This window comes from Aristolochia californica, unplaced genomic scaffold, assembly GCF_029961685.1.
Source record: "Aristolochia californica isolate CCGP_79_NKW_82.1479 unplaced genomic scaffold, dmAriCali1.0.hap1 SCAF_2, whole genome shotgun sequence".
Taxonomy (NCBI): domain Eukaryota; kingdom Viridiplantae; phylum Streptophyta; class Magnoliopsida; order Piperales; family Aristolochiaceae; genus Aristolochia; species Aristolochia californica.
This window is the reverse complement of record NW_027181881.1, coordinates 2,470,545-2,530,158: the sequence shown is the minus strand read 5'-3', so window position 1 is coordinate 2,530,158 and position 59,614 is coordinate 2,470,545. Positions and strand designations below refer to the sequence as shown.

General features: G+C 38.6%; 8 protein-coding genes across 11 annotated transcripts; 4 read left to right on the top strand and 4 right to left on the bottom strand.

The window, feature by feature from the left end:
- Nucleotides 1-2,944: 2,944 nt before the first annotated feature.
- Nucleotides 2,945-14,926, bottom strand: LOC137955526 (lon protease homolog, mitochondrial-like). The gene is made up of 20 exons (XM_068802506.1): nt 14,485-14,926; nt 13,761-13,826; nt 12,631-12,822; nt 12,409-12,474; nt 12,257-12,298; nt 11,975-12,097; nt 10,685-10,783; nt 9,291-9,356; nt 9,106-9,192; nt 8,481-8,520; nt 8,235-8,400; nt 7,193-7,317; nt 6,967-7,097; nt 6,758-6,862; nt 6,310-6,423; nt 5,154-5,321; nt 4,913-5,014; nt 4,534-4,758; nt 3,908-4,450; nt 2,945-3,378 (listed from the first exon to the last, which is right to left on the bottom strand). Exons 1-20 carry the CDS (start codon nt 14,788-14,790, stop codon nt 3,178-3,180), a joined length of 2,967 nt encoding a protein of 988 aa, XP_068658607.1. The 5' UTR covers nt 14,791-14,926; the 3' UTR covers nt 2,945-3,177.
- Nucleotides 14,927-18,317: 3,391 nt separating this feature from the next.
- LOC137956793 (bZIP transcription factor 53-like) lies at nt 18,318-18,758 on the top strand. Its single transcript, XM_068804417.1, has one exon. It carries the CDS (start codon nt 18,318-18,320, stop codon nt 18,756-18,758), a length of 441 nt encoding a protein of 146 aa, XP_068660518.1.
- Nucleotides 18,759-20,654: 1,896 nt separating this feature from the next.
- On the bottom strand, nt 20,655-21,485 carry LOC137956901 (calvin cycle protein CP12-2, chloroplastic-like). Its single transcript, XM_068804566.1, has one exon. It carries the CDS (start codon nt 21,421-21,423, stop codon nt 21,031-21,033), a length of 393 nt encoding a protein of 130 aa, XP_068660667.1. The 5' UTR covers nt 21,424-21,485; the 3' UTR covers nt 20,655-21,030.
- Nucleotides 21,486-22,189: 704 nt separating this feature from the next.
- Nucleotides 22,190-26,185, bottom strand: LOC137956921 (probable bifunctional TENA-E protein). Its single transcript, XM_068804590.1, has 3 exons — nt 26,012-26,185; nt 23,257-23,474; nt 22,190-22,588 (listed from the first exon to the last, which is right to left on the bottom strand). Exons 1-3 carry the CDS (start codon nt 26,162-26,164, stop codon nt 22,273-22,275), a joined length of 687 nt encoding a protein of 228 aa, XP_068660691.1. The 5' UTR covers nt 26,165-26,185; the 3' UTR covers nt 22,190-22,272.
- Nucleotides 26,186-26,528: 343 nt separating this feature from the next.
- On the top strand, nt 26,529-30,634 carry LOC137957152 (uncharacterized). Its single transcript, XM_068804885.1, has 2 exons — nt 26,529-26,732; nt 29,762-30,634. Exons 1-2 carry the CDS (start codon nt 26,663-26,665, stop codon nt 30,496-30,498), a joined length of 807 nt encoding a protein of 268 aa, XP_068660986.1. The 5' UTR covers nt 26,529-26,662; the 3' UTR covers nt 30,499-30,634.
- Nucleotides 30,635-30,810: 176 nt separating this feature from the next.
- On the top strand, nt 30,811-38,958 carry LOC137956814 (probable glutamyl endopeptidase, chloroplastic). 3 transcript variants are annotated; one of them, XR_011113273.1, is made up of 15 exons: nt 30,811-31,199; nt 32,458-32,674; nt 32,792-32,902; nt 33,052-33,097; nt 33,176-33,285; nt 33,384-33,887; nt 33,967-34,095; nt 34,669-34,965; nt 35,375-35,833; nt 36,504-36,569; nt 36,689-36,749; nt 36,888-37,037; nt 37,162-37,299; nt 37,863-38,173; nt 38,668-38,958. XR_011113273.1 is itself a non-coding variant. In XM_068804448.1 (14 exons), the coding sequence occupies exons 1-14, from the start codon at nt 30,938-30,940 to the stop codon at nt 38,103-38,105; spliced, it is 2,793 nt and encodes a 930-aa protein (XP_068660549.1). In that variant the 5' UTR covers nt 30,811-30,937; the 3' UTR covers nt 38,106-38,303. The 3 variants fall into 3 exon arrangements, 1 of the variants encoding a protein (XP_068660549.1); XR_011113274.1 differs by having other exon boundaries at nt 38,647-38,958; XM_068804448.1 differs by lacking the exon at nt 38,668-38,958 and having other exon boundaries at nt 37,863-38,303.
- Nucleotides 38,959-42,279: 3,321 nt separating this feature from the next.
- On the top strand, nt 42,280-43,458 carry LOC137956895 (nicotianamine synthase-like). The gene has a single exon (XM_068804559.1). The coding sequence runs from the start codon at nt 42,367-42,369 to the stop codon at nt 43,318-43,320; it is 954 nt and encodes a 317-aa protein (XP_068660660.1). The 5' UTR covers nt 42,280-42,366; the 3' UTR covers nt 43,321-43,458.
- A 6,659-nt stretch (nt 43,459-50,117) lies between these two features.
- LOC137955533 (homeobox protein knotted-1-like 1) lies at nt 50,118-56,550 on the bottom strand. Of its 2 annotated transcripts, none has more exons than XM_068802516.1 (5): nt 55,600-56,550; nt 55,412-55,522; nt 55,169-55,319; nt 51,006-51,235; nt 50,118-50,467 (listed from the first exon to the last, which is right to left on the bottom strand). In XM_068802516.1, exons 1-5 carry the CDS (start codon nt 55,855-55,857, stop codon nt 50,276-50,278), a joined length of 942 nt encoding a protein of 313 aa, XP_068658617.1. In that variant the 5' UTR covers nt 55,858-56,550; the 3' UTR covers nt 50,118-50,275. The 2 variants fall into 2 exon arrangements, with proteins under 2 accessions (XP_068658617.1, XP_068658618.1); XM_068802517.1 differs by having other exon boundaries at nt 50,384-50,467; nt 50,962-51,235.
- Nucleotides 56,551-59,614: the final 3,064 nt, after the last annotated feature.

The window sequence follows — 59,614 nt, the reverse complement described above, 5'->3', positions numbered from 1 at the left end:
TAAATATTAAATATATTCTAATCTACTCAAAATAAAATAAAATTACTTATACATTAAAAAACTATCAAATATTAAATTTAATAATTTTTAATAAAAAATTACAAAAATTAATAATAACTTAAATTATATCCATAAATATTTATAATATCAATTTATAAAATAATTTATTAAAAAATTATAAAAACAATGATAATAAATAATTTATAACTAATTTATTTATAAAAATTTAATGATTTAAAAAAAAGGAGATATAAGAAGAAAGAAGAGGAATGAGGAAGAAATAATGAAAACGAAAGATGAAATAGAAAGTATATTCCACTTGTGAAAAATGGAATTTCAAATTTTACCATTTTAGGGGGGGTTAGTCCAAAATGAAGCAAAGATGAATTACCTGCACATTACTCCGTTCATTCGTTTAAGCCGTTAGTTGTGAATGAGCACCTCTTCATGTGAATCACATTAGGTAATTTTCTCAGGCAAGAATTGGGGAATCGTGTTTCATACCTATTTTGCAAATCATTCATATGAAGCGATCACGAGGGACGCATCTCTCATTTTCCTCGTTTTGCTATGTTCTCCCTCTCTCCAGGCGTTCCTCTCCCGAAATTTCTTTCTCCCGCACTCTTCTCCCTCTCGATTTCTCCCTTCTCCCTCTCTCATCTGTTTCTCCCACTCTCCTCCCTCTCGACTTTTCTCCCTTCTCAACCTTCCTCCCCCAAATTGTTTTCCCTCTATCTTCTCCCTCTTAGCCTCTGTTGCAAAGCCGCCATCATAGAGCACGAGAGGTCGAACCTCTGTCGCATAGCCTCTTGGCCTCCCTCACTTCTCCCTCTCGATTTACCATCGGAGCGTTGTTGCCTGTTGGCCCGCCATTGTCTCCTGCCATTATCGGCACCGTGAGGAAGACGATTTATTTTGTAAAATAATTCATATTTTGTTATATATAAATTAATTTTATTTATTTATTCAATATATTCATTTTGTAATTATTATATTAAATTAGTGATTTAATAGTCGTAATTAAAAAATTATTAAAGTAAACATTTGAAAAATTGTTTTGGTTTAATTATCTCATTACTATAATTAATTAAACCAATGGTTGTAAATTTTGTGGCAATATATTATTAATCAATAATACGTAAAAATAAATATTATGTTATTGATAAAATAATATAATTTTTTTTATTATTGTATTAAATTAGTGATTTTTAATGTTAAAATATATCTTATGTTATTAAAAATATTTTATTTATTTATTATATTCGTTTATGTTATTATTTATTTATTTATAATTTATTTTAATTACACGTAATTATTATATTAATTTATAATAAATTGTAATCATTAAGTAGTATAATATAGTCTTTTATTAATTAATTTATTAATATATTTTATTACTACACATTAAATCACTTATAAGTATATTTATTGTATAGTAATCATGTTTATTTTGGTTAATTGTATGTATATATTTTATTTAAATATATTATAAAAATTACTCCATCTGTTTGTTATATTTTATTTTTCAATTTTAGGTACTGGAATCTGTTTTTCTATGGACTGACAAGAAATGGGGTGATCATCTTTTCTTTTGGTAAAGCGAATTTTGCTCCTACCACCCACCCCCCCCCCCCCCCCCTCGGACGTAGGTGGCGGAACAGTGAAGTAGAGCTGCTGCAATCGTCAGTTTGATGGAACAACGTTAGAGAGGCAGAATCGGCAGGCGGTGGCAACAAGGTGACAACAACAATGACATTAAGTGATGGTGACAGTGACGGTTTGCGATAATGGAGGTGAAGGTGACGACCGGAGTGTCAGTTGGGAATGAGAGAGACGGAGACAGATAAGAGACAACCCGAGGGGAGCCTGGTGGTGCCAGCAAGGGTGGTTGCTAGCAAAGCGGATGGCCGGCAACGGGAAGGGGCGAGAGGGAGACGGGAGTCGGAGTCGGGGAGTGATTTTAACGAGAAATTGGCGATGGGAGACAGAGTTAGAGAGGAGGGAGAGAAAGGCACATAAGAGGTGTAGGGTTCTTGTCGGTGATAAGGAGCGGCGACGGCGACAAACAAAGATTCGATCCCAGGGTTCGAGAAGTGGTGTTGCAGAGGTCAGGTCCGGGGTTTGGCTTCGGTGGTGATTTTCAGGGACGACGAACTGGTTCGATGAGGGGCTCTGATACCAATAGAAATTACAACTCTTCAAAGTTTGAGTCTATTTCGTAGTTGTATTTCGATCCTTATCATTTATCTTTATCACTTGAAGCCATTAGTATATCCCATCTTGCCAACAATGTTGCACATAAAGACCTTTTTAAGGGGACAGACTCTGTAATGCTCACCTTCCTCTTGCAGTTATAAAATTGGTGAATTTAATGTGGTAACGCAACTCCTCATCTATGTTACATATGGCATTTCTGCAACAGGAATATGTTTGAGACAACCTTTGGGTGTCATACAGGGAACGTTGTGGTTATGGGGCAAGGAGATTGTTGGCGAAGATCAAATGCATCAATTTCCTTTTTCAATTGTGCAACGCTGTTTCACATCTACACTAGCCAAAATGTCTTTCCTAGCGGAACTGCACTTTAACCACTATACAGTAGTAATATTAGGACCTGAACTCATTTTTCCGAGGAAATCAGGCTTCTACACTTTCTTGAGCTTGCAAAAGAAAACCGTCAATGCCTATAGCCGGAATACGAATCAAGAATAAACTGGTAGATCGATGAGGTTCGAACAGGGAGAAGATGATTCTACTTTTTTTTTTCAGGGAATGCTCCCGAACTTAATCGCATAAGGTACTCTCTCGTTCCCTGAATTCTTCTGTCGTTTATCCTTCCGTTCTCACGGGATGCCTCGTCAAGTCCAACCCGCATCCACCCAATAAACAACACTAGGAGTTCAGAATAACAGTTTCTTAGAGTGAAGAACTACTCTTGTTTGTGTGAAGTCTTTTCGTTATCAACAATTTGAATAAAATCTTAAACAATTGAATACGACTCATTACAACCTCCGTATAAGATCACAATTGCTATGAAGGGCAGTCTGAGATTGACAAATATATAAAAAAGAGTTATCAATTAAAACATGACCAAGCTCATTAACAAAACTTCTCCGCCGCATGCTGTTTCTTCTTGCCAACCTGAACCGGCCCTGAAGATCCGGCGGACAAATAAGATCATTGTGAACGAGCTTGTTTATCTGCTTCTTGTTCAGTTTCGAACGCCAAGTCAAATATTTGATTGTAATTATCAACAAAGTGGACATCAAGGCCCTCTTTGACATTGGGTGCAAGCTCATCGAAATCTCTGCGGTTAGCTGAAGGGAATATTATGGTCTTCACATTGCTCCTCCTAGCTGCAATTGTCTTCTCTTTAACCTGTTTTATCAGAAAGAATCCATAGCAGATACCTCAGCAAGTCTAGAGTGAGAGTGATTAATATATTGGTAAAAAAACAAAAAGAGTACACCAAAGGCATTAAGCATTCTAAACCTTTCAGAATGCACACCAGGAAACAAATTGTCATCACCATCACTAAAGCCATATTATACCACATATGTTGGTTTCGGTTGCGCATTTAGATAATAGAAAAGAGAAAGAAACACCAAAAGTATCTTATGAAGTAATCTTTGTTTTACTCTTTCCTTTTTTTTTTCTGAAAACGATTTTTAAGTACTAATAATTTGTCCAAAAAAATCTCATTTAATGACGTTATATAATGTGAATTATTTTTAGTTTTTCTTAGCATTAAATTACTTCTCTCATTATTTCTAGAATTCTTCTCTACTATATCAGTATGGTTGGTGTAAATCAAAGAAAAACCCAAAGAGCTTTGTAAAACACAATCTATGACCACAGGAATGAATTCTTGAAAACCAGATTGATGAAGAAGGTGAACATGACATACCCCTCCAATTGGGAGAATTCGACCCGTTAATGTTGCTTCACCGGTCATCGCCAAATCCTGCTTTACAGGCTTGTTCATGGCCAAAGATAGCAAAGATGTGATCATGGTGCATCCAGCACTAGGCCCATCCTTTGGCGTGGCCCCAGCTGGTACATGCAAATGAAGCTTAGTGTTTGCAAAGAACGACTTATCTGATTCTTTTTGTGAAAGTATTGCTCTAGCAACTGTATGTGCTATTTGGGCACTCTCCTTCATAACATCACCAAGCTGTCCAGTTAGATGTAGGGCCCCTTTGCTTTCTCCTTGCTCCACTTGAGTGGTCTCTATGTACAAAGTAGAACCACCCATTGCAGTCCATGCAAGACCCATGACCACTCCTACAGGTGTCTGATCATAGATGCGCTCAGCATGGAAGACAGGTTTCCCAACAAAATCGGATAGGTTTGAGACATCGACTACAACTCTCTCAGCCTCCTTATTTACTTCAGTCTCTTGAATTACATCTGCTTCTTTTTTCACATTATTAACTTTTTCTACTTCATCCTGTTCAAAATAAACCTGTAAGTAACCTGACTTCATGAATATATTATCAAGTAAAACCATCTATCCAAACATTTAGCGCATACCTTTGACAGCACGTTTACTTGATTAGCTCCAGCAGGGGTTTCTTGAGCTTCAGAAAGACTGGAAGCTTCTTCTGATTCCACCACAGAAACATTCTGCCCTTCAGCTACAAATTCACTAGGCTTTTCAACAGACTTTCCACTAGATGCCTCAATTACCACATTTTCGGTGGTGACATTTGAAGAAGGCTCATTTGATACTCCTTGACGGACAAGTTGTAATGCAATCTATCACATAAGAGAATATATTCATATGTTTAAACCAGTTTCCATTTAACCTAATAATCAAATCAAGACTCCAACTGGCAACTCTAGAGTTGATCAAACAGACGCAAAATGCATTTAGACAAGAAATGTATGAAGCAGCCAAAACACGACAAACCTTTCGGTATATCTTCTCAATGTGTTTTTGGAGATTGCGGACACCTGCTTCCCGGCAATAATTTTCAACCAGAGCAAGAAGAGCTGCATCGGTCACTTCAACCTGGATACATTACACTTCGAGTTTTAATTCACATGTTCAGGAAAAATATCCATATTGATAACAATGTGAACAGTTCTTCAACCAATCACACGCACACACACATGCAGTATCTAAAATGATGTAAAGAAGACGTACATACCAGCTCAGGCTTGATACCACAAGCCTCGCGAGTTGTCTTTTCCAAGTAGTCTCTTGCAATATGCATTTTCTCATCTGTTATATAACCAGCAATGGCAATAACCTCCATTCTATCCAAAAGAGGACTTGGTATCATTTCTACCACATTTGCTGTACATACAAAAAGCACCTATGAGGGGGTTAGTTGATGAAAGTACAGATTCATAATCATCATCATTATCAATCTCCAACTATGTTAGGCAGGTTACATGAATTGTTCTCCATTCTGCTCCTCTCTGCTGCTTCATTCATACTAGCTTTACTGTTATAGCCCCTTTATAGTCCTTTTTCTTGAACGTTGATTACACATGCACACTACACCCCTTCCCCTAGTGAGACTTGAGCTCAGGACTTCAAACTAGAAACTCCTCCAAGTGGTCATTGAGCAAAAAGCCCAATCCTTTTACAATTCTTTCTTCACCATGCCCATCCATCAAATTTTACTCAATGATACATTCGCCAACATTATCCATATCTTTCCCACTAGTCTACAATTGAGCCTCATTTTAATATCCCCAAAACATCTCAATGCAGAAATCCATTACCAAGAAACTTTTGTTGGAGATAAGTATCTCAACAGTAGATAAAATTGAGCCTCATTTGAATATGCCCAAAACATCTCAATGCAGAAATCCATTACCAAGAAATTTTTGTTGGAGACAAGTATCTCACCAATAGATAGTATTGCATTGTCAATGTCTCTGAAAATATACTTCCAGTAACCAAAAAAATAGAATCTACGGTTGACTCATCATAAGTTAATAACTAAAATTCAAAAGGAAAAGAGAGTATTGGTGACAGCTGCAGCCTTGGTTTTTTGCAAAGAAAGGGAGGGCATGGAATTGAAGGATCAGGCTGAGAAGAGCTTTATTCTACTTTAAAAAGGCAGCTTTTTTGAGTTGTAAGGTAGAAATGGAATTCAAAAAAACTAAAATGGATGGTACTAGATTTTCAGTACAAATGTATCAACCTAGAAATTTGAGTATTAACCCGAACAAAAATAAATGTTTGCTGCACAGGTTTAAAATAAAGGACAAAAACAATGAATTTATTTGCATATATTGAACTCTAGTTTTTTGGCATCATAAAATAAAGTTCTAAATGGAGGTATTACTCACCTTAGATAAGTCAATTGGAACATCAAGATAGTGGTCAAGAAAATTGGCATTTTGCTCAGGATCAAGAAGCTCAAGCAACGCACTCGCTGGATCACCAGCATGCCCCCTTCCCAGCTGTTATAAGACACATAATAGGCCATGAAATTAAGATGTCAACTAAAACACACGAAAACCTTATGTGCATGCATTTCAACAGATTGAAAGAGGAGAAAAAAATGAACACATCACTACAGCAGACCTTAGTACAAAAAATTAAGGAAAAAATAATCCATAAATATTAAAAAATATACCTTGTTCATTTATTTTCTTTTGATCAAATATATTTTCCCTTTTGAAATGGGTTTATTTTATTTTCTTGATAATTGATCAAATCTCATATTCTTAACTAGCGATTGTCACTTATATTTTGTCCAGAAAAATGGGAAAATGAAATATCTAATAACAATACCTTGTCAATCTCGTCAATTAGCACAAGAGGGTTTGCTGTTCCCACATTTTTTAAGCATTGCACCATCTTTCCCGGCATAGCTCCAATATAGGTTCGACGATGTCCCTATAGGATTGTTTTTTTCTAATGTTAAACATTAGTATCAATTAATCATAAAATAAAGGCAAAGAAATAGTATATACTTAAGCTAAACAAATTTCTACATTTACCTTGATTTCAGCAACATCAGACAAACCTCCCACGGAAAATCGATAGAACTTTCTGTTCAGAGCTCTTGCAATTGAACGACCAATGCTAGTCTTACCCACCCCAGGAGGCCCTGAAAGGCAGATAATTTTGCCTGCAATAAACAATTTAAATAATCATGTAAATTATAAAGCAAATACAGCTTAACCAAGGGTTAAGAACATCACATGAAAATAGATATGAATGAACCTTGGGAGATCCCTCTGAGTTTTCCAACAGCAATAAATTCCAAGATCCTCTCTTTGACATCAGTCAAACCATAGTGGTCTTCATCAAGAATTTTCTGAGCATGATGGACATCAAAATTCTCATCACTGAATATGACAAACCGAGAAAAAAAATTATTAGCTAGTACTCCACCAAAAATCCATTGTGGAATTAAAATTGATTTGTTACAGAATAAGCAGAGCCATAAGAGTATTAGGAAGCTATTAGCACGCACCAACTCTTTTTTTCCCTTGAAAATTGACATTTTTTAAGGAAAACCCACCAGCTTAAATCATTCAATAACTTAGGGAGTTAATGCCTCAAAATAATGAATACATAAAAAGTTTTGGAGGTGTTGCTACAATAACATCAGTAGTAAAATAAAATCACTGTAGAGACCTGTCCAATCAGGTAATAAAACCAATCTAAACTCCATTCTGTGGCCCAAAACCTTACTCTGGAATTAGGGTAGCCATATTTACTTCTCTAAAGAAGAACCATTAAATTCCAGACTTTTCAAAGCAAAACCACCAACAAGATAGCTACTATTGTTCAAATGTCAACATGCCAACCACTGGTTAGTAGACCTCTCAACATGACTTTCCTGGCTGTCTGTTTGAGCTAAAATTTTAAGATAAGCACCAGAAGAAACATTTCAAATTATAAAAGTAAAATAAGGAATCTAAAGTTATACCGTATCAATCCCATATCATTATAAGAGTGGTCCAATGTCATATACTATGATAGACTGAAGCTAAATCCTGCATAACTTTTCCATTTTCATGGTATGTGTACTTGTGGGTGGTGCCATTACAGCAAGAACGAGCCTAAACTGAAACACCATCTTAGGTAAAAAAAGATAGTGACCAATACTTATCATCCTCCAAATAGTTTATTTCCCCTTTTTTCACATTAAGGAAGACTAATCCTGCAAATGGTGCAAACAGATACTCTTCTTGAAGAAGGCAAGTATGTTTCGTAAAGAAGATACATCTAGTTGATTCGAATTCATCAAAAGAGAGACCTGTAGTTTCCCCAAGGCAATGCAGTCAGCCAATCGAGATAGTTGCGAGTCACATTGAATTCGCTAGAACTGGCTTCTAACAGCTGCAGTTTTGCCAGCTCTTCATCTATAACTTGCAAAACATGTGGTGGGCACTTCTCCCGTTCAAGTCTTTCTCTAAACTTTGCTGCATGAGGAAAAAAGAACGATATCAAGAAACCAGCATATAGGACAAATTTATAACAGTTATAAATTGTTTTCACATACCAGAAAGTGCTGTTTTATCATCAGTTTCCAAACCTAGCTCCTACAGCAAGAGAATGAAGTCAATTTCTAATCTGGCCACAGTACAGAAAATTAAAAAAAAAAAAAAAAATCCAACCGAAACAAAACTGAATTATCAAAAATACAACTACTTCCTCAACAATTACCATGCTACCTAGTATCCAGACATCATATTAGCATTTGGACTAAGCATCTAGAGACATCTCAAATCTGACTGGAAGATCAGTTATTGGCACAAGTCACTCTGATTGCCAATGAATCCAATAAACATGAAATTTGCAGAGCACAATCCTTGGAAAAAAACAATAGCAAGCCCAATTATAGCAGTAAATCCAACTTTATATAAACGTGGTCCTCATTGAGATAGAAGGCCAACAAATCCATACTGAAGAGATTGCATGCCAGATATGTTTTACCATTTTCAATGTGCAAGTTTCAGCTTAGTTCAAAGAACAACAACAAGGTGATGGCCCAATTTTCTTCATCCAAAAGTCTTTTCTTAAGATAAGGCCCCATGTAATCATAGAGTAAGGCTCGGTCAAAGTTACAGGTAACACCATTCAAGCACAAGTCATTTATGGCAAACCAAATATTTAAGAGTATTAACCTTCTTTATGGCTTTAAGCTGCTCCATTAACAAGTAGCGACGCTGCTCACCACTGATCTTCTCCTCGATAGCTTTGGCAATTGATTCCTAATGAATAAACACAAAATGTGATGCAAAAAGGTTCAGTTCATCCACTCACCAAATTAGGTATGTGACAATATAAGCAAAATGAGCTCTGAAAATACCTGTATCTTACTGATCTCCATTTCTTTTTTCACCAATTCCAAAGTGAGTATTAAGCGTTTATACACCTGGATGACATAAAAAATTTGAAGCATATCAGAACCCAATACTTCTACCTGTCAATCCATGGATGTGTTTGAGTACAGAAGGTAAACAGATGACTTGTTTTTTGCCGTATCTTATAAAAGATGCCCAATGCTCAGGTTGCCGCATCAGATAATAGCCTAAGTGTATGTCCACATAAACCTTTTCCTAAATGATTTTTTTTTATATAAGAAGTGTATGCTGTATTAAAAAGAAGAGAGAGATTACAATACCTTGCTAAACAGGGCCTCCTTCCACAACAAGGTGTTGGAGAGAGACGACTAGTTTAGCCTGGGCATCCGCTAAATGATTAGCAGATCTAGGAATATAATTCCACTTACAATTTAAAGTAGAAATTAAATTATATGTATCGTAAAACATATCCCAATGCCACCACGAAGGACGTTCATTATTTGCGCACCAATTGATAACAACTTTTGAGTCACCTTCAATACAGAGGGGCCCAGAAGTACGACTTTTGAAAATCCAAAATCCGGGTAAATAATCCGGTTAATTCAGCAGTTGTAGAATCCAAATTTCCAATTGGCCCGGCATAAGAAAAAAGAAGAACTCCATTTTCATCATGAACAACTCCACCAAAACCTGCAGGGCCCAGACATCCATACGCGCTACCATCAAAGTTCAATTTAAAATGGCCAATAGGGGGAGGGGACCAAATCGCCAAACGAGGGGGCCTTGCAGGATAAGACATTCTAGCTACTATTCGCCATTTTTCTCTGAAGTTTGACCCTCGAAGATCACGGAATTCCTTACGCAATAAAATCGACAAAGTAACTTGACCAATAATTTTTTCAACCAATATCTCTCTAGAATTAAACTTTAGGTTGAATTTCCGATTATTCCTTTCTTTCCATAATGCCCATATAAGATGCCCCACACAACAAAATATTAGTAATTTCCCGAGTTTTGGAAGGCTAGTATTTGTAATTGAGAGAATGGTTGAAGGGAGATTATGAAAGGAACAGAATTGGAGACCGATTTTGTTTAAAAGGCTGGTCCACACGAAAAAGGCATACTCACAATGTAGAAGGAAGTGGGTGATCGTCTCCGTAGAAGTTTGGCAAAAGGGGCAAAGAGGGTCTGGGACGTGGGCACCTCTTCGAATTAGGGTGTTTGAAGTAAGGACTTTGTTCCAGCAAGCAGTCCAAATGATTTTGTGGCAACAATTTTAGGGTAATCACTGCCACAAACCTTCAGCTTGGTCCCAGGAATATTTATCTTGATATAACATGATAATTCAATTGTAACTATCAAATAACAGAATTCTAATATAGCTAGCATAAACACATACATCAAGCTCTTCGAGCACTTGCTGGCAATGCAACTTGTTAGCACCAGAGATAGCAGCTCCAAAATCAGCAACCCTTGAATAATTAAATTCACCAATATACTGCAGTTAGCATAAGAGAGGTTATCAGATAAAATGTATGTTTACATATATTTTAAATGCTTTATACATTGTACAAGATGAAACATTAAATAATACAATAAGCATAACCAGAAAATGCAGCCATCATGGGCAAATAGTCATAGTTCTGCAGTCAGGACATCCATAACATACACAGCATCAAAATTTCTGGTAAGGTGGTTCATTGGCAAACACCAGCCACAAACACATTGTCGGACCTCAGAACCGAACTCGCTCGCCATAATGGGCAACAGTCACAGTTCTACAGTCAAGACATCCATAACATACACAGCATCCAAATGTCTGATGAGGTATGATGCAGCAGATTCATTGTTGCACCAGCCAGAAAGACATTTCAGACCTCACAGCAGATGTCCCCAGTAGTATTCCAACTTGTCCATGTCATAGCTCTGTAAAAACATTTCAGTGCATACCAGCTAGTTGGCACACAGAGGTAAACCATGACCATGCCAACCTCTTGATTGATTATATCCTTGTTTTCTTCATAGCCAGCAAAAGTATACAGTTGAGTAGCATAAATTTCGAAAACCCTAACTGGTCTATTCAGAGCATTCTCAACTCACTAATTCACATAGTCTTACCACGTAAAGGGCATGGTTAGAACCTTCATTGCTGGGAATATCTTCCCATCAGAACCATGTGATTTTCACCCTCTACAGAAGCCTAAATAATCCTGCTGGAAATTTTATTTTGTTAAAAAACTAAGGCCTAATAGGATCAACTAGAGCAAATTAATTGACCAGCAATCCAAAAATATGAGTGACATCAGCAAAGGGCACTAGATTAACTTGACAATAAGACATAAGACACCCTCACATAAGGAATCAAGATTTCTTAAGACACCCGAAAAGAAATGTAATTTTATGATAAGCACAATAAACAAGTTACCAGTTTTTCAGTAACTCCCTAGTTTATGACACGGATTTTTCAACAACTGGCTAACATTTTCATCAGAAAAATTAACAGAACATCATGCAACTGCCTCTACCATTTATGAGAAAATGCATGCAAATAATAAGAAATCAGTGAATCGAGAAGTTTGTTCAAGATAGAACAGGAAAAATTGAATAGCAGCTTCACCCAATAGTTAACAATCATAACAATTGAATAAAAACATTCAGTTAAACCTTAAAAAATAAGCAAAAAATGCACCTGAGTATACGTCTGAGCATGATCTCTCCACAGAGAACTAGTCTTTAGCACATCACGTAAGGTTGATATAACTTCAAATGCAGTTGCTTTTATTACATCATCCTCTTTATCATAGGGCTTATCCTGAAAACAAGTATTGAAGCATTAGATTATAGAGAAAAAGATTGCCATGAGTGACTCTGTGGCATACAGAAATCGAATCTTATGTATTCTACGCAAAGATATATCATGCTTCAAAACATAATGAAATTACATCAATGAAAATAAAAAGACATGACATGCCTTCAGATGATCAACATTCACTGTAAGGGGATCCTCGCTAACCTGAAGATTAATTGATAAATCTCTTCAATGAACTGTATCGGGCAACTGAAGCAAAGAACAAGTAAAAAAGAGAACAACAACTATGGTCATAGTGGTTGCAGCCAACTTGCCATCTCAGTTATTCGCAGACGACGATGACCAAGAAGCATCACTTGATCGCCGTGTATGCTGGAAATCTGATCCAGTCAAGTCAAAGACAGAACAAGCATAAGCAAAGGAAACAATGTACTCACATAAAACATGTCATAAAAGAAAAGAGAAAATGGATAAGTATAAATGAGTTCCATGCCATCTCACTAGATCAAGCCATTGATTAGTTAAATAAGAGATACCTGTGCTAAAGTGCCAACTTCATGAAGCCGCTTGAATAACTCTTGTCCTTTAAATCCATAGGCATTTTTGTCTGGTTCTGAACCTGATGGTAAACCAGAATCAGATCCTGGCTCATCTTTAAGAAGAAAGGCACCAGCATATGGAGCTTGTCTTCGACGACATTCTACTAAAGCAGCTAACAACTTAGGATCCTGCAGGAAAACAAAGTTGAGAGTAAAAATGCTTTGCATTCCCAACTCTCAGTGAATGCGGTTAGCAAAGAAAGAGATAGGAAGTACAAATGAAACACATTCCACTACACATCCACAAGAGAAACCAGTAATACTGAGAAAAATGTTGACATATGATGAATCCAAGAGACATAAAGCAGGAATAAAGTAGCTCATGGGATCATATGTAAATGGGATTTCCTCTCAGTGACTGAAGAATGCTATTTGCATGTGATGATGGCCACAGTGGACGACAGTAGAACTTCCAGTATGCACTCGGTCAAAGTTAAATTTGTGGGGGAATGGAAAACATCAATTTGAAAGGCAAGTAAAAGATTTACACAGATGGAAAGATCAATGATGCCAGTGACTAAAATTGCCTAATAACATTTAACCAGCAACACTGAAGCACCGGTTTGTTTTATTAAGTGGCTGACCTACAGAACACCTATACACAGAAAAACAACCCATATAGAGAGGCCTGCAATACTGGCTACTTGTGTCAGTTTCTTACTACACACCAAAATCATTTTAATTTGTAGAACATCCAAAAGAATTAGGGAAAAAGAGAAGCATAAGCAAGCAAAACTTTATGAATCATCATAGACTGCAACTGATAACCAACATATCACACACATCCATACTTGTCATAACAGACAAATATTTGAACAGCTTCTTGTACAAAACAAGGATTTCTACAGGCCTTCTCCCCATCATTCATATACCTTCATATACTTGCAAATGGAGCAATAAGCAATATAAAATGCAAATTCGGTGTAAATAAAAGCCACTCAAGTTGCTTTTTTTTTTCCTGAAAAGAGATTTTTGAAAACCTACATTCAGAAATGGCCACTCATACAAAGCATCATTAGCCACAAAAAAAAAAAGGAAATAGCGGCTGTTTGCGACAAAGACTAAACCTTTACAGAGATGGGCATATAGAAGCCTGGAAATAAAGGTCTATGCTGCAATGGCAATGCAATAACCTGCAAGACAAACACAAATTAAGAACCACAATTAAATTTGATCGATTATCTCACAAGGTAGTTGATGGAAATAAACGAAATGTAAATAAAGCTGCTCCTTTGTCAGATCTAGTGATTGAAGCAAATACTTTCCGCATAACATATAGACAAGCCATAGTGGAACTGGAAAATACCAAAACAATCAGCTCAACATTGTAGACATTAGAGCGTAACGAATCTACGAACTTCTTAAAAAAACAAAAAAACAAAAAAAAAAGATAAAGATAAAACTTAACAACAATTTATTTGAAACCATGCAAAATCTATGTAAAAATGAGTACAGAAAAAGAAACTCAAAGAACAAACTGAAAAGCGCACTCTGAAGAAGTAAATGCTATGTTCAACTAACAAGAGCACAAATAGAGACAATTTGCCTTATATTTATAAATTCACAGTTTCAACTCACTCAGTTCATTTCCGTAGGAGCATGATTTAATGGCTGCGCATTAACAACCAGGTTTCTCGATATGAAACACTCAAAGGAGATGAGGAGAATTATTTCCAAGAAAGAAAATCTTAAAAGTAAGGAACTTTATCCAACATGACGGTAAAATGACGCAGAGCTAGCCAAAAGCTCCCAATTGCCAACTTCCATAAAACAATCAAAAAAAGTAAATACCGAGAGATAATCCTCCGGTTTGGGGTTGGTGGGAACGATAGCGGAAGAAGTCTTAGACTCGACTTCCTCAGCAGCATTCTCTTCATCAGCTTTGACTCCCGCCGCTTCCGACCCATCTCCAGTCTCCGAACAAAAGAACAACACCCTTTTCCCCAAAAGCAATATACTTGGATTCGAATTCCTCAACGACCTAAAAAAATGTCCCAAGTTCGACTTTTCCCCCGCATAGCAAGAACTCGCCGGAGCTCTGAAAGACAAGTTAGAGAAATGGCTCTGCAGACAAGAGCTCGACAAAAGCTTCAACATTGGCGATCGTCGCTGTAATGAAATTGGAAAATTCGGATGCCTTAATTGAAAATCGTCCGCTTCATGAGATGGCGCATTAGAGAAGCAGCTGGAGTATAGCAGCGAGGGACGGTGGGCTACTTCGTTAGGAAACGGTAGCAGAAAAACCCTTCTAAAACCCTTGTTTTTGGGAAATTTATTTATGGATAGAGAACTGCAATGCCTTTCGGGGAGTGCCCGCGTGTGTCAATCTAGTAACTTCAACATGGGCCCACATCTTGTGAACAAAAAACGCAAGAGCTGAAACCTGAAATGAAACCCGTTGTCAATGCCCGATCGTAAGAGCGCATCTCAGGACTTAGGAGAGCTGAGAGAGTATTCTTCTCTTGGACTGCAAGTCATGTCCACCATGGGCCATTTGAACAGGCCAATATAGGCTTTGGGCTCAGTGAATGCAAGGGATACAGATGGGCTGCCTTTGCCGGCCCAGAACGCGTGTACGAGTTCAGAGCATGTAAGATATCATTTTTAATATTTTTAATAATATCCATTCAACTGATCGACGAGAATTCCAGAACGCGCGTCGACGTTAACGTAAAATCATGAACGAAGCAGCATCGAGAATTAAATTTCTTTATCTTCTTCGGCGGTAAACGAGAAGTCAGCATTTGCAAGCTGCGATTCCTGTTAATGGGGGCGAGAGAATCTCATCTCAGTGATAGGTTCAGTGCATTTGCGGAGGAGGTGAGGGAAATTTGATTAGTACTTTGATTAAGCAAGAGTTTAAAAAAGATAAGGAGGAGCAAAAGAGTTCAAAAAAAATTATGCACACCGTCACAGTGAGTGGAGAAGCGTGGTTAGAAGCTTCAATCAGAAGGTGAGAGAAGCCATCTTGGACCCACATGGCGTGCACCGATCGTGGCCCCATTCTCTTACCTGATCAAGATTGGTAACCATTAACGCATATATTGTATAAGAGCTCTTGATCGGCAATCATTCTTTCCACAGTTGAAGACTCAGTCAAAGCTCTCTCCTACCCATCCCATAGCTTGTCTCGGTTCCTGTAGACGCACCTGCAAATTTTGCATTTGTGATGCATTCTTATATCTTGGAGTTACAAGAAGAAACATATTATCTATTGAAGCTGAATATTGATCTGTTGTAACCACCACAATTGGGATCCGTTGGATTTGATAATTTTGTGTTTTAATCCAGTTTTTCACTTGTGTAATAACACATGTAGAGTTTTGTATTACCACTTTATTCAAGAACAAGTTCAAAACAGTGTTCTTCAAGTTACTCGTATCTCCTCTGATGATCAGTTAGTAGATGTTTCCACGAACACGCTTCCTCTTTTTGGAGACTAAGATTAGACTCTCCACTCGGAGCTCTATAGCAATGCAAACTTATCTTAGTGATAATATTTATCATGTAAAATTTTATCTCTTTGTAACATATAAATACTTGAATTGATGAATGTAAAGGATCAGGAAATTATTCATTCTTCTTCTTCTATAATGAGACCATTATGAGAAGCTGAACTGAACTACATTTTTGCATTGATTTAAGAGTGGTAAGTATACATAGTTTATAATAAAAATCTCGTAGCAACTAAAATAGTTAACGTGGCAATGGCTTTGTAAGTAAATAGAGAATCGATGAGGGCATCGAGAATCAATTGATCTTGGTGGATCGAAATATTGAAGGTTAGATTTGAAGAAAGATTTGCAGTGCGGGTCTTTGGTGGGTAGGGTTTGGAGCCATCAATCATATCCAATGGAAGATAGTTTCAAATTGAAGTTTTTCATGAGAGATGGTTGATAGAGGTGAGTTTGTGCAAAAATATTGATGGTAATGAGGTGAAACTCATCGGTGTTGAACATTGTTGAGTGCATTGCGATATTTTGAGCTTCGTTTATAGTGGACATAGTGATTGATTTGGCTAAGACGTTAATTTATAGTGGACATAGTAATTGATTTGGCTAAGACGATGTATGTAAAGTAGGCAGAGAGTTAGAATTGAGAAACAGTGACCAAGCAATTGTTGATTGTGAAGATTTTTTTTCTTTTTTCCACATGCGTGAGAGTCACACATGTGGCTTAGACTCTTCAATGTTGCACATGCATTATCTTCTTCCTCCGATTCACATAATCGGGAGTAGAGGCATGCTTGGGCGACTGTTGTGGGATGTCAAAACTACGTTGAAGAACTACGTGTTGCAAAGAGGGTACTTGCGAGACGTTGGAACTCACTTTTTGGTTAATCGATCTACTTTGATATTATATGAGAAACTGAACTATATCCTAATCCAATAGGATAAATACAATTTGAAGCAGATATAAATCTTATCTCCTAAACCTAAGGGAAGATGATCTTTTTAATTTATCTCTTTAACATCTCCCTCTTTCTTATTTTGGCCATTGGTGGGAGTAAGGACCATGCTCTCCGCATGAGTAACATAATTGGAGCCAAGGGCTTGGATTAGGGAGCCAAGGGTCCTGACCTAAAATGATCCGGTTCAATCCAGCTGGTTCAGCGGTTAAAATATCAAACCCGGTCTGAACCAGGTTTGTACCCCTCGAAAAACAAAATCCAGGTTGAACCCGGTCAAGCAGCCGGCTTTTACGAAGTTTTAATCTCTTCCAAGTTCGCGACCGATTAGGTCGTTGAAGATCGACGTCCCAGATTAAACGTTCATGACCCATTAACCACGTGTACGGCCACCCGCCTCCTTTTTATACAACTAAAATCCTCTGGTCGACCCACCCACCCACACGTGATTGGTGATCGATTTTGCGTGCTTTCCTCCTAAAGCATGACCTAAACAGCTAATAGATGGAAGATTCCTTGTCCCTTCTACAAAAATTAAACAAATCCTTTTTTCTTCTATAAATGTCGGCTTCCGCCCCCTTCGATAACCTTCTTTGCCTCCCTATCGCTTCGTTTTCTAAGCTTATCCCCGCACGTCTTCTCCTCTGCCCCTCCACGCCGTCAATTCCCTCCGTTTGGTTGAGCGGTTTTAGGGTTTTCTGCCATTTTTGCCTTCTAAGGCAGGTCGTTCCAGCTAAGTACTACCTTTTCTCTCTCTGTCTCTCTCTCGTCTTTGAAAGTTTCGGGTTTCTTTTCGGTTTCTCTCTCTTAAATCGAGGTGTTTTGGAGATCCCGATCTGAATCTGGTGATTTTGTACGAGTTTTCGTAGATCTGGATCTGTTTAGGCTGCGGTTGGCTAAGATTGCGCTTTTCGTGTGAAATATATTTCTCTTTTATTCTTCGCTTCTTTTGATCGGAGATCGGGTTTCTTGTGATGTTATCGATGTTCTCAGAGTCTCTTCTTGTGAAAAAGTTCCTCTAGCATTTATGTACTACGCTGTCGTCCTGCGCCGTCTTCGTCTTCGTCAGTCTTTCTCCGTTGTATTTCTCTACTGGTTCTACGTCTTCTCATGAATTAGATTTAAATCAGTAAGTCGATTTGTTGATTTTGCTTTTCAAGAATCAATATTTGATTCGTAGTTGTTGATTTTGCTGGACGAGAATAAAAACTTGAAAATGTCCTCGTCTCCTGCGCAACCGCAAGTTACCTCTGGTTCCGATGAAGATCCTCATCAACTAGTGGATCAGAGGAAGAAGCGAAGGATGCTCTCCAATCGGGAATCCGCTCGGCGGTCCCGTATGAAAAAGCAGCAGCACTTGGACGATTTGATTGACCAGATGGGTAAGCTAAAAAACGAAAACAGTGAAATATTGACTCGGGTGAATGTGACAACTCAGCATTTTATGGAAGTAGATGCTGAAAACACGGTTTTGCGTACGCAAGTGATGGAATTGACTGAGAGACTGAAATCTCTAAACTCCGTTTTGAGATTCATGGAGGAGATAAGTGGTTTGGCCATAGACATTCCTGAAATACCCGACCCTCTGCTGAAGCCCTGGCAACTTCCGTGCCCTTCTCAGCCCATTATGGCGTCTGCAGACATGTTTCTGCACTAAAATGATTTTAATGTAACTGGGGGAACTGTAGTCGTCGTTTAAGGGTTACCATTGTTTCTCTATGTCTCTTGTGGGAATGCACGGTGTTTTCTCATCTGCCAGTTCTGTTAATTTGTCATCAGTGTGCTTTTTCTATTCAGGGGATAGATTGTTCTCCCATTGAAACGATAATGAGACTATGAAGGTTTCTGTGTGTTGTTGTTATATAAACTATTTCTTCTGATATTTGTGCCATGAAATTTGTAACTGGTTATTTGGCCGTGGGGAGTGCCTCACTGGTTATTTTGTGCATCGTATATGTGCTGAGCTAATTCAGCAGCCTAACTACAAATGAGGATTGGGAATAGATTGCGGTCTGAACTGTTCTTATTCTTTCTTTGTTTCCTTTTGAGCAATCTATGATTGATTGAAGGGATTATCGGGAACAATGTTTTGCTGTCTACAATAGTCGACAAAAAAAACGAGATTATAAAGATTGACGAACGAATTGATAAACATTCAGGCAATCAGCGAGAGAGAGATTGGATACCGTGGGCGTGATGGATGGATCAGGTACATTTTCCGGCTGTTGAGGCGAACATCAACATTTACTCTCTGCGATTCCATGTGGGAGGTCAAGATCCAGGGGTATACCAAGGACAGTTTTCTTTTCTGCTTTATCATCTCTCAACTCTGGTTCTGCTTTCGTCTATATATCTGCATCACGGTTTCCTTCTCCGTCGTCAATTCTTTAGTGTAATCTGTACGGTTGAAAAGAAAACGATGCAGTTCCTTTAATATCTCTAGTACCGTTTGTACTCTGTAATGTGGAAAAGAAACGATCATCCAAGTAGCAATTCAGAGATATTAATGGGATGGGTATCAAATTCACCCGGGTGCTCTTTTCTATCTCGGGGAATCCCATGGAGTAGAGGCAGAAGTAGTCACCTAAAATTTTTAAACATTTAGAAATGGAATTAAAAATTTAACCGCCTGTAAGTTTTTCACTGGACGGGTTTGTGAGGCAGGGTTGTGTTTCCCAAAACCTGCTATTTGTAACCTTGATCCCTCTAAATAAGGTTTCTAAGATACTTGTCCACATGCTGAAACCTTGATTACCTTCTTCCACTGGGGACGATCTCAGCGAATCTCAAGGTTTTTTAAGATGCTGTTGCAATTCAAAATGATATTCAATGTTCTTATAAAGATACTAAGGATTTTGTTTGGATGCCAGGAAGACAATGTTCTTATCGATTCTATTTCCTTCTCTATGAGGAGGAAAGAATGAAGAGAAAGAAGTAAGAGTTCTCCAATCTCCTTGGAGAAGAGGAAGGGAGGGTCTGCCCCTCTATGTCTCCGCTCATAGAGGCCGATAAGGGGGAAATTTTTAAGGTTTCCAATATGAATCGTGAATCAGATACGACCATCGTATGCTCCAGAGCTCTCTTCATCCCAAACATTTTAACAGACAATTTTTTCTTCTTCTTCTCAAACATTTTAACAGAGAAAACCGAGGAAGGGAGGGTCTGCCCCTCTATGTCTCCGCTCATAGAGGCCGATAAGGGGGGAATTTTTAAGGTTTCCAATATGAATCGTGAATCAGATACGACATTCATATGCTCCAGAGCTCTCTTCATCCCAAACATTTTAACAGATAATTTCTTCTTCTTCTTCTCAAACATTTTAACAGAGAAAACCGAGGAACGGAGGGTCTGCCCCTCTATGTCTCCGCTCATAGAGGCCGATAAGGGGGAAATTTTTAAGGTTTCCAATATGAATCGTGAATCAGATACGACCATCGTATGCTCCAGAGCTCTCTTCATCCCAAACATTTTAACAGATAATTTCTTCTTCTTCTTCTCAAACATTTTAACAGAGAAAACCGAGGAAGGGAGGGTCTGCTCCTCTATGTCTCCGCTCATAGAGGCCGATAAGGGGGAAATTTTTAAGGTTTCCAATATGAATCGTGAATCAGATACGACCATCGTATGCTCCAGAACTCTCTTCATCCCAAACATTTTAACAGATAATTTCTTCTTCTTCTTCTCAAACATTTTAACAGAGAAAACCTTTTCTAGTTACTCCATCTAGTTTCTGAAAATAGTGGCAGAGATGCCTTTACAGATAAAGATTCATCAAGGTAAACGCAGCAACAATATTCATTCCTTCAAACTATAGCCACTATTCAGATGCGAGTACGAATTCGTATTCATGTCTATAATAAGACTAAAGAGTATCAAGAAGAAACCCAGAAAGCTCAACACAAGTGCCCTTGATAACGGATTATAATCGATCAGTCTTCATAGGTGCGGCACTCGTCCGTCTCTGGGTTCTCCTTGCAGTAGTTTTCCAACGGGTCGTCGTTCTTCAGCTTCTCCTTCAGGTGGCTGGCCGCAGCACTCACCTCCTCCACCTCGTCCCACGCCGCCGCGCACTCTCCGCTGGCTGCTCCACCCGCGCATGTCTCCTCTGCTTTCTTCACACTGTCGGCAATCTGGTCGGAGAGGCTCTGCGGAGAAGAGGAGGCGCTCGCCCTAGCCCGAACGTGCATGCCGCGTCCTGGATAAGACGTCCTCCACGGGCACTTGACGAACGGAGAGGCTAAAGATGCTGGGTTCTTGGTAGCCTCCGGTTTGGCGGCGGCCCTGGTAGCAGAGAGAGACACGTTAGCTAATGTGGTTGCCATTGTCTGCTCTGATCTCTACAGACACTACACTAAACGGTTGCCGTTTTTCTTCTGCTATTTATTCTCCTACTACTAGCAGGGACGGTGATATTTGAGTAGCGGGCCTGCCTTCCCGTACACACAAATCTTATCAAAACCAGAGCCAACGGATAGAAACCACGTCGGTACGCAACAGAAAGATATTTAAATCGGCCATGGAAAGAGCAGAACAGAAGTCATAGAACCCATCTGGACGGGCTACCACCAATTGGACGGTCTGAAACGAGAAAACGTAGACAACGATATTTTTCGACGTAATATCAGATCAGCTTCGCTTTTGGCCGGTTTCGAGTGTGTAAAGGGTGATGGGAAGGAGATTTTTCGTGACACCGTTATCCTGAATTTGGCCATCTCTGGTTGTGATCGCGTGAAAGCAAATCCAAATAGTTGAAGATATTCCGTAGAGCAATTTGTATTGAAATTTTCCTTTTTACGTGGAGTAATGGAACGCCTGGTCAAAATTTTCTTTCTCGAGGTGGCACCTTGGACATATCCACTCCAGTTAAAGGATATTTTTAAAAAATACTCCTAAGAAACTTATATATGTTCTTCATGTGTTATCCACCCATCTAAGTGGTTTAAAAACAGTCAAATTTTATACTCATTGTACAAGTATCGTATTAATACCTTCAAAATTTAATGGCCATCAACAAAAATCCCCTTTCTCTATTTCCATGTATTTAAACCCTTGATGAACTTTTTTTTTTCTTCTTAAATGCATTTATTAATGGATTGGTAAAACAATTGTTAATGTTCAGTGTATCTACAGATTTGACAAACTGGGTTCCACACTTCATCTTGATTATAATGTTAAGCATCACCATTGCTCATGTTCCAGAACCTGACTTCATTCTCAAGGACACTCAGAAATGCTTCCTCAGCTTTCTTCAGCTCTTCTTTAGAGGCCTTTTCCAGCTGCCTATCAGCAATTCTCTTCAGAGAAAGGCAATACTCCTTGAACCCATTATTACCCCATCTTCTGCAACTTTCCAGCAGTTCAGGTGGAGTCTTGGAACCCTCTTCAAGGCATAGAGAGAAACTCTCTTGATAAACAGCTTCAATAGCCCAATAAGCTGTGATAGCCACCGTGTAGCTGACTCCAGAACTTGTTAAACTTTCCAGAAATCTGTAAAAAAATACATGTCAAATGGGGTAGAGAAGAAAGTAGTATTCCTCTTCGTTTTGAAAGAAACATGGAGAAAAGATGAAAATCAGATTTAATATTTAAAAAGAAACCAGCCATCAGCCAATCTTTTTGATAATCTGGGAAAGAGCAGCCCAGAGCTAAACTGCTAAATCACCAACTTATGTCAATGGCCACAGTTTGTAGAGTGCTTCAAATTTGGTACAACAAATCAGTACTACACGATTTCATGGCATCTAAAGAGCACAGAAGTCCAAACCATCAAATATCATGACAAGAACGTATCAACAACATGAATACATGTTTGTGTGTGCTTATTATTTTCTAACATAAATCAAGAAAATTTATATAAAAAGAAAAAACGAATTTGAAGCTCACAGTGAATATGACAACAGTTAGTACAGACGAGGGCTGGCAGTTTAGCCAGTCTTTAAATCGAGGTGATCATAGGAGGCTTGAGGAAGATTTAAGACCCACTATAAAACACACAACCGTGTGCTTATGACGGAGTTAGAATTTTCAAATTCTGTGTAAATTATTGAAGGGGGATATAAAATTATATGTTTTAGGTATTAGAAATTATTGCGGGACCTGCACATGATTATCTACACTATCTGCATATGCACCGGTGATTTCTGTAAAATCTGAACCTGCAGTAATCCTTGTTTGCATTTTGAGGAGAAATGTTAAGCAGGGAAATATTCCATCTGGAGGCTTCTTTTTTGAACCAAGATATCTCATTGTGGAGTGCAGCCATCCCACCCAATACTATTTCCATGTCAGATGTGTCATCTGAATCCTTTGAAGCTTTCAACAGAACACTTGCTAAAAAGGGCACGAATTCCTTAACAAAGATATAATCCTGTCCCTGTAATTTGAACATTAGACTGAATTAATGTAGGATGTCAATATTTCGACAATAAACATAGAATGAGAAAACTGAAGAATCAACTAACAACTTTTCTGAACTAATTTTTGTATGCTTTTCTTTGCTTTCTTTTCCTCAATTGGCTGCATTAAGAGACAATCAAACACAATGGTCAGGCCTGAACCACTCCACTTAGTACAGACTCACATGTGGCCACAAAGCAACAGATCGATCCAACATTTTTCTTTTAAAAAAAGTTTGTTTTCAGCAGACATAACTTTGGCGAAATGATATGAAGATTGGCAGGTTCATATCAGTCAGGGAATGTAATCAATAGCAACAGCCTACTCACCCTTTCACTATAAATCTACCCCATCCTTAAGTTCTCCATTGCATGATCCAATGCAATATTTAACTCAAAACAAACATCTTGAATTTTGTCAATTACATAAGCAAGAACTGGTGACCATGGTTGAGGATTGTCCACTTACTACTCATACCAAGATAGCATCTCACAAGGGGTTCAATGCTTGGGAAAGGTTTAACCCTAGGAAATGAAACCAAGTTAGACTTCTATTAAGATTATAATCTGTTTAGACAGAAAGAGAGAGGACTATCTGTTTCACTTTTTTTTTTTAACTTTATTTTTTGTGTGCGTCTTGCAATCAGTCCCCAAAACCAAAAGTGTTATAGAGGACTCATCATTCTAGAACTTGGTCCCAGCTGCTCTGACTTGCCTGAGAGTTGGACACGGAGTTGCTGCAAAGTAGAGTACTCATTGGGAAAAAGAGTCTATAACTAACAATGAAAGTGTTCCTTCATTTTTTAAGAATCTATTTTTTCAGGTAGTTTCATGCTACTGACCTTCTTTTCATTCTTGTATGGTGATCAGACTTGTTTCAGAAGAAGTTAAGAGTGATCAGTGGTGATATTGTGCTTACATAAACTCTTTTACATGTATTCCAATGAGTCTTCTTCCACTACCTATGCTCATGTATACAAAAAGAAGAAGAAGAGATTGTAGGATAAATGTCGGATTGCATGAAGGAAAATTGACATCCAGGGTTTTGTGCAATAGGCACATGTAGACAAGCATGAAGATAAATTGTTTACAAGAAGGGGTAACATCACCCATGCTTTATATTAAGGAATGTTGAATATTGAAGAAACGGCATTTACTGATTACAATTGGCAATCAAGAATGATGAGATGAATGTGCAGCAAAACTTAGAAATGAAAAAAAAAAAAACAAAGCTGAAAACATGTAGGAGCACCGTATAGACAAGACAAAAAGAAACAGTTATTCAAGTGTGAGATGGTTTGGGTATGTCTAACCGAGATCTAAGAGAGCACCAGCCACAATGGTTTTATTGGTTATCAGTCGAGGAACCAACAAAAGAGAGTAAGGCCAATATCATAATGAATAAAAGTGGTCAGGATTCAGGAAACACTTGAACAAAGATAGTTAAGCAAAAAAGTTGGCTAGATATTGAACAGGGAAGAGGTTTCACATACTGATTCTTGCAAGTCCATGTAAATTGGGTAGGTTTTATAGTCAAGCCATTAGAAAATCCATTTGTTAACAATTTTAGATTCTTTTTTTTAATAAGAAAATCAAAACCCCTTAAAGCTAACCTTGATGAATCTAACAAATCTATTGTGACTCAAACTAAAACCTCATCTAGGTTTCCATTTGAACTTGGATCAGCAGGAATATACTCTTGACTTTGTAACTCAATTAAGGCATCTGAGTCTCCATTTTAATTACGATCGGTAGGAGAATGACCTATCCCAGTTTTTAGCTATTTTCTGTTTTGCCACTAGAGTTTTTTGTGTTTTTTACTTAAAAGGACCATAACAGATAGAAACCCTTTAATTCTTTTCTGAATATTGGTTATACGCACACAGGAGAGCCAGGATAACTATGAAACTAGACCAAGAAATCCCCCGGTACGACGATTAGCTAAAGCTTGATCCAGATACTCAAACCAAAACCCAAAAATCAAAAGAAAAAAAGTACTCCTCTCCAGAAGTTAGAGTAGATTTCAAGTAAAGACCAGAGTTAAGAAAAGGATGATAAGTCATTCGATTGCAATTCAATAATTCAGTGAGTTTAGATTTGTGGATACAATAAGAAAAAACGAAGTCAGAGATGGAAACAATGAGAACACGTAGAGCATCAAAGTATGTTCCAACAAAACAAATACCCTCTTACCACTACCAGTAGTTCGAACATGTTCCATCAAAATACAAATACCAGTACAAATTTCAAAATTTCTTATTTACCCAAAACGTCAGCTTGCTATTACTTTCGTTCCGAGAACAGATTTTTACATAAACATAGATATATAAAAAACTCCTAGCAGCATAAAAAAGAGTTCAGGTCATTCTGGCCCGCCGATTTGAGTGTCGATTAAAGAAATTCTAAAGCTCACGATCAAGAATCCTCAATCCAAAAAGAAAAAGTAAAAGAGGGGTTGAAGGAGCATAAAAAATTTCGAGCGGAAACATTAAAGGTATAGGAAAAAAGTGAATACAAGCCACCGTTCGAAGGAAGAAATGTCGACTATGCCTTCTTTGATATTGAGGATGAAAGGGTGTCGAGTGGCACGGTCATACATCACACGATGCCTTTCAATCCATGTCAAGATTGTTCCGGAATCTCCTCCCTCATTGCTTTCTCCTTTCATCTTTCTCAGTTAATCTGAAAGTCCAGCCTTCTCAGCTGAAAGCCTGAAGCGCACAACAGAATGTCTGAAGCGCCTTGACTCTTCTACTGTTTCCGATGTTAGAGTCGCAATGAGTATCACGAGAAGCTGTTACCATGAGAGTATCCTCCAAGCCGGGATGGATTGGACGGATGAATTTACCCAACATGGATTGAACAGACCGTATTCCAAAATTACTCTAAAACTATAGGGCTAATTGTAATTATCAAATTATGGGTGCGACGAAGCTTCTGACGATCGTCTCATCCTTAAGGTCTTGGCAGTTGGCGCAGACGAGGAATTCGATCTTCCTTCCTCTCTAACGAGAGATGACTTGTACTTCAAGTGGCTGCTTCCGCCTTTTTTCTTATAACTCGATTTCACAGAGTATTCGGAATGCAAAGTTCTGGGCTGAAACATTGACCAAGTCTTTTCCAGGTTTCGACTTCTGAAAGCGAAGAGTAAATTGGGACATCAAAGATGGATTTGCCCAGAAGAAGAGTTCAACTACTGGTATGCATCATCGGGATCGTCAGTCTCAGCATGATCGGTACACTTCTATTTTTCCTTTCCCTTATTCCTTTTTTTTCGCTTCGCTTACTATGCCAAATTGCTGTTGAGTCCCTACATACTTCGATCTGTCAATTTTCTTTCATTTCGTTTGCCTCGTGGGTTGCCTAAAGTTGCTGATTTCAATGCTTGTTCATGCTGATTTCAATGCTTGTTCAGTTCAGTTGTTTTTCCTCCGGTAGGTGTTTCCCTTATCGAGATCTTCTAGTAGAAAAGGAACTGTAATTACTCATATACGTGTTTAGTGAATTGTATGCGCAGAGTATCACAAATTTCTCTTCGCTATTCTTAGCAAAACGAATCTCTTCGTTACGTTGGTCGACTTTAGAGGCATTATTTTTCTGACCAACTTCTGCATACAGTGCTGAACATAGTTGCTGTGAGGTGATGGCTAAATCATGTATTTATTTCGAAGCTTTCAGTTCTAAGCAATTCTTGCCGTATTAGAGCTCAGAGTCCTTAAATTTCTCGTGGTCAGGGGAAATTTGCCTCGGTTTAGTAAGTATGTTCTGCGGTCTGTAAATTCAAATTTTTTCTACTATTTTTCATCTCAAGAGACTTCCGCTGTTGTAAACGGTAAATGTTGTTTCAGATATAAAAGGTTTCGTCTGGACGTGATAGAGAAATTTAAGCATGTTGAGAGTACGTACCAGTGTTGTAAGACAAGTTCGGTAGAGTATATGTACCCTGGCCTGCTTTCCATCTTCTCTGTTCTGAAACGGGTTGACCTTTTTCAGTTGGTAATATTGATGCCTCGAGTGGATATGTTCCAATCGAGTAGGATGGTTTTCGTTAGCTACATGTCAGTGAGGGTTGATGAATTTTAGTTAGGAAAAGACTTTTTATTGTGCCTTGTTGTTCATCATCTTGCATCTTGCAGAGAACACCTTCATAATATTCCGTTCAGTGGAGATGAGTGATGGGTGGTCTGTCATATAAGGGAAGGAAATGCTTCGTTTCAAATGGAAATAAAACAATGAGACTGAGATGGCCTTAGGACTTCATTTCACTGTTAGTAAATTTCTCTTGTTAAGATCTTAGAAATGCTTGGATACGGTATAATTGTTTCTGTAAAGAAGCAATGGTGCTACTCTACGAGGTCTCTCAGAAAGAAATGAAGTAATAGGACAATATTTTCAGATTTTCTCCAAGAAGATCTTTAGTAGAGGTCTTCCTGAGTAGTAAAGATGTCTAATGTATTTTTAGCATTGGTGGATGTGTGCGCTTTACTGGGCAATCTATTTGATTAGTAAGATGAGAGTTGAGTTTTGTGTTCTAGTGATGGGGCATTTGAAAAAAGCAAAGATTTGGTTGCTCTTGTTAGTAATAAGATTGTTCCGTAGAAGCTGGTTGGAAATTGTTTTACAGCTCTCAAGTTGGAAGAGTATCATGGGTTTGGTTGAACCACTAAAAATAATTGTTTTATGGGAATTAAGGAAAAGTAGGAGGGTGTTGTGAATGTGTAGATGCCTTGCGTTCTTTGTGCAACAGATAAGAGTTGTAGATGCTTGTGGGGTTGTTTTGTCATTCATCGTGGTCTATTACATGATGCTCATAGACAGCTTACCTGTATTTTTTTTTCTCCAGTTAACAGTGTTTATGGGAATCTTAGTTTTGGGAGAAATATCTTGGCCAATATGTAATAAGAAAATGTAGTTATAATATTGTATTGTACATTATAAAACAATAAGATTAAACATATATAGTGAATTGAAGTTTTAATTGGCTGTGAACAGTTCTAACTGATTCAATGCCATCTTGAATCTAGCTTTCAGGATCAATAAAATCTTGTTTTTAAATTAAAAAAATCAGTTTGAATCAGTTGCTTTAGAAGTTCAGGAATTCTTTTATGTTCTTAGAAAAGAGAATGTCTGTATATGCTTAAAGAAATTATAATCGTCACCAGTATCATAGCTTTCTTGAAACATGTTCAAGTCCACAATGTAACCTTTGCCCTTAATTGACTCCATTGCAATATTACCTTATTTCAAGTTTTTGCTCATCAGCTCTGTTGGCCTCTATACTTGTACCTGACAAGACTATCTTTGTCACTGCTTTTGTTCCTATCTCTACTACAACTGTGAATGGTAGTCTCTATTCCTGGGAACAAAGAGAACAAGAGCCCCTTTTGTAGATAGGTTGTCAATTTGTCTCGCTACTGATGGGCGGTACCTGTTGCTGGCTTAAGATTGGTATGTTATTTATCATTGGATGATATAGGGGCACTGAAATCACTAGAAAAAGCCAAAAAGGGGTTAGACCAGTCAGGAAATCACATTGAAATAGACCAATTCGAACCTGGAAGCAGTAGTTTTTGACTTTAATGGAACAGGTGGATTTTTCTTCTTCTAATTCTTATCTGCAAAGGCTTAATATTAATCAAGTAGCTTTGTATTGTTTGATTGTCTTTTCCAGATTAATGGTCTAAAAGTGTCTTTTTAGTTGGATCTACTGATATTATGAACTAAGAATTCCTTTCTTCCTCAGTGTCTTTTTCTCATATAACTTTTATTAACTTATAACTGAATGTCGGTAAAAAAAATTTGTCATTCTCCCTAAAACAATAAAAGAATATTTTTGTATATTAGCAATTCATATACAAGGCTCTCCTGTAACCCATCAGTTATTTGTGCTGTTCTTTTACCCACAGATCCAGTCTAATGATCTTAAAAGCTACTTGCACTTTCCTGGGGTAAAATCCTGGACGAGAACTGTTTTTACTCTTTTACCTGCAGATCCATGTAAATGATCTTGTAACCCTACTTGCTAGGAAAATACTGGAAAATAAATCCTTGTTCCACTTGGGAACCAACTAATACAACAACAACTATGGTTTGCATGGTGTCCTCGGAATTCATCTTCTAAGTTAAAAATGGATCATAGTTCCCCAAGTTGTGAGACTATTTATAAGCTTTCAGTTGATAGCACTGTCTTTGTTGATCTGTAAGGTTAACTCTCTCTCTCTCGTTGCCCTTTTTTCTGATTAGTGATATATGCTTTTGTTTACAGCTGAAAAGTGTAGGGAAATGGTTGGAGAGGAAGCTGCATCCAAAAGTGGAAAATTCACCATTTTTAACTGCTTTGACATGGGCTCCGGAACTGTAGCTTGTGCAGTCAAAGAAGGGGTGAGACTTTATTTCTACAATATGAGGGCTGCACACGTGGAGGGAGTCAGGCTTCAAGCAATTGAGGCTGCCCTGACCGAGGCCTTGACAGGGGGACTAGATCCCAAAGCAGCAGCCAAGCAAGCACAAACAGCTGGGGCAAAAGCAGCAAAGTTGGCAAGAAGGCAAGCCAAACGCATACTAGGCCCAATTGTAGCTTCGGGTTGGGACTTTTTTGAAGCTATATACTATGGGGGCACCCTCACAGAAGGTTTTCTTAGAGGAACAGGGACCCTGTTTGGCACCTACGCAGGAGGTTTCCTTGGAGACGAGAAGCTTGGAAAGTTTGGTTATCTCATAGGGAGCCATTTGGGGAGTTGGGTGGGAGGACGGGTAGGGCTCATGTTCTATGACGTTGCCAATGGGGTGCACTATTTGTTTCAGTTTGTTCACATAGTGGACAGTAATTCAGCTGCAACTTTTGAGGAAACACCCGACCAAGACACTATTGATGCTTATGTATATGAGAGCATTGTAGAGAGTGATTCACCTGCAACATCTGAAGAAACATCCTACCAAGACACAGTTGATGGCAATGAGAGCCCTGAATCATCAGAGAGTTCTAATGAGGCATTATTTTGAGATTGTTTCTGTATATATCACAATTCTTTCAGTAACCATCTTGTAAAGAAATTTCTCTCTCAACTTCAACATTGTAGTAAATTTGGACCAAAATAGTTGCTACAGAGAAAGATGTTACGTGTTTTCCCCCACTCTACACTTTGTGCTCTTTTTATCTTTTGAAGATACAGATTCTTGTGGTCTGCAACGACGTTGCTAATGGTATAAAAACATCACTATGAAAAGGGGCCAGCCACTTTGTCTATGTGCACCGCCATCGTCCGCCGATGGCGTATGGGAGCATCTGATTGATGCTTGTGATTTCCGAGGCGCTGATCTCATCAGTTCTGCTTAGTCATCAATGGACAGGCCTTACCAAATATAGCGATGTCCATTGGTGACACTTCAGTTTATTACAACAATTGGGATTGAATAACGGAATCTATCTGTCAAATCTATCATGCTTTTACACAAGGTCTCTCATCCGTTGTTTCTCATCCATGCTCTCTCCTTCCCCGCTTCTCCTGCCTTTCCTCTCCCATTTTCCCCTCTGAAGTTCTCTTCAGCAGTCCATGCATCAGCCTTTTTGAGAAACTCGCCAACACTCCGGAAGAAAATGAGCGTGGCTGGTGATTCCAGGTTTTCGAAACTCGTCCCTCTGGCTTATGTTGAGGATGGTGGGCGGGCCGGAAATGGGGCTGCTGCTTCTGCTGCTGATGAGGGTATTGGTCTATTGTGTCTGACTCTTTTTATTTTCTTCTTTCTGGGTGTTAATGAGGAGTTCTGCTTGTGTCTTGTATGGACTTCTTCTAACTGCTGGATTGGGAATTTGAATGTTTCTCTTTTGCGCGGGAATGTCTTTCTCTTGGTATTTAATAGTTTCTGGCTGCCGTGATGTTGTTGAGTATAGTTCTCGTTGATCGGTGGAATTGTTTACTCCTGCTCTTCACTGTCGAAATGCTCGGCTTGAGGGCTTGGTAATTCATTGACGAAGAATAATTGGGTTTCCTGGATGAATTTTGAGTGGCAACTGCAAAAGTAACTGAAGGGGCAAAATTTCTCGGATTCTTACTATGTTTGTCTTGTAAATTATCTTCTTGGTAATGAAATGAAAAACATGTTATGTTCAGACACCTGCTCGTTTAAGAATTTTTGTTAACAAAAGCAAGAACTACTTTTTGGTCTCTCTCCTGATGTTATTTTGTGGTTATTGGAAGAAGGATGAAGTTTTAATATTGTTAATCTTGCATACATGGGTGTATTGGATAAATTATTTGAGCGTGATAATTTTTTATCGCGAGTTGTGTTGGGCAAACGAGGGAGCGTGCTATTTTTATTTTTTTTACTGATATATAATAAAATCTCTTATTTTCATTTGTGCTTTCTACCGTTGTTTTGTTTGGACAGTGTTTTTCAATTCAAGCTGGAGTGATGCAGGTACCTGGGTCATGAAGAGTTTTCGTTTCATATTGTGAAACACTTACAAGAGAAACATACTTCCATGATCATAAACTTGGAGAATTTTTTAGTTTTAGTTAGTTGAAGAAAATTTAGACATAAGAAGGATTTGGTACCCAGAGTAGCCCTTGTTGGACTGGTGGGATGGATGCTATTACTGCTTATCAGATACAGTCAAGACAAGTAGTTAAAGGAGCATGTGGGTACAAGCAGTACACTGTATAACAGTTTGGACTCATATGAGTTGAATCTCCCAAATCTTTCTTTGGCCAAACCTTACTCTATTTAACCATGCAGATTGTACTTTACAAATTGACCTTTTAGCTGTAATGGGAAACGGTTGCAGTTCAATACAAGAATTGACCTGAGTTATGTTTATGTTGGTGCAACTTATTTTGCAGCTCCCAGTTGTGGTTCACTTCTTGGATTGATTCTGTAATAGCATACGAGTACTCTTCATTGGTTTTCATTTGAAATTATTCCTCCATCCACATTGACACATTTTTATTTTCCACACTGTAGAGAATTCTTCTATGGGTGCTGGGTATTGTCTTCCTCCGCCAGAAATTAGAAGTATTGTAGATGCACCACCTCTTCCAGCCTTGTCATTCTCTCCTAAAAGAGAGAAGATACTGTTCCTCCAGCGAAGGGCTTTACCTCCACTGTCTGAACTTGCACGACCAGAGGAAAAATTAGCTGGCATCCGCATTGATGGAAATTGCAATACAAGGAGTCGTATGTGAGTAATCAGTCGGCTTTTTGCCTTTCCTATCTTTGTATACTGATTATTAGCAAACCACTCTTTAATTGTTTGTATCTCTCTCTTTGATGCATTATCTTGATAGATGCTTCCCAGGTCATTCTACACAGGTATTGTGGTCCATTCACTAATGGACAATGGTACATTGGGACCTGGAAAAGAGATTCATGGATTGCTGGAGGGTGCCAAGATCAACTTCGTCAGTTGGTAATTTCGTAATGCTCTATAGTCAAGCATCTTTGTTCTTCTGTTCTGACTAATCTAGCATAATCACACTAGAATCAGAAACATATTTCAATTCTTTTGTGCTCACCTCTTTACTTGTCCTTAATTTCTATATCTTCATGTTCTCTAAGGTCACCCGATGGTAGGCATTTATCGTTCAGTGTCCGAGTTGATGAGGTGATATAATGATTCTTCTTTAACAGTGACGTATAATATTGAGTTTTCAGTATTTATTAAACTGGCATGGTTTACCAGGAGGATAACAATAGCAGCAAACTTAAAGTATGGGTTGCAGATATAGAAAGTGGAAAAGCACAACCTTTGTTTCAATCTCCAGATATCTACCTCAATGCCGTCTTTGACAAGTACATTAATCTTTTATGCAATACTTTATGATCACTGTAGTTAGGTAACTTTTTCATGCATTATGTTTCCAGTAATTTATTTATGCTTGGCTTGGCAGCTTTGTTTGGGTTGATGACTCAACATTGCTGGTCTCCACAATCCCCCTGTCTCGTGGAAATGCACCAAAGAAGCAACTGGTTCCATCTGGTCCGAAAATCCAATCAAATGAGCAGCAAAATGTGGTGCAAGTCAGAACACATCAGGATTTGCTAAAAGATGAATATGATGCTGACTTATTTGATTATTATGCCACCTCACAACTTATATTGGCATCCTTGGATGGGACTATCAAAGAGATTGGTCCACTTGCCATCTATACTTCTATGGACCCATCACCAGATCAGAAGTATCTTCTGATTACTTCTATTCATCGGCCTTATTCATTCATTGTACCTTGTGGGAGGTTTCCTAAGAAGGTTGAACTTTGGACGGTTGATGGGAAGTTCGTTAGAGAACTCTGTGATTTGCCTCTTGCTGAAGATATTCCAATAGCTTTTAATAGTGTGAGGAGAGGAATGCGGTCAATTAACTGGAGGGCTGATAAACCCTCCACACTTTATTGGTAGGTATCCATATTTTTAGCTGTCTTTTTTTTAGTAACTAACCACCATTCTATTGAAGTAACTTGAATGGCTGAGCAGGGTGGAAACACAAGATGGAGGAGATGCAAAGGTGGATGTCTCTCCCCGTGATATCATCTATACAGAACCAGCTGACCCACAGGATGGAGAGCAGCCAGATATTTTACATAAACTTGATCTTCGTTATGGGTGTGTACAAAGGGCTCCTTTTCTTGATGCTTTGTGATAAACGTTGCAATAAACTATGGATCTTCTAGATCTCTCTCTCTTTCTCTCTCTTTATGGAGCGGTTTGGACAGATACATTGACATTTTTCAAAGCATTCTCCTTGTTTTTCTTTCATTTGTTACTTTTCATAAAGACTTGTGCTCCAAGTTTCTGAAAATCTTATAGTACATTTTATTTCAAGGACAAGTTAATTAGTGTGTAATTTATTATATTTATTAATGCATTCGGCTATTTGTATAGCCTCAGGTTCCAATATCATACTGCGTGCCACCATCTGTTATCTCTTTCTTAGAGATAGCTGATGGCCTGTGTATTTCAAAGCATTCCAGCTGAACACTATGGGAGCCATATAATTTTTACTCAAGCAGTTCCTGTTATGTTCTTTCACCTTCTCCTAGTATATTTGACTTTCTTTCCATTGTCTCTGTTTTTCTGTTCTCTGCAGTGGTATATCTTGGTGTGATGATTCCCTAGGCTTAGTGTCTAGTATATTTGACTTTCTTTCCATTGTCTCTGTTTTTCTGTTCTCTGCAGTGGTATATCTTGGTGTGATGATTCCCTAGGCTTAGTGTATGAGTCATGGTATAAAACAAGGCGGATAAGAACTTGGGTCATATCCCCTGGCTCCAAAGATGTGCCTCCACGTATATTATTTGATAGATCATCAGAAGATGTGTATTCAGATCCAGGCTCTCCAATGTTCCGGAGAACACCTGCTGGTACTTATGTTATTGCAAAGGTAAAAAGGGCAGATGAAGGGACCTATATTTTACTGAATGGAAGTGGTGCCACGCCAGAAGGAAACATTCCATTTCTAGACTTATTTGACATGTAATGTTTCATTGACTCCTGAATTCTGTTTACTTTTTCTATTATCTATTAGCAATGGCAGGGAGGTGTGAATACCTGGTAGCTGGTACATTGAAGTAGCATATCCTGGATGCAACTTGTCTAAGTGATTTGGTCCATCACCTCATGGATAGGATCTGCTTCAGAAAAATTCCAATTTAATGGTACTAGATATCAATTTGGATGCAACAACAGTGGTGATTGCAGAAAAAATAGAACAGTTTACATGGAACTAGTAGGGTCCCAACAATGGCTAGTATTGTCTACCAGCTACAGCCTATCTGTGGCAGGAGTGTTAGATGGTATGCATGATGGCATACACGGCCACATATCTGTCATTGCTTATACGTTGTTGCTATGCTCAGGAGACTAAGTTACAATATTTCTTCAGAAATACAGGGAACAAAGAGAGGATATGGGAGAGTGACAAGGAAAAGTACTATGAAACAGTTGTTGCCTTGATGTCAGACCAAGAGGATGGTGATCTTCGTATAGACCAGCTTAAAATTTTGACCTCGAAGGAATCAAAGACAGAAAATACCCAGTATTACATTCAGAATATTTCAGCAAAATCAGCATGTCAAATCACAAATTATCCACACCCATATCCTCAGCTTGCTTCATTAAAGAAGGAGATGATCAGATACCAGCGAAAGGATGGTGTTCAACTAACAGCAACTCTCTATTTGCCTCCCAGTTATGATCCCTCGAAGGATGGGCCCTGTCCATGTCTGGTCTGGTCTTATCCAGGGGAATTTAAGAGCAAAGAAGCAGCTGGACAAGTCCGAGGTTCTCCAAATGAGTTTGCAGGCATAGGGCCCACTTCGGCGCTCCTTTGGTTGGCCAAAGGGTATTGTGCTGTTCATTATTCCTTTCTGTCTCTTTTTTTCTTTTGAAAAGGCTTTTTTTTTTAATTTTTAAAATTTTTAAAAATTTTTAAGTTACAGCAAGAAAAGAGATTCCTGTGAAAGGTCCCAAGTGAGATAACTACAAGCTAAAGAAGGATACGCAAACAATGAGCAACCTGAAGAAAACAAAATGTCAAATAGTTATCACTCTGATGCAATATTAAAATTGGGTCCAGATCCACCCCAAAAAGGCTAGCTAAACTAAGATGCCCCTTCCCACGTAATACGTACAAGGTTTTTTTAATCCCAGATCAAGATATGACTATTCTTAACACTGTTTACATGTGAGATTTCTTTATGGTTTCTACATATGGATAGTTTTTGGTTGGTACTTACCTGATATAATGTTAAAACTGGGATTAGGTCCATCCTAGAATGGCTAGCTGATGTTAGGAGGTCTTTTATTAACCAATAACCACAATATTTTTTCATGACTTGTGTCAACATGTGGAGGGAAAGTGTCAACAGTGAGGTGCCGTTGGGTAACTCCACTGAATCAGCTTTTTAAATGTATCTCTATTTTTTTAATAACAATAAGTATCTCAAAGGTTACAAGTTAATTATTCATCTTTCTATCTGATGCATACAAATTTTTAATATGCAATCATGCAGGTTTGCTATTTTATCAGGACCAACAATACCAATCATTGGTGAGGGTGATGAAGAAGCAAATGACAAGTAAGCTCTCATGATATTCAACATTGACCAAAATTAGCCAAATGTTTTCGTTGATGAAACGTCCTTCAAATTTGGTTGGTTCTATTTAGATAGATATGACCTCACTTTTTGTATCACAGGTATGTTGAGCAGCTGGTTTCTAGCGCAGAAGCTGCAGTTGAGGAAGTTATTCGTCGTGGGGTAAACTTAGAACATTTCTTATTTTTAAATTAATTATTTATATTAGTATTTTAAGGCTTCTCCTACATGTTGCTAGTTAGAAGAAACTTGTTTCCATATTTACCAGAAGAGGTTGATTTTTGTTTTGGTTTTGCTTAGGTGGCTCATCCTGACAAGATAGCCATTGGTGGTCATTCTTATGGAGCATTCATGACTGCAAACCTCTTAGCTCATGCACCCCATCTATTCTGTTGTGGCATTGCTCGATCTGGAGCTTACAATCGAACTCTAACTCCTTTTGGCTTCCAGGTAAACAATTTCCTTTTATTGTGAAAACCTCACAAGCTTGGTAAATTCTACTACATCTTCTAGTTGTGCAAGGCATATTTTTGTTAGTCATTAACTCAAACTGTTTCTATTTCTGTTGTTATAGAATGAAGAGAGGACTCTTTGGGAGGCCACTAATACTTATGTGGAGATGAGTCCTTTCATGTTAGCTAATAAAATCAAGAAGCCAATCCTACTTATCCATGGAGAGGAGGACAACAACTCTGGAACTCTAACTATGCAGGTTAAGAACTCTCCATACTGACCCTTGAACATGATATGCTTGCCTTTTCAAGTCATTATTCTATTTTGCTGGTTTGGCTGTATTTGTGTTTTGGTTAGTTAACCTTCTTTTTATTAAGGAGGAATTGGTTTTACTCTTTCAAGAGGATCTCCATTATCAAATGGTGGTATCAAGCATGTTCCCTATGTGCTGACATTTCATACCTGTCAGTTGAAGGGTCTGACTGTGGATATGTCAGATCCAACGGTTTCAGGATTAACCAGAGCAAGCAATTCATTTATAATTTGAATAGAAAACACTACAATCCTATGACAAGCTCTCAAGGCCTTGGTTGCATGTCTGGAACTATATGATTGGTATGTACCCCATCCATGGTGGGATCTTTCAAATCATGAGTGTATCCCATTCATGGAGGGATTTTTACAGTCATGAGTTGTGATGGCCTGGGCGTGGGCTCTCTTTAGTTATCAATTTCGTTAATGGGTATGGATTTCAAGTAGAATTTTGGAGCATTCAATCTTTTTTTAAAAAAAAAAATTAATGTATTCTAGTTACATTTACAGTCAGATCGGTTCTTCAATGCTCTCAAGGGTCACGGAGCCCTTTGCCGTTTGGTGCTTCTTCCTTTTGAGAGTCACAGTTACTCTGCCAGAGAGAGCATCATGCATTGCCTATGGGAAATGGACAGGTGGCTGCAGAACTACTGTGCTAGCACTCCCAGTGTTGGTGCTGATGTCAATGTTAGGAAAGCTGATGAAGATAAAAAGATGAGTACTTCAGAAGAAAAACCACTATCTGCCAGTTGAGGAGGTGGATCATCTAGGGAAGAAAGAGAAGAGGACGGATTTCATTCTACACCAAGATCATTGTTGTGGTAAGTTTTCCCATTTTTACTATATTTCATATATGAGTTAAAACCTTCTGTATTACTGGCAACTTAAAATTTCATTGCTCCGTTGTTTAGGCAATTCAGTATAAACTTTTTTTTTTCTTCTTCTGAAGAAATGTCCTTCTAGATGTGTTTAAGATTAGTCAACTGCGAGAATTATAGTTAAAGAAAATTAGCTTTTCTTTTTTCTTTTGCCAATATCCTGAAGGCATAAAGTAACGTTCAAATGCTCTTTCATGATACCATTCAAAAGATGTTAGTTTTTGTCAGCTCAAGTTTACTCATACAACCAAAACAGTTGCTCTTTCATGTTGATGACCTCATTTTTAGCTGTCAATAGTGGGAGACAAGAAGGGAAGACTTTGATTGGTCGACCTCTGTTAGGGGACTGCTAGTTACCCACTTCTTTTTTTACCTATTCTAATTGTAATGACTTCCATGGTAATCATCTTATACAGTCTAAGGTGTCTGATTACCAGCTTCTACAGATGAAGAATGGTCTAATACAAGAATTAGACAAGCTGCATATAAACTGCCGGAGCCAGCAGCCTAGTATTTCTTTTGCTGAGGATGGATATTTGATTTGATGAAACCTTCATTTGAGGAGCTTTCTCTTCTGCCTCTATTCTATCCTTAAAAAAACTGTCCTTTCTTGTGCTAATCAGGGATGCTATTCTGTTCTATTACTTTGTGATGTATAGGCCCTCAAAAAACATACAGCAAGTGTGAAATACATCAACTCAGTATGGTAATCAAAATAAAAACATACTCCTCACCTCCTGTTGCTAATAAATTTAAAATTGCTTCTTTTATCTCAGTTCTGACTGGAAAATAGAACATAAAAGAACTACTACTAGGCAGTTCTGAATCAAATCCAATAGTTTTGACCCCCATCCCCCAGATATGATAAATGTGGCTGTTGGTAGAAATGTAAATGGGTCCCCTGGTCCCCAGTTTGATGCAGTCATGCAAGTGACAAACTACTACAAGGAGAAGGCAAACTAAGCAGTTCTCAATCAAATCCAATATTTTCGGTTGACATTGCAATTCGACTAGTCATTCCATAAGCTTATCAACAAGCAAAGTTTTCCCCTTTACGGCAGTAATGGTTACAGAACCCCACCACAGCTTTGACCAGCCCTCAACGTGTCAGTGCTCATTGAAAGTGAGAGTGAAAGTAACCTAACCGTTAGTGTGCATAGTAAGTGGCGAGTGACAGTGAATAAATATTTCCATTAATTTCCATTAAGTCTCTCTCACTCTTGTTTTTTGTTTACTCTTGCTTTTTTGTTTAAGTGTTTTATAAAATATTAATTTATTTTTAATTATTTATTAATTTAAACGAGCTAAAATTTATCTAAAAAGAATAGTTAAATGAAATTATCTTATAAAAATTAAATCTATTTGAGTAATTTTATATAATAAAATATCCTCTTTTTTATTTATGTAAATTCATGATTTTAATATTATATTTGATTTTTAATTTAAGAGTGAAAATTTAGAAATTACATAAGTAATTTATTATTTTTAATATTATATTTAATTACTATTTTAAGAGTGATAATTTAGATATTAAAAAGTAACAATTGATTAAGTATTTGGATATTATAAAAGTAATTTTTTTTAAAGTATTATATATATAATTAATAAAATAAATAAAATTAACTTAATTCTTTAATTATTTATTAATTCAGACAAGTTAAAATCTATCTTTAATTTTTTTAATAAAAAGCATAAATAAAAACTATCTTATAAAGGATAAATCACCCATTAAAAAAATTTATTAATGTACTTTCCACTACACTTTTCTCTAACACTAACACAAAAAATTACTTCCCACTATATTTTCCGTTTGTGCCCACTAATACAAAAAAATAATTCACTTTCACTATAAATCACTTTCAAATGACACTAACCGGGACCCTTTCTCGGCGAGGTAGGCCACTCTAGGGACGTTTCATCATCTCTTTCTCCGCTTTAAAGGTGATCAATTCTTATTTTCTGATCTACTAGTGAGTCTGAGACACGCTCTGTCCATGCAAAGCACACTCAAGCACACAGCCGGCATCAGGTCATGCTACTCCGAGGAACTGGCCCAATGAAAACCAAGAAGAAGACCATCCCACCAATCTGAGATTCAACGAGAGGAGGGAAGGGGCACCAGACTCGAATCATTGGCCGGTCACCAGCCAAACCAGTCTCTTGACTACCACTGCTTTATATCAGAATAAATTCCATAGTCATCATCACCAAAACCCTTCAACAGGGTCCAAATCATGAAAAAAAAAACAAAAGGAAAGTCGCCTCCATTTCATCGTCGAGTAGTCGCATTAGCTCTCCCTTTGTTTGGAAGTGGCCAAATTGGAATGATGATAGAAAAGAAAAGACGATGAAATAAAGCAGAAAGCAGCCAAGGCAGTGACAATAACAAAAATGTCTACATCCATAGGGAAACTTCCACTGAGAGACTCCATTTTCGCCCCAAAAAAGAAGAAAATACAAAGCTAAAGGGGGACATGTAGCAGTGCAACTGCAGACTATGAGCTTAGAAGCACTCACTGTAAAGAGGGTTGATGTTACATTGGTTTCACATGGGCCATCAAATATTGTAAAAAGAGGAGCACTGAGATCCAGGAGGTGAATTTTTTAAGTCAGGAGAGAGAACCCCATGACGACATGGAATGTCGACATTGCTTGCCTTCTTAGTTCTTTTGGGGGAGCTTTTTCGGAGCCCTTTCTGAGACATCTTACCAATATAATATAGGCAGAGAGGTGCAATGGGGTGGGTGAGCAAAATCGGAAGAAACAAGACAATTTATAAGAGAACTAGGGAAGAGAATGGTAAGGATTTGTCAGAGAAGAAGATGAAACTAGTATGAACCAGCTTAGGCTTATGATCTTTGTCCAAATAAATTATCTGGTATTTCACATCACCTCATACGTTAACGAGCCTTATCTCAGTATATTCGAAGTCAATCACCCATTATGGAAGCTTCAAAATGGAGACAAATCTTCCTTCTCAGGAGTATAATTTAACAAGCAGAGTACAATATGCTAATTCTTTTTCTTCACAAGAGGATAGCAGTGTGAACTCAAAGATGCCATGCCAATGCACACTCCAAATGTTTGAGAAAAAAAAAGGATTTATTTCATGGTCCTGGAGGATTTGAAAATCACATCAGGAATAGAAGCGTAAACTCTACCATTAAAGTCCCAATATGGCGTACCAATCCTGGTTTTTTTTTTGCTTCTGTTATCGAAGCAGAAAGACAGCATATAATTTTTTTATTCTAGTAGTACAAAAATGAATTCTCTAAATCTAAGATTAGGTTTTCAAAGTTGAATGAAAGAGATCTTTCACTTTCAGAAGTGATCCCTTCCCATGGAGGACGTAATTGAGCATGTAAGTTGGAACAGAAGGTTTCAAAACCCAAGTCCATGCATGATTTTCTACTGGCTTGCGTGAAAGATAAGAAAGCTTGCGTGCAAGCTGAGAAAAGCTTGCTGTGTGAACGCATGGGAGGTCGGAGAATCCATCGGAGATCAATACCCATTATTTTATTTCTTCAAATTTACTTGGCTTGGATTACAGAATACTGAACTATCAAACCCTTGATAACATAACTAAATAGGTTTCCGTTTCAGCCCGAGTTCTGCTATCGAATGAAAGGAAAGGTACGTGGCATGCCGCTAGTGAAAGCTACTTTGTTCTGATTATTTCAACAGAAAAAGAAATCGATGTCAAGTGAGAGAGAGAGAGAGAGTAGATATCCAGTTCTGCATAGAACAATATAAGCGAAATCCAATCTAAAGTCTGAAATAACAAGTAAACGCAGTCATTTCTGCATCGAAATGATACGAAAAGAATATTACAGTGAAAGGTTAAATTTATGAAAGAATACACAATCAAATTCCATTTCCTAACCAGAAAAAAAACAGACTTCAAAACGACCAAAGCTGCTACAGTCAGCCATCTCGAATGCTTTTTTAATCAATTTGGTCTCTGCTTTTCTTCCGTTAGGACCCAACCGTTGCTCATAAATAGCTCCCTTTGTGCGCCAATTGAGGGTGGCTCTCTGAATCCCCCAAGGATCACAACATTTTTCAGAGGTCTTCTTTGAGAGGGTGTAGGTCAGAGTTGTTTTGCTTTCTTTTCGTTCTTCTGGTGAAATATCGATATGGGTGTGGAAGAGGAGTTGTTGATCGAGAAAGTGATGGAGCTGTATGACAACATCTCCAGGTTAGAAAGTCTGAAGCCTTGCAAAGATGTCAACATGCTGTTCACAGAGCTGGTCCACGCTTGCATGCCAGAATCTTCAATCGATGTCTCCAAATTGAGCAAAAGGGTGCAAGAAAAGAGGTCCAGACTGATCAGGCTCTGCGGCGAGGCCGAGGGTCTTCTGGAGAGCCATTACTCTTCCATCTTGAGCTCCTATGCAAACCCGCTTGACCATCTCAGTCGCTTCCCTTACTATGATAACTACCTCAAGCTCAGTCTCTTGGAGTTTTCCATACTCAACCGCAATTGCATTCGTGCCCCCAGTCGTGTGGCCTTCGTGGGTTCGGGTCCTCTGCCACTCTCCGCCATTGTTTTGGCCTCCTTTCACCTCAGGAAAACCACCTTCCACAACTATGATATCGACCCTTCCGCCAATTCCAAGGCCGTCCGCCTCGTCTCCTCCGATCCAGACTTATCGAAACGGCTCTTCTTCCATACCACGGATGTCATGGATGTCACCCATGGCCTCAAAGAGTACGAGGTGATCTTCCTGGCAGCTTTGGTGGGCATGGACAGGGAGGAGAAGAACAGGGTGGTGGCTCACCTTGCCAAGTACATGGCTCCCGGAGCCATTCTGATGCTCAGAAGCGCACACGGGGCTCGTGCTTTTCTGTATCCTGTGATCGAACCGAACGATCTTCGTGGGTTCGAGGTTCTCTCTGTGTTTCACCCTACTGATGAGGTGATCAATTCTGTCATCATCGCACGCAAGTGTGAGAATCCCGTTCATGCCCTGGATCCTGGTCTGGGCTCTATCATATTTCCCTGCAAATGCTCCGAGATCCAAGCGTTCAATCCACTCAACCACGGGGCAATAATGGAGGAACTGGCTATAGAGGAGAAACCCTACTGAAGTATCTTCCATGTTAACCCATCCATTGTTCGTTAAAAAATTTATCTGAGAATCTGACTGTGAGGCACCTGCATCATGTCCCCCCTTCGTGTACTGCATCTTAATTTCCCAGAAATAAAAACACCCACTTACTCTTTTTATGTGTGCTTAGTATGATCTCTTTTCCTTCTTGAAAATTCCTTAAACAATCTCCCTTAATCTTCTATCATGGATGCACTCTGATCTTCTGTTATTTTCCAGAACTTCGTATATGAAGGAAAAGCTACTGCTCACGTAACCCTGGTAAACAATCTGCTAAATATAGAATATGCAGCTCGGACTTTGCGGTTGGAACCGAGTTAGGTGAAAACTGTCAACTATGCAAAGATCTAGTCTCTGCTGACAAGCTTCGTCCCTTGGTCACTTTCTTCTTCGAGGGGGTAAGGATCATATTTTTGGATGATTCCTTGTGATTGATGAGTCTCTGGAGATAGAGGCGATAAGGGGATGAAGTAGATAAGCAGTTCTGCCACTGTTTCTGGCAATTAAAGCTGTGATGTAACTTTCTTTTCAAGCTTCCACCAGTCATTTTCGTTGTTCTTATTAGTTATTTCACGTTGAGCCAGAAAGGATGAGCTATGTCATGTTGCATTGTTACAAAGGGTTTGCAGATTCTTGATTTTTTTTCCTTTCTTTGTTATTGGAGCTTAACAAAGTGAGCATAGATTTGGAGCTGGAAACAGATCAAAAAATTGTTATTTTGTTTGCATCTGCTTATTCTCCTCATCTTGGTTTGTCCATTACTGGGAAAAGTGGAAACGTTACACTGCTTGGACAAGAGAGAGGGAGAATCCTAATCTGTTGATTTGGTGGGTGTTGCCAAAGAGAACAAGAATGGCCGGCTTTCTTTGAGTCAGAAATCCTTCATTCAAACTCCGGTTGCTTTCATCTGACACAGAGACAATGCAGTCTACAAATACTGTATCTTGAAGATTGATCATAATGAAGTTAAGAGGAAACGGAATCGTCAGTGAATGATTCAAAGCAAAGAAGCTCTGCAAGAGTGTTCTCCATGGAGTGATACCAGAGGCAAAAGGAAGAAAAAGTTGGTCCAAAATGACTACCAGAAGGAGAAGCTTCATGATTCAGAAGTCAAAATCACTAACACATTCAGGTCCAAAATTTTCTTCTTCAAGTCCCCATAGAACTTACTGGCATTATGTAGAGGATTGCAAACAGCAGCTATAAATCTTCCTAATCATCAACCTCTAGAAGTCAAAACAACTCAAATAAAGCCAAGAGACAAACAACCTTTTGGTTTATGTAACTAATGACCTTTGAATGTTGTAGCTTTTATAACTAATGACCTTTGAATGTATAGCTGCCATTTTTGCAAACTAGACTTGAAGTCCTCCAAGGCTTCTGTACTCAACCAACAACTTGAGGAGAAGAATCAGAGGCATCTTTCTTTTAATCTATAACTGTAAGTTTAGGTTGTTGTAAGAAGTGTTCCTTATAACAATTGACCAATATGTCCACAATCTATCAATTTAAACGGGTGATTTGTAGTTTTTCTTTTCAAACTGTTTTTCTATAAAAAAAAATTACAAGGAGTTGAATCAACCAAAAATCACTACAAGGAAATTTCTGGCATTCCTAGTGAGGCTCATAGATCCTTCCATTTCTCCTCCTCAAGACCATATCTCTCTCTAATCTAGGTCTCTTCATGTTCCCTTCTTTAGAAGGAATAAAGAAAGAGAATCAAGACAAGAAAAGCAACATCATAAAAAATGGTATCCCATGGAACATTGAAGCTCATTAATGTCTATTGAATCTGCGAGTACATGTTGAGGAAGGAAAGTAGATCGTGCCGAAGACACAATTTGGTCAAAGGCACTGAAGAAGAAATTTTCAAAAATAAAAGACGACTAAATTCCAATTTTAAGAGAATAAAAAAAACGAAAAGATCTTTGAAGGAGGAGAAGGCTCCTAGTTTCTCTCTTTCGGTTGGGAAATGTACCCACTATTGACCCAAAAGATTAAAGATCTCTTAGAAGCTACTATCTCTTTTGAGTCGTTAAATAATGGGGAAGAAGATAAGGTCCTACAAGCCGGGCAAAGTGTGAGTTCTTGGTTTCATGATCCTCAACAACGAAGATTGAGTCCATACAAATGGTGGATGGATCGAAGAATACTACAAAAGTTCAAAGACAAAGAATGGTTGAATTGGAGTACAACACAACATGTCTCAGATGAGTGGTTCTGCTGATGAAGAAGAGAACTAAACTTAAGAGAATCCTCTGGCACATCTAGAAGAATAAACTCCTCCCATGTCCACAAAAGTAGTAGTATGAAAAATCACTTCCTTAAATAAAAGGGGTGATGAAAGTAAATACAAATCTCCTTATCCTATATGGATGGATAAAGTGCATACCATTAGAGGTCAAATTTCCTAAGTTGCTTCTTTCTAAAAGAAGTCCTCATGACAATGGAAGAGTTGTCGTCAATAAAAAAATTCATGACTCAATGCAGGGAGTTCTCTGTCTCCAAAGACATTTAAATCTGAAATTTTGGCACAAATATGTTATAACATCATGTTGCTAAAGTTAGAGAAAAGAAAAAGTAAAAAACAAGAAAGGCTAGAGGTTACAAAACCTAACAAAAAAGTGGGAATTCTATGCACTTGATGTTATCCAAACAATTTCCAAGAAAGGAGAAGGTTCAAGAAAAAAAGAAGTCCAAAATAAAAATTGTCAAGCTCTTCCTCAGTAGCTCAGTAGTAGAGCAGACAACTATTAACTGATTGGTCATATGTTCAAATCCTACTTGTCTTTCTCCCGTGTTTCTAAACTAGTAGAATCATCAAAAGTGGGGAATTAATTGTTGAAAATGTCTTCCCCACTCTAAAGGAGTGCCAAAAAAGATAATACTCGTTTAATATAAGTGAAATAGAAACTTTATTCTATCAACTTCTTAAATGAGGAAAAATAAAACTTAGTCCAAAAATCGGAGGAAGTTGGAAAGACAAATAACCTGTAGTATTATCTTTACCATCAATCCACTTCTCGCAATATAAAATATTGTTTCGTCTTCAAGGACTTGGTAGAAGAAATAATAAAAGAAGGTATAATCAAGACTTGAGTGAAACAAGCATACATGACTGCAAACATATTCATCATACAGTTTACGGAGCTTCAATTAGTCCAAGTGCCAATATTGGAAAATTTTACAAATACCAAAGTGGACTTTAGAATGATCTTGGAAAAATCGTCACCTTCTTGATGTGGTCAGAACCCTTTTACTTGAATCATCTGTTCCTTCTCGTTTTTGGTGTGAAGTACTTTCTACTTTGGTTCATTTGATCAATCACTTACCTTTTTTCCTACATTACTTCATGTTTCTCCCTTCTTTAAGTTGTTTGGCTATTCTCCTTTATATTCTGATCTTCGGACATTTGGTTGTGTTTATTTTATGCATCTCCCTGCTCATGAAAGACATAAACTTATATCCCAGTCAGTTAAGTGTGTTTTTCTTGGTTATGCTATACCTCAAAAGGGTAATGTTTATTATCATCCACATGTTCATTGTATACATGTTTCTCGGAATGTGGTTTTATTTGAAAATCAATATTTTTTTCCACTTCATGTTGAACTGCCATCTGCATCTTTATCTCTTCTACCTTGCTTTGATAATTCTCTGACAATTGTGGAAAGGTTCAAACCTGGTTTTGTATATGGAAGACGTAGTGGACATGAGTCTGGCTCCACTTCCTCTGTGCCCCCTCACAATCTTGTCCTGACGCTTGATCGAACTCTTGCTCCAGCTTCCACTGCTCTTCGTCGGTCTACTCGCCCTTCTAGGCCTCCTCATTGGTATGGTTTCTCCTCCACCATTTCTCTTGTGGCTACTTTATCCTCTATTTTCATTCCCACTTGTTACAAACATGCCATGTCACATGAGTGTTGGCAGAATGCAATGCAAATAGAACTTCGAGCACTTGAGGAGAATCACACTTGGGATATTATTCCTTGCCCTCCTACAATTAAGCCTCTTGGGAGTAAATGAGTTTTTTCTGTAAAACTTCGCTCTGATAGCTCTTTGGATCGGTACAAAGCTCACCTAGTAGCTCTGGGCAACAAACAGGAATATGGGATTGATTATAAGGAGACATTTGCGTCGGTTGCCAAGATGACCACGGTCCGTACTATATTTGCGATTACAGCCTGTCAGTCCTGGCCGCTGCATCAGATGGATGTGAAGAATGCATTTCTCCACGGTGACCTTCGGGAAGATGTATATATGAAGCTCCCCTCAGGTATGACTACCTCTTCTCCTTATCAGGTTTCCAAGTTTCGTTGTCCTCTGTATGGGCTTAACCAAGCCCCCCAGGCTTGGTTTGAGAAATTTCGTGGCACCCTTATTCTCCACAGGTTTACACAGAGTCAGTATGATTCATCTTTATTCTATCATAAGTCTGTTGCGGGCATAGTCATTTTCTTGGTTTATATGGATAACATCATTATTACTGGTACTAACTCTAGATTGATTACCAAGCTGTAGTAGGTGTTACATGCCACTTTCCATATGAAAGATCTTGGCCAGCTCACATACTTCTTTGGACTGGAAGTCCATCATCGGGCCAATGGTATTTTCTTAAACCAGCATAAGTATATTCAAGATATTATTACGTTGGTTGGTTTGGAGGACACTTCTTCTGTTGATACTACTATGGAAATAAATGTCAAATACAGGAAAGATGAAGGGGACCTCTAGATGACCCTACTCTCTATCGGCGCCTGGTTGAAAGTCTCATCTACTTGATCATTGCTCGGCTTGACATCTCCTATGTCGTTCATCAAGTCAGTCAGTTTATGTCCTCTCCTCGTCATCTCCATATTGCTGCAGTTCGACGCATCATCCACTATCTTCGAGGTTCTCTTACTTGTGGGTTATTCTTTCCTTCAGGTTCCTCTCTTCAACTTATTGCTTATAGTGATTCTGATTGGGTTGGGTGTCCGGATACACGTCGCTCTACTACGGGTTGGTGTATGTTTTTAGGTTATGCCTTAATTTCTTGGAGATGTAAGAAACAAAATCGTGTTTCTAAATCCTCTACTGAAGTTGAGTATCGTGCCATGTCTACTGCTTATTCTGAGATTGTATGGCTACACGGTCTTCTTATGGAACTTGAGTTCCCTCAGATTACTTCTACCTCTCTTCATGCTGATAACACTAGTGCCATTTAGATTACCACCAGCCCTGTTTTTCATGAACGGACCATGCACATTGAGGTTGATTGTCATTTTATCCACGATACCTTGCATAGTCGGGTGATATCTCTTCCTTGCATTTCTTCAGATCTCCAAGTGGCCGATGTCTTCACCAAAGCAATGACTCGGCAGCGACATCAATTTTTGGTTGGCAAATGGTTGTTGGTTGACTTACCAACATCAATTTGAAGGGGGATGCTATCGTATATAAGGGCATTATTGTAATTTTTGTCTTAAACTTCTATATCTATGTATCGAACAGAAAATCAGGTATCAAAAATAAAATTCAATCTCTTGGTCTTAGAGAAATTGATTAACACAAGTAGGTTAGCTCAATTTTGTCACTAATACTGGGGAAGAAATTTGGTTTCATCCAGACTAGCTAAAAGTTGAGCAATCGAAGGTGGTAAGGCCTAAAGAGAGAAAAGTTCACGGCTGAAATTCATCATGGAAACAAAAATGCCAAAATCCTTTGCAATGAAGCTAAGGGGAATCAATGAAAAGAAAAATAATAATAAAGAACAAGAGAAAAGGGAATAAAAATTGAAATCCAACCAAATTATGCCTTGTGCAGGAGTCTCCAGTACCTTGTGCTCTCAATTCAATCAAGGATCTAGAAGAATACAAAGTTTAACCTTCTTTGTTGCCTTTGGGAGGGCTAATCATAGTCCCACATAAGATTTTTTTGTAGAAATTGCCCTAGTCTTCAATCAATAAATAAAGAGCTTCTCAAAACCTTGTATTCATTCAATTCAATCGAGAACACTCTCTTTCTACCACTTCTTTTTTTTGTGTTTTTTTTTTAAATTAATGTTCAAACATCTTCAACTTCAACAAGAATTTTCAATCAAAAGTCTTGGTGATTTTGATTTCCCACTTGATCTCCAAGTTTACAAAACTTCTAATGGTTGAATTATTCACCAATACATAGATGGACCTTTACAATATGCCACTCCTACTCAACCTGGCATCAATTATGTTGTAAAAGTTGTAGAAGGCACTCTTACTTCAGAAATGGCAATCAACAAGTCTCCCAACGAAAAAAAGCCTTGATGGGTATGCGATATATTTTATTATAACTGATTTCTTGTTTCGTTAAGAAGCAACGATCTTTCACTTCAATTCCAAAGCCAAGTATCAGGCCTTAATTAGCTGCCACATGTGATGAAGCTAGAGGACTCGGTCGAAGAAAACGAACAATTAAATCAACTGCCCATGCCAATTCGTAAAAAGTGCAGCTCAAACAGTTTAACTGCAGTTGCTATCTGGCCCGAGTCTGTAGTGGCTAAAACGCCTTTCCATCATTCCAGCGAATGGACACTGATAGAGACCACACGAGCAGGCTGTGCTATACAGAGAGGTCTCGTCTGCATCGTCAATAGCCAGTCCGGAGCAACTTCACGTTTCAGATTAGCCGAGTGTCGCTTTCTTGCATGGCTTCGCTCTTTTCTACTACCACTCTTTCACGTGGAGCAAGATTTTCCACTCTAATCGTGTTGCTTCAGAGAGCTTCCGGCTTCGCATCTCCAGTTAAACTCATCCTCCATATGAATTCAACATGCTTCTACGAAATTGAAATTGCCAGTCCAGTACAAAAATAATTATTACAAGGCATGTACATACGAGTGTAATAGGCACCTCTTCAGAAAGTTGAAAATAATAAGTTTAAAAATATAAGATAGAGACTGCTCTCCTTGTTTACTTCTTCATGGCTCATTTGTTCCATTGTCACAATACAATGGCGATGATGGTCCTCCACGCCCGCTCACACCTTCCATAAGAGCGAATCTCATGTCTTCTGATGGTTTCCAGTGCCTCTTTCTCTGATTAATGAACCAATTGCTTATCTGCTTCTGATCCAGCCCTGTTGTCTCTGCCAGCTTCGCCTTCTCGTCATCCTGCATTCCGAACCCTAATTTAATATCTAAGAACAAGACTAGTAGAAATTTAATATCAAATAAACCTAATTAGCTTAAAGCACGTTGAAACATTGACAAACGTTTGCTTCACAAGTTTTCATTTGTACTAACGTTATCTTACATTTGGAAGTCACCAATTCCATTCAATTAGGATTTATATTGGCCATAGCCATTCATAACCTAAAAGCTGCTAGAAAACAGCAAGATATTTCTTATCCTGTCCAAGGGTGAAACAGATAGATTCAGAATGTACCTCACTAGATCAAAGTGCACCACCACATGAATGCAATATCAGACAACACCAACAAGGCACTAAACTAATAAACATCAGGTGACTGTATTCAGATCACATGCTTCGATCAGTATGAAGAATAGATGATGCTAAATGCGAGCATGTTGTTCTGAGCATATGATTGCTTACCAACAGAAAATTCCTATGAAGGTGTCACTAAATGAAAGAAGGGATGTTCCACCTTTATTGGAGTTTCACAAAGCACAAGCTATCTTACAGCATTACCGTGGGGTAAGGCCATCTGTAATGAGTATTCCACCAGTTCTGCAAGGTCACTCTAGCATCACTTGGCAGCTTTCCTTTCTTCCTCCTCTTCAAAAACTCCTTCCGTAGACTGCTCAAGTAACCACTGTATTTACACATCAGCATTTCTTTCAGCTCTTGATCACCTGTGGAGGTGCCAAGTTCATTCCCATCAGAGCTCAGTTCATCTCCAGACGATCCAGCAGCTTCATCTGAACAACACAACCTCACAAATGACCACTTGTTAGACAGGAAATATCCACTTCTTCTACAACATTCATCCATCACAGAGATGAAATAGATAATGTATCATGAACTAATGCATAAACTACTAGGAAAATTACAAGACAACCATGAAGTAGACAACAACATTCTACGGCACAGTTACCTGGAAAATTACAACACAATTAGACTTATATTCATTGCATCAACCACTTCCTCTGTTCATGGCAACCATATCAAAAGATTTCATCATAATAGATCTAGAACATATGGTACTTAATGCACAGTCAGAAAAATGTTGCCAAAAACATGGGATATAATGTTCTCCTGTCACTACAGAGATGGACAATGGATTGAGATATCATATTATCCATTTATAATACAATTTCAGAGAGTTTGATGAGTATTCCAATCAGCTGGCAGCTACTGCCCTGTACTAAAAAACCTATATACCTCCACAACTGTATACCTCCAGTAGAGTTATCATAAAAACAAATGATTTATTGGCCAAACAATTGTTGAGTGCATTCAAGCATCAATAACCACTCCAGTACTAGTCAAGTACCAGCTGAGTGAAACAATGAAATGAACACCTTAAGGCAGATGAAACACGGATAAGCAGCAAGTATCTTTCAAATTTAATCCTATATCACATATCATGATTGGCTCCACTAAAAATACAAAACTTGGAGTCACCAAAAAAGAAAACACCAAACCCGGATACTAAATAAAATAACTTGAAATCAACTGTTCAGTTTATGCTATCAATTAGTTCATGCTACTTGATAGTTAACATAAAGCAGCATAACAGAGACAACTAGATGAAGAAATAACAAGATAAATTCTCTCCAATTTGGACTTTAGAAAAGGATAAGTGCGCACATTAATCAAAATCCTCAGCAAGTTTAAACTAACTGAGCATGTGAACCATTGAACAAATTGAAAGTGCATCAACTCCAGTTTGTAAGTAGCAAGATGAAGACAGATGGATTTGTTGTTAGTCATCGGAATTAAATTCACAAAAGGATAGATAACACCATTCTTAGTAGGTTGTAAAACGCAATATGAATCTTAACTTAGTTATAAAAGATCTGCAAACAATAAACCATGACTTGATGAATTATGATGTTTCCTATCATTGGATAGAAAATCAATCATCCAAATTAAACCTAACTATTCAACCAACAAACTTGCTCACCTCAATATGCAAGAAGTAATTTTTTTTTGTTTGTTTTTTAAATGGCAAAATCATCCAAATTAATTCTAACTGTTCGACCAAAAAAAACTTAATCACTTCAAATATATGCAAGGAATAACATTTTTTTTTTCAAATGGCACAAGGAGAAGGTTGAATGACTGTTTTCACAAGCACTTAATATTACCAAAAGTGTTTGCTATGAAAATGATATTTGATCAAAGATGTCTGCAATGAAAATGAGCAGTGAGGGTCCTCACTAATCACACTCTGTTATGGTCTTGGGGTTAAGTACTTATGTCTTCCGCTCCTAACAGGTCGGTCTTTTGGGTACTATTGGCTAGGTGTTTAACATTTGGTATCAAAGCAGGCGCTATGTCACGAGTTCGACTCCCCGCATGCGCGGGCGACGGCAATCCCCAAACCTGGCAATCGTAAGGGATTATGGGATCTTGACCCAACGCTCGTCGCTGTGTTAATGCCGCCGTGGGTGTCGGCTCAGGAGGGCGGGGTGTGCTGTTATGGTCTTGAAGTTAAGTACCTATGCCTTCTACTCCTAACAGGCCGGTCTTTTAGGTAGCATTGGCTTAATGTTTAACACACTCAGATTGGAAAGGAAACCATTGATACCCTCGAAATTGCAACCTGATAAAATAGCACCAAGACACTATCATACCGATGAAGACACATTGATGAACTAAACATACACTAAAATACTGAATTACATCCCTCCCCACCCTTTCTTCCCGCAAGAGTCATGTTATTCTGTTAAGTAAATGTATGAACAACTTCACGTGTTATTAGAATTGATTCAAAGTCAGACAGTTATTCGACATGTTCAAATGCTGGGGTATGTATTAAAACTTCTATTACAAATTTTAAAGGAGATATTTGTTGAGTAATTTGGGTGTACTTATTACACATAGTATTTGAAGGAGTGTCATCTTCATTAAACTAATTTTTATACTTTTCATTCTTAAGACAGCTATCAACTGTTGCATAAGTGTCTATATTTTGTTCCACTCTACACCAAGTATCTTTTGTCAAGATCTCAACTGAGAAACATTGCAAACAGGGAGCACAGGAGAACTAGGCATTGAACAAGAGATACGTAACTCTGGCTGGTCTTTCTACACTCATATGATACCAGAAATCCCAATCAGTTCTTACCACTGTACAGGATCCTCAACAACAAATGAGTTGCTCTCTTTATCTATTGCAATGATGGTAAAATAAATCTCTCTGAAGTTCAGGTGCAAAGAGGCTTGCCCCTTCATGAAATCATTCACTACACTTTCCTTTTTCTATTTGTACAATCTGTGTTAGATCATATATTCATTTGTCATCTTAATCTACTGTTCAATTTGTTCATAATTACCATGGAGGTGGTTCAGGATTATGGAGCACCGCAACGATGTCATGTTCTTCAACCATAAGTCTGATTTTTTTAAGTGTTTCTAAATCAGTCAACCAATAACTAAGCTATCAATGGCTTACCAAGAATCTAAGTTGTCCTAACATGAAGATCTACTGATATCTGATTCAAGAAAAAGGGTGTAATCCCTTGACATTTGAATTGTCATAAATACATTCTATCTACAAGCACATTCATAGAATGGCTTTCAACCTTTACCAACATAACTTTTCCCGTTTCTCAGCTTGAAAAAAGAAACTACTTTCTGGTTTTCTTAGATACAAAATAAATAAATAAATAAACACTAGGTGTTCGTCCCCAAAAGCTCATTAGTAGTTTAGTTTAAAGACTGAGAGAGCAGACTTGCTACCACTACTGTACATCTTCTACCCATGAGAAGCAAAAAACAGCAAGTGTGGAAGAGAAGGGTTTTTCTTTCCCTTTTTCTTAAAAGGAAAACGGAAGTAGGTAGCAAAATTATGTGCAGCCCATTTATTCTGACGAATGACATGACTAGCACTGTGACACATGAGACGTGAACAATGCAGAAGATCAACTTCTCTTGATAGGCTAATATATTCTAGTTCTAACACAAATATCCTACCAGCAAACAAGTAAGAAAGGAGCGGGACTATGTGCAATGAAGAAACCTCAAACAAGAAGAAGGTTACTTGTGTCACTTTCTTACTCTTCATTTCCCATCCCAAAGAAGACCGAGAGAGAGTAAGAGATAGTAACAAAACCAAACGGCAAAAAGTCAAGGGAAGACTCGCTTTACTGTAATCACATGTGGCACCAAACACATTGACCTCGTCCCTTGCACCAATAAGAAAATTCGAAAATTCGAAAATTCAAACAAGATTTGAGGTTTTTCTTTTGAATAGCAAAGAAGATATTAAACAACGACAATCAAGATGCACATACCAGAGAAGTTCTAGAACTTATTAAAGAAAAGGCACGTTTCATAAAAAAAAAAAAAAAAAAAAAAAAATGTTTCTGTTTCAACATTCCAAATAAGTGTCATTTCCAGCTAGGTAGGCAAATACTGCTTACCTACTGCTGGCATACCAACACGAATCTTGTGAATAACAAGAAAAAAATGATAGATTCCATTTTAAGCACAAGCAACCCGCAAAGTCTAGGGTCACAACAAATGTTCGCAGAAAGCAGCCAATCACGAACAGAAAGATTAACCGGATGCAGATATCAAAGATAGTCTTAAAAGTTTCAACAAACGAGAGGTATTGGAAACTTAATCATGGACATCGATAGCCACCAACATGGCTAGTTAAGTAGGAAACAGGAAAACGTCACCCTGCTGTTCAGTGCCGGTGGTTGTCGACGGTGAGGCTACTTTGCAAAGATTGCTCAGTTGCGTCTCGATATTGCGAAGGAAAACCCTCGCCTCATCGAACGGTTTAGAGAGCTCTTCCTTGTATTTGAGAAGCACTTCACAGTAAGAATCCTGCAAAAAGAAGGATGTTTAGTAATTTACAGCTGCACACGAGTAGTGCTAAATAAAATGAAATAAAATAATCGCGAGTGTCATGCAACAACCATGAACTCGTCGAGCTCCGGATCCGCTCCGATTTCTCCGGAAACACGAATAGGATGTCCTTCACGCTCAATTTCTTCCAGAAGGGACGCCATCTCAGGTGCAGCTCCGACCTGCAAACTGAAAAAGTGTAACTTACACATCGGCCGGAAATAGTAGAAAGCAAAAAGAACATGATTCAGCGGGCAACCTTTTGACATTCAAGATAAGCCGCTACTAGTCTCCGATAGCTGGGATGATTCGCGATCTGAGCTTTTATTAGGTCAGACATCTCAGATCCGTAAAATTCACTGTCGCTTGGTCCTTGTTGTTGGCCAGTCTTATTTCGAAATTCTTCAAACCGGAAAAGAGTTTCGTCATGGCCATTAAATTCAGTAGAATGACCTAAATTTCGGGCGATTTCATCTGAGGGAGGACTGGCAGGAGCAACACTGTAAATGTCCTCCATTATTTACCACATTCAAACTAACGAAAAGTATAGAAACAGAACCAGAAGTCGAACTGCCCAAATCACTCCAGATAGGTCTAGATCGTTAGAAACATAGGCTCCAAAGTTTTCCACACTCTCAGAAGCTCCAAAGCGAATACCGTTGAACAAAGCGCGAACTCTTCGTCCTTGATTATCACCAAGCAAAAAGAAAAATTTGCACCAGACTTTCAAAACCTTTAAACACGAAATCCTCCAAAGGCAAGCAAGAGAGCTTCTTCCCCAGCTACCAAGAGGAAACTTCTCCAGCACTTCGCATGGCAGACTCGAGTGAGAAATGGGAATCCGCTATAGAAAAAATGTATACACATCTTTTTCACTTCCTCGAGCCTCAAATTACGATACAAACCCTAAAAACAAAATTTCTTGCTACCTGAAAAGGACACAAATAGGGAAACATCCTCAACCCGATCAAAAAAAGCCACTTTCCACGGCACCTGCATGACGGAACGCGATCACACAACCCAAATAACGACGCGCACGGTTCCTCCAACTCCTGCTCGGCGAAGCAAAAGACTTTACGAACAAAGTCACCGTCCCCTACCTCGGCGTTTGAATTGAATTCTCCTTCTAGAGAGGAGGGCCGCACAAATTAGACTTAAGTAGTCCAGGAATGTCGAGAAAGAGCTACAAGTTCCAAAATGCAGAACCTCAGTTCTCTGCAACAGTGGTGATTTTCCCACGCCGCCCGTATTTATAGCTTTTGCTCTACAGCAACGATGACTTGACATGTCCACACGTGTCCCTTGACAACTGGATTCACTTTTTGAGTGGTTCCTGTAGAACGTGATTTGTGCTCGAGTCGAGCGAAAGGGTTTAGTACGACGGTACGTCACGTCAGTGCTGTCTCTTAACAGCGATCGACTGGACAAGAGAGCCGATAACGGAGAGACAGACTGAGATAGAGAAAACTGTTAAATTAAGACAGCTTTAGGCCTTTACGGGGAAGAAACGATGCTTTTAAATTTGTTTTAAACTCCGTCGCTGCTTTGTTGGAGCTAGACTTTGTGGGTAACGGAGGTGAGGCTCGGGGTTCTCAGAAGGTTACAGAGTAGTTCAGAGACTGGGAGGGAAGGAGATAGAGGAAAACCTGGGTTGTTTCCACTTCCATACATTGCATCTACTTTCGTGTGAATATTTCTGCCATCTGTAGGAGCTCTGGCTGCGATCTGCGACCTGTGACAACACGGACAGAGACGACCCGTACCAGGGGAGTTAACTGCAGCGATTATAGAATATCTCAGTCTTTTAGTTTTTTTTCTTCTTTTGCCATCGATGAATGGACTAGCTTTAGATGTGAAACGTGGGGAGACTCGGGGGATGTGAAATGAGATGAGAACGAAAAGAAACAGAAAATGATAGTTCCAGCAGGTGTCCCGGCCCTCAACTCAGGCCGCTCACCGTCGCCCTCTGAAGTATGTGCACGTTCAAAAACTTGTCGCCTATGGAATATTGATCGTCAAGTTGCAGGTATCCTAGCCCCATCTTTCCCCCCCATGAAACTCTTGTAAGCTGCAGATCTCCATAGTCTTTTCTGGTTATACGAGCCCATCCGTCGTATTATTGTCTGAATCATTAACTCGACCTCCCCTACAAAGCCACAGTATTCATCGTTTCTGGGTTTTTGAGTTTTGACTCCTACAAATGCTGGTAGAAAATACAATGGAAGAACCAAAACGGATGATTCAAAATCAGCATCGGAAAGCATGATCAGCTGTATAACTTTGAACAGTCGTCTTTTTTAACTGGTTTTCACGCTTTTCCTTGTTTTGCCTTTTATGGCCCTCTGCCTCCTATTAAAAAATAGGAATTATTATAATTCCACTCTTAATGATTTTGCGCGGAAGAAAAGGACAGGTTATTAATCAATTCTCTGTCTTGGTTAATGAAGATCAATATTGGATTCAATATTGGATTCAGATTGCGAGGGACGATAGAGGTAATTAGTAATCGAAGTAGACGGTAATATTATTCTACGTTCCAATATTTTACAACCATCTTTGATTTTGCTTCCACCGTAAAATTTCGACGACAACAGTGTGATGGGACTGGTGCGACACATGTATGATCAGTAGCATAGTATGAACAGGAACGAATTGACTGACGGGTCCTTGATCTGCGATAACCAACAGTAGCATGGAGAGCAGATGCTTTTGTTTCCTCTCTGTTAAAATGGGTCGTTTCTCTTTCCAGCCTCGTCTCTCTCTTTGCACAGACGCGACTTAACCCAGGCAATCGGTTCTTTTGCCATTGATAAAGCTACGACAGGACAACGGAATTTTTCTGGAACCTCCTGGGTCGATCTCCGTTTTTCTGTATCCGCAAGCAGGGGTAGTGAGATCCGATCCAATGTACGGGTGGACAGACTTTGACGAGCAGAGGGAGCGAGGGGTTTGCCGGGGAGTTTGTTTTTCGTCTTGGAGGTGATGATCAGGATCCTGTAATCCTCTTCGCCTCATGAGGTTGGATGAGATGAGTGGAGAACTGGAGCACAGAGAAGGTCGGAGGATCCGGACTTCGGTACACTTATCCGAGCACTCTCGCAAGACTTCAACGTCGACGTTCCGATTCTTCTTTTTTCGGCGTCGCGAGTCTTAACCCAGCAAGGAAACACGAATAAGACTATAGATGACGTTGACACTTCTCTCTGCACTGAACGGATCTATAGTTTTCAACCTATGTCGACTTCTTTTTGAATGATATGAAGTTCATGATGTTGGAAATGACGAGTTTTTTTTTTTAAAAAAAAAGTGACCATAATAATTATTCTGAAATATCTACAATGAGGATCACAAATTAAAAACAGAAGTAATTGAAATAAACTTAGTAAAAAATAATCAACTACTAACCCATCACTAACAACTCTTAAACTCATGGGTTACTCCTAAAGAAGTGGTAAAACATAACAAAATAAAACCTTAATACCCTCCCTTGAATTGAATATTATTCATACAATCAGTTTAAAGTAAATATCGAACAGGCTCCAAGTAAATCAGGCAGTTTCAACTAGTTCTTCACTATGGGGGGTGTTAGTCAACTTGATACAAGAGATGAATTTCAGCCACATTATTTAGTTCATCTCCTCACGTCGTTAGTGGAGCACTAGGGTTCAAGTCATGTAGATGAATAAGATGAATCCAAAAATTATCATCACGGTTTAATTTCGGGAATCTGGTTTCTGCACTATTTTGTGAATCAACCACATGAAGTGGCCGCCACGCTTCGAACCCTCTGGTCTTCGCTCTCTCAATCTCGCTTCTTCCTTCTCCCTCACGACCTCCCTTTTGCTTTTCCCTCCCTCTTCTCCCTCACCAGCGCTGAATAGAACCCCTCTTCCTTCGTTCTGCTCCCATCGCCCGATGCCGTCACTGTCCCTACAATCGCCGCCGCCCCTAATCCCTCCCCCCACCCATCGCCTTCTCTACCACCCATCGTTGTCGTCGTCGACGCCCGTAGCCTAGCCCTCGCCTTGTCGTAGCCCAGCCAGCAGCCGCTTCGAACCCTCTCTCGTTGTTCGTCACCCCCCTACCACAGTCGGCCACAACTCTCACCGGTACCCCCTCTCTCTGAATACCTAAGTTGAGGGGGAAAATTATTTTCCCCCCTCGACACCCCGTCCTACACAGCGTGCGAACCCGCACATGCGGTTTTTTAAAAAAACAAAAAACTTGCAAATCCTATTCTCAATCGTTGCTTTTCCTTCGAACGATGCAATTTC

Excerpts from the sequence above, each read along its gene's own strand:
- LOC137956895 (XM_068804559.1), top strand. The coding sequence starts at position 42,367 with ATGGGTGTGGAAGAGGAGTTGTTGATCGAGAAAGTGATGGAGCTGTAT.
- LOC137955526 (XM_068802506.1), bottom strand. The coding sequence starts at position 14,790 with ATGTTGAAGCTTTTGTCGAGCTCTTGTCTGCAGAGCCATTTCTCTAAC. Across the intron at positions 12,098-12,256 it reads TGAATGTTGATCATCTGAAG|GATAAGCCCTATGATAAAGA; the intron begins GCATGTCATGTC and ends ACTTGTTTTCAG. Across the intron at positions 5,322-6,309 it reads TTCCAATTGACTTATCTAAG|GTGCTTTTTGTATGTACAGC; the intron begins GTGAGTAATACC and ends ACCCCCTCATAG.
- LOC137955533 (XM_068802516.1), bottom strand. The coding sequence starts at position 55,857 with ATGGAGGACATTTACAGTGTTGCTCCTGCCAGTCCTCCCTCAGATGAA. Across the intron at positions 55,523-55,599 it reads CTTATCTTGAATGTCAAAAG|GTCGGAGCTGCACCTGAGAT; the intron begins GTTGCCCGCTGA and ends TTCAGTTTGCAG. Across the intron at positions 51,236-55,168 it reads CACCGGCACTGAACAGCAGG|ATGAAGCTGCTGGATCGTCT; the intron begins GTGACGTTTTCC and ends TGTGTTGTTCAG.
- LOC137956814 (XM_068804448.1), top strand. The coding sequence starts at position 30,938 with ATGCTTTTACACAAGGTCTCTCATCCGTTGTTTCTCATCCATGCTCTC. Across the intron at positions 33,286-33,383 it reads CTCAATGCCGTCTTTGACAA|CTTTGTTTGGGTTGATGACT; the intron begins GTACATTAATCT and ends TTGGCTTGGCAG. Across the intron at positions 36,570-36,688 it reads GATGAAGAAGCAAATGACAA|GTATGTTGAGCAGCTGGTTT; the intron begins GTAAGCTCTCAT and ends TTTGTATCACAG.
- LOC137956793 (XM_068804417.1), top strand. The coding sequence starts at position 18,318 with ATGTCCTCGTCTCCTGCGCAACCGCAAGTTACCTCTGGTTCCGATGAA.
- LOC137957152 (XM_068804885.1), top strand. The coding sequence starts at position 26,663 with ATGGATTTGCCCAGAAGAAGAGTTCAACTACTGGTATGCATCATCGGG. Across the intron at positions 26,733-29,761 it reads CGTCAGTCTCAGCATGATCG|CTGAAAAGTGTAGGGAAATG; the intron begins GTACACTTCTAT and ends TTTTGTTTACAG.
- LOC137956921 (XM_068804590.1), bottom strand. The coding sequence starts at position 26,164 with ATGAAAGGAGAAAGCAATGAGGGAGGAGATTCCGGAACAATCTTGACA. Across the intron at positions 23,475-26,011 it reads CTTCCTTCGAACGGTGGCTT|GGACAGGATTATATCTTTGT; the intron begins GTATTCACTTTT and ends TTCAAATTACAG. Across the intron at positions 22,589-23,256 it reads GCAAACAAGGATTACTGCAG|ATTTCTGGAAAGTTTAACAA; the intron begins GTTCAGATTTTA and ends ATTTTTTTACAG.
- LOC137956901 (XM_068804566.1), bottom strand. The coding sequence starts at position 21,423 with ATGGCAACCACATTAGCTAACGTGTCTCTCTCTGCTACCAGGGCCGCC.